This window comes from Engraulis encrasicolus, unplaced genomic scaffold (assembly GCF_034702125.1).
Source record: "Engraulis encrasicolus isolate BLACKSEA-1 unplaced genomic scaffold, IST_EnEncr_1.0 scaffold_65_np1212, whole genome shotgun sequence".
Lineage (NCBI taxonomy): Eukaryota > Metazoa > Chordata > Actinopteri > Clupeiformes > Engraulidae > Engraulis > Engraulis encrasicolus.
In genome coordinates, this window is record NW_026945983.1 from 90,103 (window position 1) to 162,191 (window position 72,089).

General features: G+C 44.2%; 1 protein-coding gene and 1 long non-coding RNA gene across 2 annotated transcripts; one reads left to right on the forward strand and one right to left on the reverse strand.

Moving 5' to 3' along the window:
- Positions 1-9,774: 9,774 nt before the first annotated feature.
- Positions 9,775-53,703, forward strand: LOC134444676 (NACHT, LRR and PYD domains-containing protein 1 homolog). The gene is made up of 7 exons (XM_063193907.1): positions 9,775-9,876; positions 9,966-10,010; positions 10,143-10,412; positions 10,582-10,623; positions 12,139-13,831; positions 24,630-24,713; positions 53,532-53,703. Exons 1-7 carry the CDS (start codon positions 9,825-9,827, stop codon positions 53,701-53,703), a joined length of 2,358 nt encoding a protein of 785 aa, XP_063049977.1. The 5' UTR covers positions 9,775-9,824.
- LOC134444680 (uncharacterized) lies at positions 43,664-45,106 on the reverse strand. The gene is made up of 3 exons (XR_010034065.1): positions 44,877-45,106; positions 43,978-44,004; positions 43,664-43,853 (listed from the first exon to the last, which is right to left on the reverse strand). It is a non-coding gene; the product is annotated as an uncharacterized LOC134444680 (long non-coding RNA).
- Positions 53,704-72,089: the final 18,386 nt, after the last annotated feature.

Here is a 72,089-nt window from a genome sequence, read left to right on the forward strand (position 1 = left end):
GTCACATGACCTGGCCTCAATCACAGTTGTCAATTGAGAGCACTCCCTTAGTGAAGGCCCTCAACGAGCATCAATTAACACCCCCACTTGTTCTCACATTTACAACAAGAAAAACAAAAACAAAGACATTTCAAGGAAAAACAAAAACATTACAAAGAGCAAAATCACATTTCAGTTTGGCAATCACCCAAACAGAGACCTGTAAAAGGCAAGAAGCTTCCCTTTTGTAGCTGGCTTTGTGAGTAGGTCAGCAACCATTAGACCTGTTGGGCAATATTCCAAAGACACATCACCATTATTTACAGTAGATCTCACGAAATGGTATTTAATATCAATGTGCTTACATCTCTGCCGACTAACTGGATTCTTTGCCAACGCAATTGTCCCCTGATTATCTTCGTAGATCACTGGTATATCATAATTACAGTCAAGGTGTTTAAGCATTTGAGACAGGTACAGACATTCCTGTGTAGTGGCAGCTAATGCCATGTACTCAGCCTCACATGTTGATAGCGCGACAGTTGGTTGCTTTTTGGTCTTCCAAGAAATCAAAGGACCATTCTTACATAGGCTAACACAATAACCAGATGTACTGCGTCGGTCAATTGCATCTCCTGCCCAATCTGCATCACTGTAAGCCACCAACTGTAACCCATCATCATGTTTCCTGTAACACAACATCTTATCACTTGTGGACCCATGTTACTCCTCTACTCCTTACCTACTCCTACCCCTTACTCCTCTATTTATTGAGTTGCACTGGTTACCGATCGTCGCCCGGATCAAGAACAAGGCATTGACCCTTGCCTACAAAACCATCACAGGAACGGCCCCAGCTTATCTGAAGGACCTACTAACGCCTTATGTTACTGGAAGAGAACTGCGCTCATCCAGCACAAGCCGTCTGGCTCTGCCATCAGTCGCTCTAGGTACTCCCAGTCAAGATTGTTCTCCGTTGTGGTACCCAAGTGGTGGAACAGTCTCCCAGAGGCAGCAAGACTAAGCACATCTCTTGCAGCCTTCAAGAAACAACTAAAGACATTCCTCTTTCGAGAGAATCTACTAGACTAATGCTTGAACTGGCCTTGCCCCAGGGCAGACTCCTGACATGATGTTTAGTTTAGTTTAGTTTGTGAGTGTGTGTTTGTGTGTGTGTGTGTACTCGTTATTTCCTCTTTATTTAAAAAAAAAAAAAACCCTCTTTGCAATTGCACTTGTTCTGTATATCTCCTGTGCACTTTGTATTTGCTTGTGATGTTGGCTTGATTATGTCCTCTTTTGAAAGTCGCTTTGGTTATAAAGTGTCTGCCAAATGCAATGTAATGTAATGTGCCTTTCAGATATTTCAGTACGTGTTTCACAGTTGTCCACTGCTCTTCTGTTGGCGCACTGAAATATTGTGAAAGTTTGCTCACAACAAAACTCAAATCCGGTCTAGTGCATGAACTGAGATAGATTAGGCTACCCACTGCTTCTCTGTATTTCCTGGGGTCACTCATCTTTTTGTCACAATCACTGTAATTCAGCTTCGACGCACAAGGGGTGCATCCCAATATGTGACCTTGCCTCCTCCACTTGCCTCCTCCACTTGCTTCTCGTCATGATGACATCACTGACAACAGCATTATATTTCAATATCTTGCAAAAGCTCAATTGTAAAGTCTTTTTCTCATTTGCAATTGGGATGGTGAATGAAAAACAGTCCCTCAAAAGTTGTTGTGGCGAGGCTGACAGCTGGGAAACTTTATCGTTTTCTCCACGGAGGAGGGGCCAGGAGGAGGGACGAGGAGACAAGCACAAGTGGAGGAGGCAAGGACACATATTGGGATGCACCCAAGGTGTCGACCTGAGTTTACAGTCTTGCATGTCAAACCTTTCCAGCAATTTATCAACATAACTTTGCTGCGACATAGTCACAACTCCATCACATTGGTCAAACGTGATACCCAGAAAATTCTTCAGTCGGCCTTGAGTCTGAAAACCCTGACAGGACAATAGGCCTAATTTTCCCAGCCATAGACTCTGTATGTGCATTTCAATCATTATTTTCAGCACTTTCCTTTGGATATTGCAAGGTGGCCAACTTTATTTTCATTTCTTTTAGTTTAGTCAACCTTTGTAAACATTTATGTAAGGAAATAGGACCGAATAGTGCTGAAAGATGTTAATTGTTCATGAATATCACCTTATAGTACAATGTAATAATGCATGAAAACAAGTCATTTTGGAGAATGGCGGCCATATTGAATTCTGAGCAAAAATTGGCGTGGCCCCATGTTTTAATTTCTTCCAATAGGGCTTCTGGTCAGTAATCCACAGAGAAAAGTGCGGTAGGACGAAAGGCCTAATTTTCCCAGCTGATGACCTGTCTATGATGTTGTCATACCATCAACCACACTTTGTACTCAATCACAGTCATTGTTCACAGGCACAGTAGGCAAATAGAACAACCGGTTATGTTCATGAATGAGAAAACGTGTACCGTCTTTGTACTGCAGAACATCTTCACCCTCCTTGAAGATCACCGTGACCCCACTGGAAGTTGCAGCTCTCACAGAGAAAATGTCCTGGGGATAGGAAGGAATGTACAGCGCCTGCTTCAATGTAGCGCTGATGTGCCTTCCTTTGCTGTCCACCAGACACACTTCAGCTTCTCCTCTGCGCTCTGCGACCCCCTTACACCGTGTGCCGTCAGCCAGCTCCACACAGTGCGTCTCGGCCTGGAACCTTTCGTCGAAGCTCTTGAACCTGGCCAGGTCGGTGATGTGTGATGTCGCACCGGTGTCCACCATTAACCCCTTTCTGGTGACACCACTCCCTGGCCGACGATCACTGCTCTCCAGCATGAAGGCGAAGGTGTTGTCCGTCTCCTCGCTCACCCCTCGCGCATTGTCCTGCCGCTGCTGTCGCCGTCCTCCTCGCCATGTGGTACTCTTCCCCGGGCTGTACCGCTGTGGAACACGACACCGTCTTGCTATGTGCCCTCTCTGGCCGCAACGGTAGCATTCGATGTCACCGCTCTCAGTGCTCTGCACCCTTGCGCCCACTGGACTTCTTTGGATGTGACCGGGCCCCCCCATCACGTTGCGTCAGATGCAGCTGTGCGCATCCCCTCTGTGTTCTCATAGCTGCACAACTTTGTCTTGAAATCAGCAAAACTGAGAGTCTCATCACTTTGGGTCACAAAAATGGAGAAGGGCTTGAAATATTCAGGCAGCCCCTTCAGAACCATGGCAACTAATAGTCCATCACTTAACGCCTCTCCAGCACTCCTCAGTGCAGTGATTGAGGTCTCTGCACGTATGACAATCAGTCACACTCTCTGTGCTCAACTTTTGCAGGGAGGTAAGTTCTGTGTACAGACTCACGATGCGGGGCTTACCCGTTCCAGCATAATAGTCTCTCAGGATTTTAAGTGCTCCGCGTCCATCATCTGCTGCCTCTCGCATGACCAGTGACGAACTTTTGTCATCGAGAAACTGGATCAGTTCAGCATATGCCTCTGCATTCTTTGCAGCATCTTCAGCTAGTGCAGCTGCTTCCACACCAGCAGCAGGCCCTTGCAATATTGTGTTCTTCAGCTTCTGTATTATGAAGATGGCCTAAAAACTTTGTCTCCCACAGTTCATAGTTCTTCTCATCTCCGTCGAACACCAACCGAGACCAACGTGAATTTGTTCTTTCACTCATTGTGCCAATGATGAGGCAAATTCAAACTACTATAAACTTAAGAGCAGGGCAGCGCATTCTGGGCCCATAACCTGTTAAGAACTGAACTCAACTGGAGACAAGACAAAAGGAGCAGGCACCAACACAGGTTTGGGGTAAAATGAGCAGAGATTCTTTATGATTGTCAGGTGAGGCTTAAGTAGAGGTCACATGACCTGGCCTCAATCACAGTTGTCAATTGAGAGCACTGCCTTAATGAAGGCCCTCAACGAGCATCAATTAACAATGTGAGATATAATATTAAGAAATATAACTTCGCTACAGTGTTGATTTGGCGACTTTTTGACGTCCCTGGCAACTACAGTTTTTCTCGATTGCTTACACACAATTTCTGGTACTTCACACACAATTCTCGGAACATCTCACCCATTTCCCAACTCCCCTAACCAATAGGTGAATACGAGTTCTATGCTGTCGATCAACATTGACGGAAGCACGTGAGCGAGAACTTGTTGTCACGATGTGGGTGTTATTAAATACAGCGCATTTGCAGTCGGCCACAAATATGAACGAGACGATGAGCTCGCACCGGTTTGCTCTACTAACACACCACGTGTGAGGAGTGGGGGGACAGGCAGTGAGGAGGAGCTGAAGTGGGGACCTGCGCAAACTTGTGTAGAGGTGTGAGACAAGACCAGAATACACACGTGAGTGAGTTGTTGACCAACCAGTTCATGGGCGCGTGACCTCGGAGGCAGTCCGCCGACGAGCGTTGAAGGGGATAAGCAACTGCAGAGGTTGCAAGATCTGACTGCAGCCGCATTCATCCCGCGATAGTTTTACACCATGTGACATGTCACCTCGTCAACGCAACGTCGACGAAATTTCGAAGTTTGACAGGAAATCTAACCGTCATGCAGCATTTTGATCCAGGGTGCATTGCTGTCTTCATGCGCATATCTGCGTTGATGTCATGTCGAATGTACTTATTGTCACTGAACACTAAACACAATTCCTTCTTTACACTCACATTTCAGTTTTAAAACACTCTTTTCAAACCACTACACAAAATTATCTGGATTACACACAATTTTCATGAAGAAAAACCCTGGTTGTCACATTGAACACACTGTCATTCAAAATGCTAAAATCAACTGCCATACTAAGTTCACTTCCTCATCACATGGGCAAACTCTCTTCATACCGGTTTACAATCTGAAATCATCACCCCATAAGGACACACATTGCATGTCATATTGATGAAAAATGAGTGGATGCAAGGAGAAAACACATTTGTTTAGTTTTTGAACTCAAAAATATGTTATACAAGACATCACTTTCATGTGGTTACCCAATATTTTACAATAAATTAGTGCAATTTTTTAAATGTCAGAAAAATATGTAATACACATCTGTGTATCTGAGTCTAAAAACAATATTTCAGTATTTTACTACAGAAAAATACCCTCTTTAGTAAGTAGAACACTGAAGAAAATAAGTTTCTACTTTGTTTCAAGTTGAGTTTAGAGTTTTACCTTGTGCATATTAGTGTTCAATGGTTCACATAAGAGTGTATTAAAATGACTGCTTGTGTGTGTCATTTGAGAACAAAATGACCTTTTTAGAAGAAAGTACATTGTTTTGAGACAAGACGTGCATTTTTCAGAGGTAGTGAGGAGTTTTGCCCGTTGTGTGTGAGGTTTGGAGATTTGTGTGTAGAGTTTTGAGAATTCGAGAACTGATTCCGAAAAATGTGTGTAAGTAATCGAGAAAAACTGTAATGACCTCATCTAGCGACTTTAGCGACTTTTTGGTGCATCTGGCGACAAAATCATTGTTCTTCAATATACCGGTAATTGTAACTCTGTACCGCCAGCCGCCAGGAGCGTTTCCCTCGGTTAAGCAGAGCTGCAGATTAGCTCTGATCTCCAAACAGTAGATACCAGTGCCCATTTGTACTGTGATTAGAAAGGCATGTGGTCACATTGTCTAGGGATCAGCGAGTGTGTCGTGCACATTGACAGTCGTGCATGACGCTGTGACATCATACGTGATGTTATGATGTCATCTAGCGACTTTTTTTTTTTCAACACCAGTTACAACTTAGCTAAAGCTGTTAGTGCCAAAAGCTCTTCGAATTATGATATAGGCCTAGATTATTTTAAATACTGCAATCACTGTCCAGCCTTTACTATGAAGCCAGTAAAACCGCTTCATAGTAAAGGCCCCATAAGAACCAGGGGGGAGATGAGATGCTGGTAGACTGCAAACATCACCAAGACGGTTAAAGAGTTACATTAAAATACATTTAGCAGACACTGAAATCTCTCTCTCTTTTTGAGTGTGTTCTTCTGTTACACTGGTCTCTCTGTTCCACAGAGTCATGTCACAGAGACCAGAGTCATCTGCACAGAGCTCGGTGTCCTTGAAGAGTGACCGGTCCAAAGATGGCCACCTTCCTGAATTCAGAGATGAAGACATGTCATCTAAACAAAGGTATGTGAAGCTACAATCTGTGTGTGTGTGTGTGTGTGTGTGTGTGTGTGTGTGTGTGTGTGTGTGTGTGTGTGTGTGTGTGTGTGTAAGGGGTGGGCAATAGGGGCAAAAAATAATATCCTAATAGTTTTTAGTATTTTAACTATGGCGATATTGTGATGATATATACAGGGGTTGGACAAAACAATTGAGACACCTGTCATTTAAAGGGACACTGTGTGAGATTTTTAGTTGTTTATTTCCAGAATTCATGCTGCCCATTTACTAATGTTACCTTTTTCATGAATACTTACCACCAGCATCAAATTCTAAGTATTCATTATGATTGGAAAAATTGCACTTTTCATACATGAAAAGGGGGATCTTTTCCATGGTCCGCCATTTTGAATTTCCAAAAATAGCTATTTTTAGCTGCAAAAATGACTGTACTTGGACCATACTAGAAAATATTTGTTTAATACTTAGTAAACTTTCATATAAAGATCAAATTTGGCAATAGGCAGCCCAATTTCAATAAGCAGCATAGTTGCAGTACCTTTTTTGACCATTTCCTGCACAGTGTCCCTTTAAATGCGTTTCATAGCTCTTGCATCCACAGTTAATCCTGTTGGAAGTGGTTCATCCTTCTTGGTGGTATGCCGACATTACCTTGGATACCGTGGCTCTTGATACATCACAAAGACTGGCTGTCTGGGTCAAAGATGCAACAGTTACACTTGCACCAAGAATGTCTACTTTTTGAACTCTGATAGGCTACCTCACCCATAATGCTGTTTGCATTGCAACATTTTGAGAAAAAAACTGAGCTCTTACCCTGCTAATTGAACCTTCACACTTCACTTTACTGGTGCAATGTGCAACTAATGAAGATTGGCCAACAGGCTGATCCACTTGAGCCATGTAACTTCCCACACTAAAATGATAGTGTCTCAGTTATTTTGTCCAACTCCTGTATATATTTTTTAAAAGCTTGCTTAAAGATTACAATAATTGCAATGATTAAATGAATAACTGCAATGACATGCATATTCAAAGGGCGGATAGCTTGTGGTATTGTCCCTAAAGCGTGTGGTATTGCATGGGATGCTGCGGTAACTTCTCCCTGATGGTAGGAGTGGATAGATGGTGTGCTGGATATGTAGGGTCAAAGGTGATGTTTTTGGCTTTCCTAGTAATTCTGGTGTTGTAATGTGAGGCTAAGGTGGGAAGGTTATGCAACATGGCACGGGGAGAGGGGTGAGTGCACACTGGAACAGTTGTGTGTTTATAATACATGTTTATACCAATACAAAGGGAGCTATGGTCTACATCAGGGTTTCCCAAACTGTGGTGCGTGCACCCCTGGGGGTGCGCGGCCTGCTACAAGGGGGAGCGCGAGCTGAATAGTGCAATCGTGGATATGTGTATCCACGTTGGGGAACATTAAGAACAGCATTGGGGAACATTAAGTAGTTGTTAAATGTTTGGTGACTGTATGCAGGAACGGTACATCTGAAAAGTAATTCATAACTCCTAGACTTGTCATGCAATAAGTTTCATTGTAATGAGGGCCGAAAAAACCTTGTCATTCCAATGAATGAATTTAATATCATGTCATATTTTTGTTATTGATTGTAATGTAATGATGTACAACTAGGGGTGGGCGGTATGGCCAAAAATGTATACCTCGGTATAATTTTAGCCACGGTATATATCACGGTATATATCACGGTATTTTACATTTGTGTAGGCTAAAATTGAAGCATTCCATCGCGAAATGTAGAAAACACCTTTTTTTTTTTTTACTTTTGCATTTGCATTTTGTAAACATTTGCATTTTTGGAATGTGTGTGAATTCTTGCTATTCAAATCTTTTGAAAACAAACAAAAACTATGTAAAATGCATTTTGCAATGCAATGCAATGCAATAGGCTACAACACTGTCAATTTCACCAAGTCTAGAAGGGGTTAAACTAGGGAAGGGAGGGGTGTCAAACTGAACATGGATTTTATCCAATAAATCGTTCCTTTTTCCTATTTTTGGAGTTGCTGGGGGTAATTTGGAAATGTGTGCTTGCATCTGTGATTATGCCAAGCCTAATGGTTCAGCTGTTATTGTTAAAGTTTATAAAAAACAAACTTTCACATGAGGCAGTTAGCAATGCATTGTAGAACTAATGCATTTAAATGGCAGCTATCACTGCAGCAGCAGTTAGCGTGCTAACGTTAGCGAAATCGCTAAATCACATTTTAAACAGTGAGGCTGTTCCAATCTTCGTACTTTCCGCCCTTCCCGCACTGTGTTTGGGTACGCAGGGCAGTTCCATTTCTAATCGCGGCGGTGAAGTGTACTGTAAACTACCCGGATAACGCCCTCAAACCGGCCATTTTTTGAAGTGTGGAGTTATGTACACTTTTCGCACTCAACGGCCGCCATGTTTGTTACGTAGTTTCCTCTCTGGTTGAGTGTCAGATTGGTCAAACTGCCGAATCTCTGTGATGACAGCATAGCTTTGATTCCAAAGACAATAGCCATGTGTATAAGAGAAAGGGGTAACTTTTAAAAATTGTCAACATAAGGAACAGTGTCTTCCGTGATGAATTGTATATTGGCGGTTGGTAAACTCTGATGACACGCGACAACCGTCATTTCCGTGAAGTGTATCAGACAGAACGTGAATTGGACCTGCACTTCACCCTCAAATTTAGCCGTTAAGTTGAGGGTGGAAAGTGCACTGTATCACAGTACACAGTGCAGAGTGTGGAGAATGGAATACGTCCAGTGAACAGTCATCTAAGTTACTAACACCCAGCCAGATATTGTGAATGATATTATCTCATCTGGACACAGTAACATACAGTAAGGCTGGCGCAAATGTAAAGCAACCACAGTAACACATAGATTTAGCACATTTCTGTTGTCAGACACCAGCATTGACATGAATGACTTGGGCTGTTAGCTTGCTAACTTGCTATTCACACACCACAGTACATTAAATTGTGGAGACCAGATTCGAAATCACATACAGTTTAAAACAATAGTTCACTACACTAACTATACATTTTACACTTAAAGCTTAAATGAAATTGTGCTGCTGTTTTTCTACGAGAGACAGTCGGTGGATGTTCAAAACGTTGTCTATTACTGCCATCTGCAGGACGCAATGCGCTATGGCGGTAGAGCGGTATGGACAAAATCCATACCTTGGGGGAAAAATACCACGCACGATAGTATACCGTCCATACCGCGCACCCCTATGTACAACTATGCTACATATGATGTAATCCACAGTCAGGTGTTGCATCTTAATTCCCCTGATAACTATCTGACTGCTTTTGCTGTGTTCTACTATGTGAAATTCCCCCAGGACGTCTGTTTCGACGAAATAGAGTAGGTAATTCGCGGCAGAAGTATTACCTCACAAATCGCGGCCATGGCACATTTGTACAGGACTAAGAACACAGACATTCTCCCTAATTATTCAGAATTACCGGGGTCCAAAGGTAATAAAAATCCCGTCCGAATCGGGCTTTAAACCTTAGAATGCATACAGGCGGGCTAGGCTAGAGTCTACATTCTGTGATCTATCCGCTTGTAGGACAAAATAGCATTCCGCATTCGAAAACAAATTAAAATCCCATCTCTAATTGGCAGAAAGGAGAGCGTCTCTCAAGACCTCATGGACACCCAAAGAGACATGGAGGAAACCAAGGACAGTCCCGGGGCAGCAGGTAAGATTAAGGTCAATGGTTGGTGAAAATGCATATTCCAAGAGTGAGTTGTTGTACTGAAACGTTAAACAAAAAATGTCTCTACATAGCTGCTGAAGAACCAACATGTTCTGGATCACCATCTAAAGCCAGAGGTACTGGAAATAGTCTTCTGAAATTACTTGAGAAATTATCATTCTAAATACAAAAAGATCAACAAAAGTGTCATAACACTTCTAGATTACCTCTATATGATTCCTGAGTCTATGAAAATGGTTTCCTCACAGAACGAGTCTCTGAGGCTCGCAGGGAACTCATCAACAGGCTTGGTGAAGCCTCTCTGAAAGCTGTACTGGATGGCCTTCAGCAGGGCATCTCTGGCAGGCCTGCTGTGATTGGGATGGAGGAGAAAAATGAGGTTCTGCAAGAGCACCGTGTGACTCAGGACCAAGTGAGGTGCCTCGTTGACATGTTGTGGAACAAGGGTGAATCAGCCTGTCAGAGATTTCTCTCTCTCCTCGGAGAAGTGGATCCTGCCCTCTGTGAAGACCTCTTTGGTGAGTGGCCAGTCCATATGTTGGCTATATCAGACTGATGGTGGAGATTTCCCCTGTTTTTTAGGGATTTAAAATTAACTCGAGAATGCCCATTCACACATTGATGGTGACCTTAAGTGACCTTAAAGCACATTACAACAGATTTTATGTTTCTCCTGTCACTCTGCAGGCCCTGTGAATTCAGCTGCAACAACAGCCAAACAGGAAGCAGGTGAGTGGCATTAGACTTTTAGAACTTTTAATGGAGGACGAGAATGTTCACATACAGTACTACTGCAAGACTAGGGGCACTTGTGAGCGGGTGCAGAATGCATGGGGTCCTATGGAGCTACACCCATAGATTCTGAAGTTGCTTTGCATATTTTGTTTTGTAAAATAAATAACTTGATGAAGCAGAATGGTTAATCTGTTTAAACAGCATATAGTCAGTATTTGTAAACTTGATCATTATAAAATACAGCTTTTGTAGTCGGATGACGTCACACGTTACCTAGATGTTATCAGAAACTGGCTCACAGCTGCCAAAACTGTAAGAAAACTAAAGAACTTAACTCCCAGATTATTGCTCTTCTGATGTGACATCCCTATCGATCGTAAACCACTGTAATATTGATTTGGAGGTTGTAGACGAAAAGCAAAGCTAATGATGAGGTTAGCCTGCTTTGCTGTTTCCATGGTTTCTGTAATCAACACCATTTATAAAAACAAAAGAGAAAATGCAAGCAGATACAACCGCCAGCATATGAATATACAACAAAGAAGGTTGCAATCAAAGGGCTCCAAGGGGACTTTCAGTGTTAAGTGCTCAGCATTTTTCTGCCTTGTGCTATGCACGCCTCTCCACATGCTTGTAAATGGGAAAGCCATTTAGGATATGGATCAGTGTGTATGCTACCCAACTGCAACTCCCAACTCCAATTCCCATTGTCATTGTGACGCAGCACTCCACAGCACACAAGTGTTCACTGCACACAACGAAATTACATTCATGCCTCACCCGTGCAATGGCGCCCCAAGGGAGCAGGACGGTACCATGCTCAAGGTACCTCAGTCATGGAGAAGGGTGGGGAAGAGCACTGGTTAATTACTCACCCCCACCAAACTGGGGGGTCGGAAGTCAAACAGGCAACCTTTGGGATACAAGTCTGACGCCCTAACCGCTTACACATGACTGCCCTATGACTATGCTACATACACACAGAGATCAGTACATGTTACATACAAATAGTTGACAAATGTTTAACATGAGCTATGCATAGGACAAAGGGTATTTACAAGCTCACCTCCACAACACTGCGAGGGGGGAAAAGCCACAAGACTGGAGTTAGACGCCACGGGAACTCTGGCTCCTGAGAATGAACAATATATGTTTAAATACACATCTCTAGATGGTTGCAGTCATCTAGACAAAACTGTGATCACACATACCTTGCTGCACCAGTAGCAAAGGCACCGGGCATCATCAGCGAATACCGGCACACCGGGAAGGCTCCAATGAGCCGGTCTAATTCATCTGATTTTATAAAAACAATGGCATAGCCACCAATTACGGATTAGCCACTGAGCGGCTACCTGAGTCCCGTGACGTCATTGGGGTATGGGAACTGCTGAGGGACACACCTTACTGAACAGACAGTGCGCCCTGTTACATATTGTATAATGTGCCTTCATACATGTGTTTACTTACTGTACATTTACAACAAATATTTCACTGACTTTCTTACAGACCAACAGCCAGTGTTATTGAAACTGAAAGAATGTATTGTCTCACAATATAAGACAGTGCAAGAATATAATGACCTACCAGGACAGGATGTCTTGCTGACTGATCGCTACACTCAGCTGTTGATCATTGAGAAACACAGAAAACAGGAGGAAAGAGAGAAGGAGATGCGCATTAGTGGAGCAGGGTTCTTTGGTGCCAGACAGAAGGAATATAAAAGTATTACTGTGGACCAGCTCTTTAAGCCCGATGATCGCGGAGATGTTCCCAAAGCAGTAATACTCCAGGGCAACTCTGGACATGGCAAGTCCTTTACCGCTCAGAAGATCATGTTGGACTGGGCCTCAGGAAGTCTCTACCAGGATCGCTTTGAGCTCGTTTTACACCTCAGCTGCAAGGAACTCAACCATCTATGCGAAGACGGAGATCAGAGTAGTGTTTTAGATCTTGTAAATGTTGAGGAGGAATTTATCCCACTGGTTCAGAAGAAACTGAAGGAATCACCACAAAAGGTGCTTCTCCTTATTGATGGATTTGATGAACTTCAGTTCCCAGTGAGTGAACTCCGCAAGTCTCCTGTGAAAGACCTTTCCACACCAGCTCCTGTTGATGCCATTGTGGGCGCTCTGCTGAAGGGGAACATCCTATCTGCGTGCCACCGGCTGGTCACCACCAGGCCTACTGCCTCAGACAAACTGAATAAGCTCCTCAAACGTCCTGTGCGCTGCACTGAGATTCTGGGCTTCTCTGAGGAGGGCGTACATGACTACTTCAAGAGGTTCTGTAAAGATGAGGAGCTCTGGGAGAAGGCACTTGGCAGTGTGAAGGAAAACGAAACTCTCTACACCTCCTGCTTCATTCCTGTCATCTGCTGGATTGTCTGCACTGTATTTAGGGAGCACATGGAAAAGCACATAGAAGTAACTAATGCTTTGGAAACAACCACCTCCATATTTGTCCACTTTGTGAAAAATCAGCTTGAGCACCACTGCCAGGGTTTGAATCATCCCGTGCCAGATCTACTGAGGAGCCTTGGACAGCTGGCAGAGAGTGGCTTACAGAAGCAGCAGGTTCTGTTCGACAAGGAGAGTGTGGAAGGCACAGTCTCAGATCTCACTAGTGTTCCCTTCTTGTGTAAATTCCTGCTGAAGGAGACCGTGGAAAAGAAGGAAATGTTCAGTTTCATGCATCTGAGCTTTCAGGAGTTCTTCGCTGCACTCCACTACACATCAGACCAGGATCAAGAGAATGTCAAGAAGATGCTTGAATTAGTTGAGCAACAGGAAGACAAAACCCATCTCCTACCTGTCATTCAGTTCCTCTTTGGTCTTTTAAATGTGAAGGTAGTGCAAGATCTAAAGAACCTTGGGTTAACCCAAAACCTCTGTTGGGAAGCATGTCTGAAAGAGTGGGTGGTTAAGCGCATTGAAAATAAAGATTGTGAGAAAGATGACATGATGCTCTTCACTCTCCACTGCCTATATGAGCTCCATGATGATGAGTTTGTGATGATAGCCATGGCAGTGTGGGATAAGATTTGGTTTGTCATACCCCTGACGAGGGCAGACTGCTGGGTGCTGCTGTACTGCCTGCAGTGCTGCCCCACCATCCCAACTCTGAAGCTCTCAGAGTGCAATATCACAGCAGATAAAATGAGAATGCTGCAGCCTGCATTGAGCAAATGTCAGGAGCTGGGGTGAGTGTGTACAGTGACTGAAAATTATATAATGTATGTGTGTGTGTGTGTGTGTGTGTGTGTGTGTGTGTGTGTGTGTGTGTGTGTGTGTGTGTGTGTGTGTGTGTGTGTGTGTGTGTGTGTGTGTGTGTGTGTGCAGGGGCACCGCCAGAAATGTTGGGCCCTATGAAGGATTCCCAATTTGGGCCTACCCCCTCCCCCCCTTTTATAATGAACGGAATTTAATGCCACAAAATAGCAAGACATCCACTGAGGATGTATGCTTTCTAACAGTCATTCACAGGTTTTTCAAAAGTGGTTTAAAACACACAAATACCTATGGAAATAATATTGATTTTGTTTGGTATAAAGCCATGTGTACGCATTTTCAGCTTCAGAAGCAATTCTAGAGCCCGTATTGCAATAGGCTATATCACAACTGTCACATCTGGCACTCGCATGTTGCACTCAAGGTGTTCTCCCTCCGTTCACCCTGCTCTTTTGCTTGGTTTCCAAATGCCAATGGGTAGCCTACGTTTAAAACGCTTCAAACTTTCCAGTCGAAGTCTATTAGGCCTACATCATTAGATCATCAAAGACGTCTGACGTTTTAAAAAGTTTTAGTCGGATATTTCAACTCGTGATTTGAAAATTGTTGACTGGATTTGAGGCAATAATTGGAAAAGGAGGTGGCATGCAATCTGCCACAATATAGCCTATGTTTAACGCTTTCAATGTAGACTACGTGGCCCAGTCTTAAATTATGTAGGCTTCTAAACGTACCAATTTGTCCCACGAATCCAGCCAAAGCTGATGGTTTCAGTTAACACAGTCCGACTTTTATTTGCACAGTTAGGAGAAGGCCTAGGATTACTTTCGTTTTTCTTCAGTTTACTCACGGATCCCTTGTTTTCCTCCTCCCTTCCTCACGAACTTGACACTTTTTCCTCGCTTCCATCCCTTGGAGGTAGGCAAAACAACCGTGGAAAGTTGAAAGGAGACAAAATGTCACTATCCACTCCACGTTAGGTTAGAGACTTGTCGCCAATTGTGTTGTCATCAACAAAATACAAGAAAAGCGCGTGCATTTTAGGGAACTTCTTTGCCATTGATCAGATCGACTTATATCATAGATTTTTGACATTAAGGAAAATAGCCTACCGAGGACGTAGTGGTTAAGCAGGTCGTGGTAGAGTTGGACATGGGCATGAGACTACACGGCTATGCGTAAATCTCAGACGTCTATGATGAGATAATAAAAGTAGAGATCTTAAACGAAAATTTGCACTGCAGACTGACTGTAAAATCGGTCTCTTGTTTAGATAATCCAACTGCGTTCATGCAAATTTTGTTTGTTCAGTAGGCCTATCATTTTGATCTTGATCACATTTGATCAGGGTCAGTGAGTGATTCCTTTCTTTGAGGAAAAAAACTGAGCGACCTGTTGTTTTCTTCTGTTTCTCTACATTTTATAGTGTCTGCTTCATTTATTAGGCTACAACTTGTAGGGTAGGCTATCTATTCCATCACCAGCGTAAATCAATCACATCAGTGCATCAGCTCAGCAGCTGATTGCGTAGGCTATCACCGGCCGGTCAGTCAGTCATGTAGCAGCAGGTTCAAGGCATCGCGCGTTTGACAGAACTGGACTGCTCCATTTCACAAGCGGGGGGAGGACAATATAACGATATGATGAAGAACTCGAGAAAAAAAAGTTATGGAACTCTATAAACCTAATGTAATTGGGTCATTATACAGGATTCAATTTTGAATATGATCAGAAAGGTCTAAAAATAGCAATATTATTAAAATTATGTCATCAGCAACCTCTCTGGGCCTACTGTCAGTGGTTGGGCCCTTAGAAAGTGTATCACCTTTCCCCCCCTAGCGGCGCCCCTGTGTGTGTGTGTGTGCATGTGTGTGTGTGTGTGTGTGTGTGTGTGTGTGTGTGTGCATGTATGGCTCCTGTATAATAATAATAATAATAATTGTATTTGTATAGCACTGTGTCATACAAGGCATGTAACTCAAAGTGCTTAACAAATGGGAAAAAAACATTGTTAGAGATGGATTTAAAAGGATAGGTATAGAGGAGAGGCAGAAATAGCAGGAATGCAGAGGAAGAAGAGATAGACAGAGATTGTAGAGTCATAGGGTCAACGTAGGTTAGGACCAGGATTCTTAGATGCGTAAGGTCCATAGTCAGTCCCTCCAGGATTTTGCACTGGGATTTTGTGATTTTTGCGGTCAAAATGTCTGATTTTGTGGTGGCATTTTCTCATTTTTTGCAAAGATTTTGCGGCATTTTCTCATTTTTTGCAAAGATTTTGCACCCCTTTCTGGGTTTTTTGGTAACTGAAAACCACAATCAGTCTAAGCAGGCTTAAGACAAAAGAGAGAGAGATTCAGAAACACACTTCCTATATAATAGAATAATAAAATATTGTCAAAAACTGCCAGAGCGTCTTATAAGCCAGTGCGTCCAATGTGTAAAAAAAAAATCATGGCCGCGACACTCATAAATCTCTGTCGATATTTTAGAACGACTTCGGGGGGAAACGGGACTGCGCGTTATGAAAAAATACTTGTGGGTATAGCCTACCAGTAGGCTAATGAAGAGCGTCGCGGGGTACAGTAGCCAGGCTGTATGCAAGCGTTACAATGTCACCTGTTGGAAGACGCGTCTCTCTCTCTCTCTCTCTCTCTCTCTCTCTCTCTCTCTCTCTCTCTCTCTCTCGCTCGTATTGCAAGCTGTTGCATATTATTTGCTTGATGCAAAGTTGTGATGGCATACACGCTCTCGTTGACATGGTTGTGTGCATGGTTGCATGGATTCGCAAGACTTTATTGCAATAACACAGTGAAAGCGTGGAAGGGCCGTTCACTTCCTATCTCGGTGTCCTTGACTGAAACAAGTTGCAAAACACACTTCCGAATCCTTTGCGATCGGCACTACAGTGATTGTTATCAGAAGGCTTGTGCCTACGCATAGACATAGACCCTTAAATTACAAACATTAGCGAACATTGAAAAAAGATCAGACAACGACCGTCGGGTAGCATGCTCATGAAAACGACAGGGGAGAGTGGAGAAGTTGTGCAAAAATGTAACGTAAGATGTTTGCTACTGTGCGACAGCACCGCCACTATTTCATGACTGCATACACTTCTTCGTCATGGATAAATGGGCAACAATACTTTTTCCAGCCAGGATTGCACTGAAAAGTAGGCTACTGCTGTTAAAAAAAAAAGGTCACGGGTGCGCAGCACCGACGCCTGCGTGTATGTGTGAGGCAGGGGAGGGGAGAGACGCGGAGCAGCTGAGATGAGGGTCGCGACTTCCGAAATAGCAGGCAATTCTTTTTCAATGTTTCAGTGACATATTAACAAAAATGCTTCCTATTGGTTTTCGTCTCCGGTGGTATTGTAGTCACATTTTTATTTTTTTGACGAAAATATAAATCAATAAACTCCACAGAATGTTGAAATTTTGCGGGAAAAATGCGGCTTTACAGGAATTACGTGGCATCGTGAAATTATGCAGAATATCATTGAATTTGCATGAATCCACGCGATCGCTGAATCGCGAAAAACTGGAGGGACTGCATAGTGGCTGGGCCTATCGGAAGTCATAGATAGTCACACAGAGATTGGGCGCTCAGATGCGACCCGTGGTGGCATCAGGGGTGAAGAAAAACTCCTTTCGCTTGAATCATAGTTTGTAGGGGGGAAAAAAGCTCAGTGAGGTCTGAGAAAAAAACCCCTATAGTCAGGAAGAAACCTCAGGCAGAGACCAGCGGCCACCTAGGGGAGCCCCCTGCCAGGGCTGGTTGCGAGTAGTAAGGGCGCTGTGGCAGCTGGGACACTATGACGCCTTGGCAGCTAGGAGTTGGCAAGGATGAAGAGGTGGGTCTTCAGCTGCTTCTTGAAGGAGTCGACGGAGCTGGCTGATCGGATCTCGATGGGGAGGGCGTTCCACCTCTTGGGCGCATAGCAGGCAAACGCGGCGTCGCCGATCTTCTTTTGCGGGGGGGGTGGGGGTCCTTAGCAGCTTGGCATCAGTGGACCTGAGAGCTCGAGCAGGGGCATAAAAAGAGAGCATGTCAGAGATATAACTAGGGGCAAGTCCATTTAATGCTTTAAATACTGTGAGCAGAATCTTAAAGTCGATTCTGTATGAGACAGGTAACCAGTGCAGGTCTGCCAAGACAGGAGAGATGTGCTCTCTCATTCTGGTTCTTGTTAGGATTCTTGCCGCAGAATTTTGAATGAGTTGCAATTTGTCAACTAACGTTTTAGGCAGGCCAGAGAAGAGAGCATTACAGTAGTCTAGCCTACTGGTGACAAAGGCATGAACAAGTTTCTCAGCGTCTTGTCGGGGGGCCAAGCCGCACACTTTGTTGACATTTCTAAGATGGAAAAAAGCTGATTTTGTTATCTTGTTGATGTGAGGCTCAAAGCTCAAATCCGAGTCTATGACCACACCTAGGCTAGTAACCTTATCTTTAATGTGCATGCTTAGGTCACCTAGGCTTGAGTGGAGTTTTGCACGTTTTTTCTTATGCCCAATGAGCAACACTTCAGTTTTATCCTCATTTAATTTTAGGAAGTTACTGTTCATCCAATCTGTGATGGCAGACATGCATTTAGTCAAGGCATGAATGGCAGTGGTTTGGCTAGGCTCGACAGAGATATATAGTTGAGTGTCATCGGCATAGCTATGAAAATCAACATTGTGCTCTCTGATGATGGAGCCCAGGGGCAACATATAGAGAGAGAAGAGGAGAGGGCCCAAGCAACTACCCTGAGCAACTCCAAAAGGCACATCATACTTGTTGGAGACGTATTCTCCGTATGGCAGGGGTGGGGAAACTTTTTCATTCGAGGGGCCATTTCAAATTCCTCCAATGGCCATAAAAGTCCTCAGAGGGCCGTACTATTGTAACAACCAGACTTTAAAATGTTAAATTAAGTATCTGTATTACCACAAAATAAATTAATTACACCGGGGTTCTAAGATGAAAGGACAACCGCAGATTGCACACCTGCTGCAAGTAGGTTAAGTTTAAAACCAAGGAGTCACACACCAAAGCTCACTTTAGTTGCGCAGCGCGCTATATTATTTACATTCAGTATGTTACTGGTTTCCCCAATCCCCTAGTCCACAAACCACAAGACAAATGTCCACAGAAAGTCCCCCATTAAATAAATATCGGACGGCGCCGATTACCCCCGTGCCAACGCAAGTTTCACAGACCCATTTGGCTTCCTACAGTTCGTTCCCGAAGTAGGCTGCACGAAGTAATCCACAGGTCGGTGAAGTCAGAAAAAAGTAATCCACATGAAAAAGAGAAAAAAGAAGCAGTCGCGACAAAAAAGGAAAAATGAACTCGAGCTCACCGGTGTCTGTAGTCAGGGCCCTGAGACAGTAGTCCAATGCTTCCTCCTCACGCATCCAGGTGTTTGCGATGCTGGAAAGGAAGCTCGAAGCAGTGTGGCGGCTGGCGATTTCTCTGGCGCATAATTCCCCCAGCGAATCCAGCGTTTAGAACATTACACATTCCGCCACGACTTTCCCATGAAGGAGGCTGCAAGTTCAAACTCTGGCGCGCCTCGCTCGCCCAGCACACCGCTCCGACTAGCTCTCAGCTGATTCCCCCTGAGCCAACCAAGCTTACCCATCTAAATAGATGTGCAGTGCAAGGCAGCGTGGGAAATCGAGTCCTTTTCAGACATACCCATATCCTACCCCCAAACGTACAGAGCATGATACACAAACCTATTGCAAAGGGATGAACATTACACCCTATACCTCATGAACCTTACATGGGCTTGCAATAGTTAAGTAACATTAACAGACAAATTTAAGTGACACCGGCAATTAATGTGACAATGTCACAGATCCCCCCCCCCCAGCCGGAGGTGTGGAGGCTGAACCCCCAATGGGGCTTCAAATTAACCGCATTATGTCTATCTTTTTGTCATGGCCATCACACTGTACGAGGTAGTTGATCGGGTCTAAAATTCTCATCATTATTGCTGGTCCCGACCACTAGGCACAAGCAGATGAGAATAAACATGTATGGATTTGGAGAGTGAATGAGCGCGGCAACACAGACCAGGTCTCCCACTGGGAGTTGCGCATTCTTCCTGGGGTATGCCGTGACCTGGCTCGTCTGGATGTCCGCATCTCAGCTCTCCTCTTGTATGAAGTACCAGGGTGATTATTGCAGTAGTAGAGTTGAAGATTTTTTATGATGAACATGACTGGTGCTGATGTTTTCCAAAGTCATTAGCCTCAGGTGGCCCAGACCGGCTGACGCCCCGGCCTTTCTTGTGGAGTCTCCTTGGGCCCTTGTCCAGATCCTTGGGTGAACCTGGCTCGGTGACATGCCCTGGTCGCTCGTTCCCCGCTTGGTGTTCGTCGCAGGTGCCCGTACTACAGGCCTCCACGAACTGCTTCACATCCTTACGGACCGATGGCCACCAGGCCACCTCGATGGTCTTGAGGAGAGTCTTTAACCGGCCCAGGTGTCCCCGTTCTGGATGAACATGGAAACTCTTGAGAAAGACTGGCCGCAAACAGGAGGGTACGACCAGCTGGTACCTGAGTCCGTCATCTGTCCATCGACACAGGAGACCCTGCACCATGACGAAGCGAACCGGGTCCGTCCAATCTTCTGTCCCCATCCTCATTGCCATGTCTTGTACCTCCGAATCATCAAGCCCTCGCCTTCATGGGCAAGCTCCAGCCAGAGGCTCTGACGCATTAGAGAGAAGGTGCTTCCAGTGTCGAACACCGCATGGCACAGCTTTCCTCTGACCTCTATGGGGGCCTGGAGGAGCACCACCGGAGTCTTCGGTCCCTGTTGCACCACCGCCGCTAGATCTGCCGGCTTCTTGGGATCTGCCCCCTTATCTTGAGCCCTCCTTCCACTTTTTTCCTTGGCTTTTTGTTGGTCCACCTTTCCCCAGTATTCCTTTGATGATGTACAGTCCTTCTCCACCAGGGTGCCGATCTGGACAAGTTGCTCCACATTCGTGACTGTGCCCCTGAGACAGCCGGCTATCCGTGGGTTGCAGTTATTGAGAATCTTGCGCACCAGTTCAGCTTCGGTGATGTCAGGTTTCCACCTGAGGCAAAGAGCGCGGTAGTCATAGGCAAAGTCCCGCAGCCATTGGTCTGGCAGCTGTACCATGTCCCGCAGCTTCTCTTCCACCTCAGTGAGGTAATCCGGAGGCAGGAACGCAGCTTTAAAGGCTTCTTTAAACTGCAGCCAGTTATTGGCCTGGCCTTTGGCCACTGTCCACCAACTATGCGCTGGCCCTTTAAGAGCAGTGGAGAGTGCACCCACCAGCTCTGCATCAGTCAAGGGCCGCACCGCAAAGAAAGTTTCGCAGCGGTCCAGGAAATTTAAGACATCAGCTACTTCCCTGGATCCACTAAACTTCGGAAACTCCATTTGAATGGCGGGCTTGGCATACACCACTGGTGACCTGGTGGCTGCTGTGCTCACGGTTGCCCCCCCACTGGAGAGAAAGCTAGAACCCTGCGAGACGAACTGGGATGACTGAGGTGTGGTGGTGCTGGGCTGTGGAGCGGTCTGAGGAGGTGATGGCGTGACTGGTGTAGGGATCAGTATGCCACCCCCCTGGTGTAGGGAAGCAGTACTGGCGCCTCCTGTAGCCTGAGAGAGAGGAGTCCGGACGCCACTAGCTGTGCTGGTGGGCGCTCTGGAGAGGAGCGTTGGGAGCTGAGACGTATTGAGGCTAGCTGGACTGTGGTGTATACTGCCAGTGTGTGTCGGTGCAAAGCCCTGTGAACTTTGAGCAGGTGAAGAGTGTCTTGGTTTATGAAAAGCTGAGATCCCTGCACTTGGCTGATGCTTGGGGACTGCAGCGAAGCTGGTACGCTTCAGCCGCTCAAACTCCACCTTCCACTTATCATCTCTTCTTTGTAAGCACTCCACTAACTTTTCCTCAAATTGTTTGAGTGTGCTTACCATAACCTGCTCTAGGGCCTCACAGCTCCGGTCCACATAACTTCTCAAATTTGCTTCCCGATTAAGGGCACTGCTTACAGAGTCCCGGAAATCAGTCTCTAATGAGTTCAGTCTCTCCACTACCGTGCTTAGCTCAGAGGTGATGGAGGTAACTGCCGGCAGGGTGAGATACGCTGTGCTTTCTTCTTCTTCACACTCGGCACCTGGATCCTGCTCATTGGGGTCAGTGAGCCAAAGTGTGCTGAGTAGCGATGTGATTTCCCCTACCGGGTTCCTCCGAGTGACCCAGGCATCTCCGCGATTGTCATGGTGTTGTGAGCTTGGCAGGGCCTGCACCTCTGATGAGGGTGTAGATGATCTGGTGCCACGCTCATTCACTTCCTCCTCCTCAAACTCATCTACCTCGACCAGCTTCTGGTGTTCAGCAAGATTATGATCAGCCATGTTCAAATTGGTTTTTTAGAAATAGAAAATGAATAAATTGTAAATCAAGTTTCAAAATACACCACCTAACAATAATATTACATATACAGCGATTAGGGAATGTTCAGTAACCTTCAAGTGACTATGTTAAATTGATGATTTTTGTACACAAGCCACCCTACTATAATGAGCCGTATGACCTCCGATGCAACAGAAACGCTACAAGCAATTCAATAAACATACAAAATGCGCTTTCAAATCCCCGTACGGGCCACCATCTGTAACAACCAGACTTTAAAATGTTAAATTAAGTATCTGTATTACCACAAAATAAATTAATTACACCGGGGTTCTAAGATGAAAGGACAACCGCAGATTGCACACCTGCTGCAAGTAGGTTAAGTTTAAAACCAAGGAGTCACACACCAAAGCTCACTTTAGTTGCGCAGCGCGCTATATTATTTACATTCAGTATGTTACTGGTTTCCCCAATCCCCTAGTCCACAAACCACAAGACAAATGTCCACAGAAAGTCCCCCATTAAATAAATATCGGACGGCGCCGATTACCCCCGTGCCAACGCAAGTTTCACAGACCCATTTGGCTTCCTACAGTTCGTTCCCGAAGTAGGCTGCACGAAGTAATCCACAGGTCGGTGAAGTCAGAAAAAAGTAATCCACATGAAAAAGAGAAAAAAGAAGCAGTCGCGACAAAAAAGGAAAAATGAACTCGAGCTCACCGGTGTCTGTAGTCAGGGCCCTGAGACAGTAGTCCAATGCTTCCTCCTCACGCATCCAGGTGTTTGCGATGCTGGAAAGGAAGCTCGAAGCAGTGTGGCGGCTGGCGATTTCTCTGGCGCATAATTCCCCCAGCGAATCCAGCGTTTAGAACATTACACATTCCGCCACGACTTTCCCATGAAGGAGGCTGCAAGTTCAAACTCTGGCGCGCCTCGCTCGCCCAGCACACCGCTCCGACTAGCTCTCAGCTGATTCCCCCCGTAGCCAACGCAAGTTTCCCATCTAAATAGATGTGCAGTGCAAGGCAGCGTGGGAAATCGAGTCCTTTTCAGACATACCCATATCCTACCCCCAAACGTACAGAGCATGATACACAAACCTATTGCAAAGGGATGAACATTACACCCTATACCTCATGAACCTTACATGGGCTTGCAATAGTTAAGTAACATTAACAGACAAATTTAAGTGACACCGGCAATTAATGTGACAATGTCACACTATGAACACAAACTCCCCCCCGCACTTTAGGCCAATATTGCAGACGGCTACCTTTAACCCTCTGAGGTCTAAGGCCTTTCAGAGGCTTTTAGGCTGCTTGCACCACCCTGACATTTTCAAGTATTTTCAACTACTGTAACAGTAAGCATCTATGCAAACGTGGAATATATGGTTGTATTCTGAAAAGCCTGACAAGAAATAATCTGAAAGAAAATTGGATGTCATACAAACATGTTTTATTTAAATTGAGTATAAACACAACTGTACAAAAAAACAGGTTTCAGAGGTCTTCAAAAAGTGCAAGAAAACACACAATAAATATATCTAGCCAAGACTTTTGAAGTTTGAATCTTGTAAACAAATGTGTTGACTGCATAAAAGTAAAAAGGGCATTTAGAAATGTTTTGTTGTTTTCATACAAAATGCAAAAAAGAAACACTATGTCATGCCACTGCCTGTCTCATTTGAATACTAATGAGATAGGTGTGAAAAACCTCTAATGGCCCACACCCCCTGTCAATCTCCATGTGCTCTGATAGCACACCCTCCTGTCACTCTCTTTGTCCTGTGGCCAAGTGAGCAGCATGGCTGTGTTTATCCTAGATGAAAGGGGCGTGTTGTCACCTCTGAATAGCCACTCAAGCACCAGTACTTTACATGTGAATAGCTATAGGTGTGGCTGCTACAGGCAGAGAGTACAGAATATTCAAAGATTTCTTTTCACTTTCTTTAAATTGGGCCAGCTATATAATTTATTTCATATATATATATATATTTGAAATCTGGAAGGTCTGAGGTTTCTAATGGTGTGACTTATATGTTTCAATGACAAAAACTCACAGAGTTACAGATTTGTTTTTGGAGACATGTCAAATTGCCCTCTGGAGGGCACTCAGTCCTCTGAGTGTTAAAACAGACCCCACCTTCTCCAGGTCCCTTGAATATAACTTAATTGTATTGCAAACATAATTTCTTCACAAAGTATGTCATATTTCATGTAAAGCTGCATAACATTAAAATTATATCGGGGGGTGGATAAAACGACCTCCCACCCCTGCTGTAGGGCATCTGGGGTGAGTATGAATGAAAGTGGAAAAATAAGTGGCTAATTGACATGTTTTCTGTTTTATTTATTTTTTAATTATATATAAAGGTTACAGATGGATAAGCTGTCAGATGCTGATGTTGATGATCTGGTCTCAGCTATGGGAGAAGGAAAGACCATCAGTGACCTGAGGTAAGAAATATATATTTTGTACTCTCACCCTTCCACCACACATCATTCTTAACCATTGTATGTTGCAAGACATGTCATTTGAGCATGCATTGTTCATAGAGACAAAGAATATGTTGTACCAATAGGATGGTCTGCATGTCTGTCTGTCAGTTTGTGGTTGTCTGCCTGTCCTCTAGCCATCTCTTCTAGACATCTGTTCTTATTCGTCCATTACTTCTGTCTGCCAACTGTCTGTCTGCCTAGTTTTCCATATCCATCTAATTATTGGAATACTTCCTAACTATTAAATAATTATTATTTTCAAAATCTCAATCTCTATACACACGCACACACACACACACACACACACACACACACACACACACACACACACACACACACACACACACACACACACACACACACACAGGGGAAAACGAAGTAACGAAGCCAATTGGAGCCCCCTAGGGGAAATTCTTTCTCTGCACTTTATCCCATTTGGCCTAGTGAATCACATTGAAGTACACACACTAGTCCGTAGCAGTGGGCTGCCTGCTGAGCGGCGCCCGGGGAGCAGTGTGGGGGTTGGGTGCCTTGCTCAAGGGCACTTCAGTCGTGGTTCGGTCGGGCATTGAACCGGGAACCCTTGGGTTGCCAACCCAGTACTCTAAACACTGAGCCACGGCTGCCCCCGATGGTAGTGGTTAGACCCTCTGTAAGACTGAGCTACATCTCTGACCTAGCCTGGCTCTCGCGAGACCCCTAGTGCTTCGTGCATCTTCGTTACACTTCGTGAGCTCGCACAGGGGTCTGGTTCAGCCTTGTCGAGCCCGAAGTCCTCGAGTAGAAAATAAACGTGCCCCGACCATTGGATAATGTCAATGTCAATCATCGTGGAGTGAGGCGTTGACGGGTATGACGTAGCATCTTGCGCGACATCACTGTAGTGCTGCTAGCACACCCCTCAGTCAGTGTGGCTAGCACAACAACGGCGGCCTGCATACTGTATGAACTCCGCGATTTCAAGTGTTATCAAAACTACCAAACATTCATTCTTTGAGAGAGGAACAGAAAACAAGGAATTAGTTGGTGGCAAGAACGTTCTCGCTCTTCTTCCAATGATCCACTGAAGGAGAATGAGCAGAGCGCAGCGATGTTCAGTCTTCAACTGTTTACAAGACCAACTTTAAGTGGGGATTTTAGTCGAGAGGTCCATGCCACATATAAATGGTGAGTGAAAACCTCTTGGTTGTTTCTAACGTGTTTTTGATGTGTGTGAAACAATGACTGACATGGTAGGCTACAACTGTGAATGCCCCCATAGTGCCGGTAATTCAATATTGTACAAGCCTCATTTCCAGACCTCGCATGCTATGGTGACTGAGTGCTGTTGATCATAATAGTATGCCAAGATGTCGCATTCAGACCAATTTGTTTATGCTAAGTTCGTGTTAAATTAAATGTACTATCCCCGTGATCGCTGCCAATGCAGCATGTCCCAAAACGTCAGCATGTGAGAGATGGAATGTTTATTTCACGACGACATTCTGACTTCAAACTCACCAGGATGGCTTCCCCACAGACCTATACATATTGGTATAGGTCTGTGGGCTTCCCCTTTTCACTTTCTGCCCTAGTTGTTAACCTGTTTCGATGGTAAAGACTTAAGTAATCACAGATTTTGCATGGTTAAGAGACCTACTTCGTGTGGAAACAGAATTAACACAAGAGGTGTTGGAAATGTTGGGCCTTTTTGCCCTTCCCTGCGTGTTCTTTATTCGAGGTAAAAAAGGCAAACAACTCAGTATTCAAGTATAATAAAAATCCAATGATTTAATTCCGAAAAAAGTATAAGTACAAAAAGTAGTAATTTGTCAAAGTTTAGACAACGAGTAGTAGAAGCATAACAGAGCTCTGGAGTTTCCTAGTCTTGATCGATCCCTGACCAATAACAGTATTCTCTCAGCCCAAGATTTGGAAACTGACCTGACTTTCCCTAAGTGTGTCTTATAAAGGAGTTCTCTGTGTGTGTGTGCCTATGTGTTTACTTGTCATTTCATGGGTGTGTGTGTAGGAGTGTGTGTGGGTGTCACGGTGTGCATTTTTGTAGTGCTTCATTAAGATGTGGTGTGCTGTTATGTTGCATGTATTTTATTTAGCATTTTGTAGTACTTCATTAAGGTGTGGTGTGTTGTTCTTAAGTTGCATGTGTTATCCTTTTGTTTACGTTTGCAGTGCATTACCATGAGTTCTGTTTGTTGTGATAACCTTTTGTTTTGTGACGCAACTCTCAGCCGCTTCCTGAGACATTGACGAGCATTGGACAATGAACTGGCATGGCTGCGATTCCTCCATTTGTTTGCAGTGTTTATTAACGTTTGCTGTGTAATTGGTTTGTGGTGTGTACTAATTGCCAGGATCGGACAATGCCTAAGCCATACTCCATAATTGACTGACGGTTGGCTGGACTGAATGGGCAGCAGGTGGAGGTAGGCGTGTCTGCCCCTTTTTAACAGGTGTCTCAGCGGGATGATGGCGCGCGACGAGCCAGAGGGAAGACGGCATTGCAGACGGCACCGCAGAGCGACCGGAGAGCACGGTATCTGGTTGTGGTCCCCACTCGGAGAACACCGCTCTCAATTCAAGTTCTGGGTTGTAGTTCAGCTACACCCAGCTGAAGTAAGTACGCCTCTTGCATAGCTTGCGTGCTTACTTTCTGTTGGCTGTACCAGAAGCTGCTCTCTGCTGAGATCCTCTCTCTCTCTCTCTTCCCCCTCGGAGGCATCGTCCCAGCCAGCTCGACGCCGGAGGAGGAGCCGCCATCTGAAGGGACGGTAACCCGAGCATGCTCTGCTAAGCTAGCTGCTACGGGCTGTGATCGCTGTGCTGCTGCCGCTTCTGCTTCGCTTGCTGCTTACGCTGACTGCTACCTCTTGCTACCGCTGACTTCTTGCTGCTTACCTCTCGCTGTCGCTTCCTGCTCCGCTTGCTGCTTCTCGCTACCGCCGACTGCTCGCTTGCTTGCTTGCTTGCTGGGTGGGCTACTACTTTCGCTGCTGCGCTCTGGTGGTAGGGCTTTGCTGATTATGGACTTTGTTGTTGACTTGTTGCATGGACAGACATTTTAAGACATTTTAAGTATCAGTGTTTTGAATTTGAAATAATAATAAATGTATGGAACTTCATAAGAAACAGTTGTTTTGTCTTCTCACTATTCTCCACTACACCTGCAAACTTGTCTGGTCACTGACAAACTCAAGACAACTCAAAGAAAAACCAAGGTGACATAATTTGGCGCTGGCGAGCAGGGTGTGTGGACAGTAGTGAGTGGCAACAAACAAAACATTTTTAAGGGTTTAAAAAAAAAAAAAAAAAAAAAAAAAAGTATTTTTGTTTTCGGTAGCACAATGATGATGCCCGTTTTCGGTGGGGCCCCTTGGGTTCCAAAATTTGATGGTACTCCCCTAGGGTGCAAATATCCTGAATGGAAGCAACAAATTGCAGGTTTAATCACAGCTGCTGCATATAATGACAACCAAGCTGTTAGTCTTGTGTTGGGGGCTTTAGAGGGGGAGGCCAAATGGGAAATTTTGGTTTTGCCTGAAACTGAAAGGGACAAGGCTTCAAAGATTTTTGCAGTACTTTCTAATGTTTATGGGGATCAGGTACCTCTCTCTGTGTTGCGCTCTAAGTTTTTTAGTTGCAGATATCAGGCAAACGAGACTCTGAGGACCTTTGCCCTACGACTACGAGAGCTGCACCGCCGGATCGAGATGAGGGAAGAGGCTGAGGCCCCATCGGACTCAGCTGCGTGACCAACTGCTTCTTGGCCTGCGTGAAGGTAGCCTTTCTGGTACATTAAAGACTTATGTCCGCAGGAACACAGAAGAATCGTTTGCTGATGTCCTCAAGGAAGCCCTGCTGTTGGAGGAAGAGCACCAACAAACTAGGATGGAAGGAGCTGCATGTGCACTGATCGGTGAGTCAGATGCTACCCAGTTCCGTCCACAGGAAGAAGATTGGAAACGGACCATGAAGGAGGAGATTCTGGTGGACCTCAAAACCCAGCTAAGAGAGATGACCCAAGAGTTGTGGCAAGAACGTCAGCCCGCACCTGCACCGGCCCAAACACAGTTTAGACCAGACTTGCGGGGAGGTAGGCCACAAGATGGGAGAAGGCGAGCCCAATCTCAATCCCAGGCTGCTTTCAATTGGGATGAAGAAGGTAGGCCCATTTGCTATCGCTGCGGCCAGGCAGGACATATTGGCCGCCATTGCCGGAGTCGCTCAGTGTCCCAGCAGCCTTTAAACGAGTAAACCCTGCTGCTAAGGTCCAAGCAGCAGGGCTCACAAGGGAAACGGAGAAAACTAGGACCGATGTTGCATTTGTGGGCCAGTGTCCAAGCATTGATGTTGTAATAAATGGCGTCAAAATGAGAGGTCTGCTGGATACTGGTTCTCAAGTCACCCTAATGCAAGAACAGTTATTTAACCAACATTTTTCCACTCATGTCGGCCTAGAATCAGAGCCCACCTTCCTTACACTCAAAGCTGCAAATGGTCTTAACATCCCGTACATAGGATATGCAACAATGGATTTTGATGTAGAAGGCGTCCAAATACCAAAGCGTGGACTTGTAGTTGTGAAAACAGAAGGACTTACCAACCCTCTCATTATTGGCATGAATGTAATCTCTGCTTGTTGGAGTGCTATCTTTCAGAAAACAGGCCGGCCCCCTACCCACATGCACCAGGACCGTCAAACCCGCGAAGTCTGGAACAACGCCTTCACCGCCTGCCAACGGGCTGCTGCCACACAACATGGTGCCTTGATGGGGTATGTCTGGCCTGCCGCCAGAGGTAGAATCCGGCTACCAGCACGAAGTGAGATCGTTGTATGGGCACGTGCTCGAGGTAACCCAAATGGCGCCCCCTACTGTGGCCTAGTGGAAGGCCTGCCTGAGTCCCATTCTTTTGCAGTTGCCCGAGCCATAGTGCAAGTGACAAATGGCCGTTTCCCCATACGTCTGTGTAATGTTAACCCATTCGAAGTGTCTTTAGGGCGCTACCAGAAGTTGGGACAGTTGTTCCGGATGGAGGAAACGGAGATCCATGGACAGCGTGACTTGTCTCTCGCTACCCATCAGGAAGGAGTTGTGGAGGTAGGAGTGGTGGATGCAACGGATGGCGACCTGCCCATGCCTTCCCCAGACCCTTGTGCAGACCGGGAGGATCTCACCACTCAACAGAAAGGTGAGCTCCAGACCTTGCTGGCTAAGTGGGGTGGGATCTTTGCAAAGGGGGATGAAGATTTCGGGCGGACTGACATTGTACAACACCAAATTCCAACTGGTGAGGCAGCACCAATTAGGCAACGATTTCGGCCCTTACCCCCTACAATGTATAAAGAAATGCGGTCCCTGTTGGCAGATATGTTGGAGAAAGACATCATTCGTGAGAGCTCAAGCCCATGGGCTGCCCCAATAGTGATGGTGCGTAAAAAGAGTGGCGAATGGCGCTTTTGTGTAGACTTTCGCAAGTTAAACGCTGTCACGCACAAAGATGCTTTTCCCTTGCCCAGAATCGAGGAGACCCTGACCTCACTAGCCAAAGCTGAATGGTTCTCCACGCTAGACCTTGCTAGTGGATATTGGCAGGTCGAGGTCCATCCTGCTGATCGTGAAAAGACTGCCTTTGCTACGCCCCTTGGCCTCTATGAATTCAACCGTATGCCGTTTGGCTTATGTAATGCGCCTGCCACTTTTCAGCGATTAATGCAGCGCTGCTTGAGTGGCTTGACAGTGGTATCAGTATTAGTTTACCTTGACGATATCATAATTTACTCTGCCAATTTCACAGACCACCTTAAGCACCTCAATGCAGTCTTCCACCGCCTCTGGAAACATGGTCTGAAATTGCGGGTGGATAAATGCTCCTTCCTGCAGCCCGAGGTAGGCTTCCTAGGCCACATTGTCACCCGCCATGGGGTAAAACCTGACCCCGCCAAGATTGAGGCCGTGCAAAACTGGCCAGTACCCACCACCATCAAAGACATCCGAGCCTTCCTTGGCCTAGCAGGCTATTATAGACGCTTTGTGGCTGGATTCGCAAAGATTGCACGCCCACTCAATGCACTACTCACTGGCGTTGCGACAGACAAAAAGGCAGGGTCACGGCAGATCATTTGGACTGATGAGTGCCAAAATGCCTTTCAAAAATTGAAGACTGTTCTGGTCGAGGCACCAGTACTTGCGTATGCTGACTTCACGCTCCCGTTCAGACTTTACACTGATGCCAGCAACCAAGGACTGGGCGCTGTGTTGGCTCAGGTGCAGGACGGTGTGGAGCGTGTCGTGGCCTACGCAAGCCGCAGCCTACACCCCACAGAGCGGAACGATGCAAACTATAGTTCATTCAAATTGGAACTATTGGCCTTAAAATGGGCCATCACTGAGAAATTCAGAGACTATCTTATGGGCTCCAAATGTATAGTTTTCACCGATAATAACCCTGTGGCACATTTGCAGACAGCCAGACTCGGAGCAACAGAACAGCGGTGGGTTGCGCAGCTCGCCTCCTACGACTTTGAGGTGAAGTACCGGTCTGGCCGAGAGAACGGCAACGCAGACAGCTTGTCTAGAGTTTCAGTACCATCCACATGCGCCCCTCTAGCTCGAGTCTGTATGCTATCTGCCACGCTCCCCCCGACCACGGACGCCACAGTTAACCAGATAAGCAGTGACTGGAAAACCGACCAACAAGCGGATGCTGACCTCCGTACCATAGCTAGGTATGTGACATCCAGGACCAGGCCAAGGTCGGCTGAGTGGAAGGGCCTCCCTGGTGCAGTCAAACGCCTGCTAAACCAAGCTGAGCGTCTGAGCATGCGCGATGGAGTCCTCTGCCGCCAGCTCACCCACCCAAAGACTCGTGACTGCGTATTCCAGATTGTCTGCCCTGCAGCCCAGAAGAAAGAAGTGTGGAAGAAATATCATGAGGCTGCTGGACATGCAAGAGTGGAAAGAACGGTTGCCAGTATGCAGAGAAACTTCTTCTGGGTCAACATGGAGTCAGAGGTACGTGAAATGCAGCAAAACTGTATGACCTGTAGCCTTAAAGACAAAGCGACTGCAAAGGCCCCTCTCCACCCGATTAGCGTCTCTTTCCCCCTAGAGATAGTGGCCATGGACTTTTTGTCACTCGGCCGGCCCCAAGACCCATACCCTAACATCTTAGTCATGACCGACCTCTTTACCCGTTATGCCTGGGCCGTACCCACTCGTGATCAGACAGCAGTGACGACAGCACGAGCTTTATGGTCATCTGTGATAATGCCCTTTGGCTGCCCCATGAGACTGCATTCAGACCAAGGGCCTAACTTTGAATCTGCTGTCATGTACCAACTGTGTGAACTCTATTCTGTCTCCAAAAGTAGGACTACACCCTACCACCAGGCGGGGAATGGTATGGTGGAGAGGATGAATCAAACCCTCCTGAAAATGCTACGCACCTTGACTGAAGAGAAACAGAGCCGTTGGCACCAGCACCTGCCGGAACTGCTCCAGGTCTACAACAACACTCCACATGGATCAACTGGATTCGCCCCTGCCTATCTAATGTTCGGGCGACACCTCCGCCTGCCAGTGGATGCCTCCTTGGGAGTACACCAACAACAACAAAGGTACGATTGGGGGGACTGGGTTGCGAACCACCACCAGAGACTGTCCTATGCCTATCAGTTGGCCAAACAGAGCGCTACCCTCACAGCGGCACAACAGAAACTGCGCTATGACCAACAAGCAAAAGCAACCCCCCTGTTGATCGGCGAGAGAGTCTGGCGCCAGAACCATAGGCATGAACATGGAAAGCTAGGAGGCAAATGGAACCCTGAACCGTATGTTATCATAGAAGATGTGGGTAACACTGGGTTGATTTGCAAGAGTAGATCAAAGAAGGCTTAAAAAAAAAATGCATAGAAATTCCTTGAAGCCTTGTCTAACTGTTGTGAATGATAACCCTGTATGTGTAGACAAACCTGCTGTATCAGAAAGTGAACAACCAGATCCGCCCATTTATGGGTTCTGGGTACCTGCCCCTGATGTACCTGTGGATCAGGAGCCCCAAACGGCCCGCCGGACTGCCAGGGAGAATTCGGGCCGCCCACCAGAGCGCTATAGTCCGTGAGTTCTACTCCATGACTTTCCATTGCTTGTCAGGGACTGCCAAGGTTAAAGCCTGGGGGGGTGTCACAGTGTGCATTTTTGTAGTGCTTCATTAAGATGTGGTGTGCTGTTATGTTGCATGTATTTTATTTAGCATTTTGTAGTACTTCATTAAGGTGTGGTGTGTTGTTCTTAAGTTGCATGTGTTATCCTTTTGTTTACGTTTGCAGTGCATTACCATGAGTTCTGTTTGTTGTGATAACCTTTTGTTTTGTGACGCAACTCTCAGCCGCTTCCTGAGACATTGACGAGCATTGGACAATGAACTGGCATGGCTGCGATTCCTCCATTTGTTTGCAGTGTTTATTAACGTTTGCTGTGTAATTGGTTTGTGGTGTGTACTAATTGCCAGGATCGGACAATGCCTAAGCCATACTCCATAATTGACTGACGGTTGGCTGGACTGAATGGGCAGCAGGTGGAGGTAGGCGTGTCTGCCCCTTTTTAACAGGTGTCTCAGCGGGATGAGGGCGCGCGACGAGCCAGAGGGAAAACGGCATTGCAGACGGCACCGCAGAGCGACCGGAGAGCACGGTATCTGGTTGTGGTCCCCACTCGGAGAACACCGTTCTCAATTCAAGTTCTGGGTTGTAGTTCAGCTACACCCAGCTGAAGTAAGTACGCCTCTTGCATAGCTTGCGTGCTTGCTTTCTGTTGGCTGTACCAGAAGATGCTCTCTGCTGAGATCCTCTCTCTCTCTCTCTCCCCCCTCGGAGGCATCGTCCCAGCCAGCTCGACGCCCGGAGGAGGAGCCGCCATCTGAAGGGACGGTAACCCTAGCATGCTCTGCTAAGCTAGCTGCTACGGGCTGTGATCGCTGTGCTGCTTCCGCTTTCTGTTTCGCTTGCTGTTTACGCTGACTGCTACCTCTTACTGCCGCTGGCTTCTTGCTGCTTACCTCTCGCTGTCGCTGACTGCTTCCTGCTCCGCTTGCTGCTTCTCGCTACCGCCGACTGCTCGCTCGCTTGCTTGCTTGCTGGGTGGGCTACTACTTTCGCTGCTGCGCTCTGGTGGTAGGGCTTTGCTGATTATGGACGTTGTTGTTGACTTGTTGCACGGACTGCCATTTTAAGACATTTTAAGTATCAGTGTTTCGAATTTGAAATAATAATAAATGTATGTAACTTCATAAGAAACAGTTGTTTTGTCTGCTCACTATTCTCCACTACACCTGCAAACTTGTCTGGTCACTGACAAACTCAAGACAATTCAAAGAAAAACCAAGGTGACATGTGTGTGTGTGTGTGTGTGTGTGTGTGTGTGTGTGTGTGTGTGTGTGTGTGTGTGTGTGTGTGTGTGTGTGTGTGTGTGTGTGTGTGTGTGTGTATGTGTGTAGGAGTGTGTGTGTGTGTGTAAGAGTGTGTCTATAGGAGTGTGTGTGTCTGTTCATGGACCAGACACTAATGGGTAGACAACAGATAGAGGGACAGAGAGGAGTGAGAGGTCAGAGGGGAGGTCAATGAGAGGGGAAAGGGGAGAGTGGAGAGTGGGAGAGAGGAAAGGGGAGAGTGGAGAGTGGGAGAGAGGGATGAAGTGACAAATCTCATTCCTTGTAACATATGGATCATATAATCAACTAAACTTACAGACATCCTGACTCCTAAAAGATCAGGGGTCAACTCTGGCCTGGCAAATTAAGAAATGGTGAGAAGGAGGGGGACAGAGCTGTATTAGGGAAGAGGGTCTGTGACCTGTCAGAGATGTAATGTTGAAACAAGTGTCTATGTGTTCTTATGTGCCTAGCAACAAGTGTGTGCACGGCGTCTTCCGGTCCAGCCATCTCCCGGTCTATCCTGGTCCTCCTGTCATTACTTAGGGTGGGCTTGTATTGGGCATTGTTTTCCTGTTTAAGAGAGAAACCAACAGAGAACACTGTTTCCTGGTGCATATTCCCCGACCCTGACCCATCCTTCAGGTCAGAGACAACGAGAAGTGTGACCGGTTTGTGGCCGTCCCTGAAATTTAGATTAGGTCAAAAGCTGCTACCAGACCCTGCTCCTAAACAGACTGCAAATGGTTTTAAAATAAGGTTACACAAGCTCAAACGGGTCAACCAAACTCCATGGACTAAAAGTTCCACCAGGCCTGTCACAAACACAAATGGTTACTCACAAGTTTATTAGTTGAAACCACATAGGATTATATTTCAAATATAATGATACACACAACTATGAACACTGATTTCTATTTATAAACTAATTCACATACTATAAGCATTCTCTAATTACTAACAACTAAACTGCTTTGACAAAACGGAAATAGGTTAAAAAAGGATATTTAAAAAGGACATTTTTCTCAATTCCCCCTTTTGATCTCAAAAACTTGAGATCATCATCCAAGCAAGGTTTCATCATCTGAATCCATGTCTGAGTCCAAAAGGTCACTGTCTGTTCCATCTTGGTGTCAGTTGATGCGGAGGCGTCCACATTTCTGTAACAAGCAGGGAACACAGCAACATCCACATACATAGCACCAATACAGATATTACTCCACACACAGATAAACACACAAACACAGAAAAGAAATTCCATTTTCTGAACCATCAATAAAATTCATCACCCAATGGGTTAGCACAAATGCTCATAGATCTTATCCGACTGCTCACATTCAGCCCATTCAAAGTGTGCATAACAGAACCATCCGACGCTGAATTGTTTGGGATAAAAGTTTTACACTTTCTCAAACATTTCAAAGCTGGGTCCCCCTTTTCCACTGCATGAGTGCTGCATGATGAAAAACAAGGTCAGCATGAACCACTTATAATTTCACGTTCCCAATGCATTGTGTTAAGATACAGTTAGTAAACAAAATGTTAGTTTGTTAAATGTTAAATGTTGTTAGAATGAAGGCGGACTGCTTGTGTAGTTCTCTCAACCACCTCAACCTCCTTGAGAAGCACCCACTCTGGTGGCTAATGATCCACTGGGTCTTCCTTTCAGCTGCAACCTGTGATAAGACATCTGACACCAAAACAGTTACTTGCATAGTATGGCTTGTATTGCAACAAACCTTCAACATCATTAGACAATTTCAATCATAAGTGTAAGATCTCATTTGGTGTAAACTTTGACCCAATTAAAATTCAATCTATGCACATATTGTTTCATCCATTCAACCTTCCCCTGATATTAGGGATGAGACACTGTGACACACATGTTTACAACCCAATTCTTTCTCAACCGTCTATGAAGTTTTATTTTAATGACCATCATTATAAAACCATATTTTCATTGAAAACCTATACGTTAGAATAAGATAGAAACTGGATCCCTGTTTGAGGACCTTCTAATAATGGGTAGCCTACTGGCTCTGGCCAACCAGTGTATGCATCCACGGTGACCAAGAGACATCGGCACCCTCTCACAAATCATGTCTTTGTTATCCAATAGGCCTAACTAGTTCTTGTCCAGATATTTTGGTAAAAGAAACATCCAATGTTGTGGGTGCACAGTTTGTCTACCATTGTAGGCCTAATGTGCACACCTAACATTCTCGTAAGGTCATTTAATTTCAAAACTAACATTCCATCCGTTCAGTTTTCTTTGCATTTGCCTTTTCCCACAATGTGTTAAACCAGTGGTTCACAAACTTTTCCCCCTGCGCACCCCCTTATACATTTCAGTGTGGTCCGCGCACCCCCTAAGCGAATGTTGCACAACCGCACATTTTAGGCTATCTTCATTTCCAATAGACCTGACGTTTTTTCTGCCATCATTACAATGGAACGTGTTGCATGACAAGTCTAGGATTTATAAACTACACTTCAGATGGATCCTTCCAGCATACCATTCACCAAACAACATGTAATGTCCATTAATTCTGTACAAAAACATACATCTCAGCCATTACTCTTCAGCTCGCGCACCCACTTGTGACAGGCCACGCACCCCCAGGGGTGCACGCACCCCAGTTTGGGAAACCCTGTGTTAAACTACCAACCACCACCGCTACCTGTAAAATGAACTTAACTGAACCTGGAGGTAACACCCGTCTTCCATCCGGTGCTCCCCATAATCCATCGACTTTCAGTTGCCAATCTTTCCAAGCCAACAAGTTTTTTTTAATAGTCCTATAGGCCTATAGGCCTCCATTTTACCATTCCCTCTGCATTTAATTATTATTGTCTCTTACCCCACTTTTCTGAAATAGCGCACCGTTTAACTTGTGTGCTTTTTCAGAAAACATCCAAATAAAATATTAATGTTATCAGGCACAGTAGCCTAGAATCGGCATCGGTTATAATAGCCTGTTTCAATCACAGAAAATACTTCTCCCCTGCATTCAATTTACTCATGCTCCGTTGCCTACCATAAGCTGGGACATAGTACGTACTAGGCTATATCATGTCAAACCTTATAAACAAGATCTCCATTACTGTTGTTGGCTTAGTGTGATGCAAAATAGCCTTATGGCTTATGGTGTGTATGGCTTATTTATTAATTGAAAGTCATTTGAAGGCGCGGCATGTCAAAAACAATGTAAGGAGAACCAGGTGACCAAAGTGAACTGGGAAGATCATTTAACATAGATTTTCTCACTGCCATAACACATATAGCTGACTCTGCTTTAACCTGATGAGCCTAATGTAACACGATGCCTTCTCTGTAGCCTACATGAGTAGGCCTACATTACAATTGGTGTCTGTGTTCAATCAGTAGGCCTAATGTTATGTAATCTCTTACTCATGGTTTATAATTATTTAGTGTCACTAGTGTCCGCAAACTATGTGTGGTAAGGTGAGTTTACTCATCTCATACCATTTGTGTTAATGTCAATTCAACAACAGCTGCCAGCCTTCTGGTCCCCTAGCCAATAATAGGCCTACAATTTCACTTCCCACTGTTAATCATTCACTTTCCCATAAAGGCCTATTCATATATCTCATTATAATTACATACTTCAAAGTAACCTGGTAGGGGTTGGTCAGAGGGGTGTATGGACATAGCATTAGCGACCAGGGACGCCACTGATGGTACGCACCTAACCGGGCCGACTCCGGTTCTGTCTGAGTGTCGGGTGCTGCACCAGCAGCCATCATCATGTGTGAAGTGGTTGGATAGTTGGCAGAGAACAGTTCATTTCATATCCATTTGCACAATGCATGAATCCATCAGCCCCATGATCTGAAGCCCCACAGTTCACAAACAGATCCCGCCCCATCAACTTGACTGGGCAGGGTCGCGGAAAAATGGAGGACGGGGTCAGCCAAACCCGCCTCCGCCTGAGCCCTCGGGGCTCCTCAGTAACTGGTTCATACATCCACTTGGAGACTGTCCATAGAGAGCCATGTCTGCATGAGGTGCCTGATGATGTGGAGGCACCTTTGGTGGTGGTGTGAATATTTTCGGCTGCGCTGGGATAAATGGTGGTTGCTGTTGGAAAACGTCAGTACCCCAATTCACTGGGCATTGTCTCGCCCAGTGCCCGAAGTGGCCACATGTAAAGCACGTCTCAGGAGGGGACGTATCCTGGAGCCTGCCATGTCCCCTACCCCAACCTCTGAAACCCCCACCTCACTGTCTTCTAGATAGATAGATAATTTTGTCCAGACCAATGTTGTCCTTGCCATGCCTGTGGGAAAATACCCCACCATGTTGGGAATCAAAACAATCCGGCTGCTGTTGTTGAATCATTTGTGCGTTGTTTTTTTTAATTTTTTTTTTTTTGCATCATTCTAGCCTCCTCTAAGTTAAGTTTCATCAATTGTGCCTGTGCCAAATCATTTCCCTGCTTTTCCACACTTTGTTTTTCTAAATATTTTTTAAAGTGATATTTCAAATGACGTTCCCAATGTTCAGTATTGGCACCTGGGAGATCTGGATTTAACTCCATCACCCCCCTAACTGTTTTAGGGAGAGCTGACAGTATTGCCTTCCTGAACAATGTGGTGTGTAACTCCCCCGCACTAGGGTGTTCCCCCGCTACACCAGTCCATGTGTCTTTGCTCTTAGACAAAAACTCAGTAATGTCCTGTCCATCTTTGTATGTGAATGTCAGTGTATGCATAGCTCCTGGCGGCACTGGGAAGCGTTTGCGCATCGCAGTACAAATTGCCGTAGCATAATGTGTAAACGGTAGGGAATCAGGTATTTGTCTGGTACCTGCTTGCATTTCTACTTGTTCCATCTCCCATGGGCTTGTTTTCTCACACATTAGTGCTCGCCAATCTCCGAGCGCTAACTTGTGTCCCATGGTGGCTTTCATTAATCTAGCCATCCATGGGCCACCTCCCTCCGAAGGTGAAGGTAATTTAGCCAAAATGCAATTCATGTCTGCAAATGCAAATGGTTTATATTCATATGGTGGTGGCTGAGGGGGTGGTGCTGTGGGTGTGATATTCTGTGTCACTTCAGCCTTTCCTGTCCTAGTCTCATTCTTCCTCTGTGTGAATTGTAATGCTGCGCATGTAACAAACATATCATGCAGATACTTTCTACGATCATCCAAAGATTTTTTCTGCTTCTTCCACCGACCTTTCCCTAACTTCGATGGCTTTGTTTTCTCATATTGTTCCAACTCAAACTTTGCCTCATCAGCTGCTTTAGCTAAATATGGCAACAAATTACGTCTCTCATCATTACATGGTACCTTCTCCTTCAACTCGCTCCATATTTTCATACATGTCTTTTTCATTTCTTCTCTCTCTGACTCCTTTGTATTAGTAACCAAATGGCCTTTCACCTCCTCCCATTGTTCCAATACCGTATTCCATCTTGTCTTACTTTTCACTTGCAACTTTGACTCCATATCCAGTTGTGGCACACAGCCACCAAACTCATCACACTCCTTATCAAACCCACCTTCCATTTTCACTTTACTCTTTTATCCGTTCTTTCAACTTACTTTTGCCAACACTAACCTATGTTAAAGAATAAACCAATAACCACACCTTTCAAATTTTATCCTTCAACACCTTACCCTCCAATTCCGATTCGGCTATTATTATTATTATTATTTTATATATATTTTAAATCTTTTTTCTTTATCTGAAAGTGACCAAGACCTCAAATCTTAATCGAGACTCCAATCACTTTCGGCTCTTAAATGAATTCCCTATTAATGTTATTTTTAAATTTTTTACCTTTTTTCTTTATCTGAAAGTGACCAAGACCTCAAATCTTAATCGAGACTCCAATCACAGTCGGCTATTAATTCCCTATTAATATTATTTTTTATTTTTTACCTTTTTTCTTTACCCGGACTCTAACCGGTCTAATAGAGTTTGACTCTATTCCTTTACCCGGACTCTAACCGGTCTAATAGAGTTTGACTCTATTCCTATACCCGGACTCTAACCGGTCTAATAGAGTTTGACTCTATTCCTTTACCCGGACTCTAACCGGTCTAATAGAGTTTGACTCTATTCCTTTACCCGGACTCTAACCGGTCTAATAGAGTTTGACTCTATTCCTTTACCCGGACTCTAACCGGTCTAATAGAGTTTGACTCTATTCCTTTACCCGGACTCTAACCGGTCTAATAGAGTTTGACTCTATTCCTTTACCCGGACTCTAACCGGTCTAATAGAGTTTGACTCTATTCCTAACATACAAACATATAAAAACATACAAAATATGATGCTTCTACTAGTCGGGTTACAAGGACACTTTCACAGCAGAGTGACAACAGTTAATTTGGAAATGTCCAATAATAGAGCTTTGATTAAACAGGCGTCTATTTACCTTTTGATGCGTGGCCACGTTGTTGTCACCCGGTTGCAATGTCGTCCACCATACAAAGTTATGTCCTCTTTTCGTCGAATCACGTCGGGATGTCACCAAAGTTGTTGGAAATTTTGGGCCTTTTTGCCCTTCCCTGCGTGTTCTTTATTCGAGGTAAAAAAGGCAAACAACTCAGTATTCAAGTATAATAAAAATCCAATGATTTAATTCCGAAAAAAGTATAAGTACAAAAAGTAGTAATTTGTCAAAGTTTAGACAACGAGTAGTAGAAGCATAACAGAGCTCTGGAGTTTCCTAGTCTTGATCGATCCCTGACCAATAACAGTATTCTCTCAGCCCAAGATTTGGAAACTGACCTGACTTTCCCTAAGTGTGTCTTATAAAGGAGTTCTCTGTGTGTGTGTGCCTATGTGTTTACTTGTCATTTCATGGGTGTGTGTGTAGGAGTGTGTGTGTGTGTGTGTGTGTGTGTGTGTGTGTGTGTGTGTGTGTGTGTGTGTGTGTGTGTGTGTGTGTGTGTGTGTGTGTGTAGGAGTGTGTGTAGGAGTGTGTGTGTCTGTTCATGGGCCAGACACTAATGCAACAGATAGAGGGACAGAGAGGAGTGAGAGGTCAGAGGGGAGGTCAATGAGAGGGGAAAGGGGAGAGTGGAGAGTGGGAGAGAGGAAAGGGGAGAGTGGAGAGTGGGAGAGAGGGATGAAGTGACAAATCTCATTCCTTGTAACATATGGATCATATAATCAACTAAACTTACAGACATCCTGACTCCTAAAAGATCAGGGGTCAACTCTGGCCTGGCAAATTAAGAAATGGTGAGAAGGAGGGGGACAGAGCTGTATTAGGGAAGAGGGTCTGTGACCTGTCAGAGATGTAATGTTGAAACAAGTGTCTATGTGTTCTTATGTGCCTAGCAACAAGTGTGTGCACGGCGTCTTCCGGTCCAGCCATCTCCCGGTCTATCCTGGTCCTCCTGTCATTACTTAGGGTGGGCTTGTATTGGGCATTGTTTTCCTGTTTAAGAGAGAAACCAACAGAGAACACTGTTTCCTGGTGCCTACTCCCAGACCCTGACCCATCCTTCAGGTCAGAGGCATCGAGGAGTGTGACCGGTCTGTGGCTGTTCCTGAAATTTAGATTAGGTTAAAAGCTGCTGCCGGACCCTGCTCCTAAACAGACAGCAAATGGTTTTAAAATAAGGTTAGAAGCTCAAACGGGTCAACCAAACTCCATGGACTAAAAGTTCCACCAGGCCTGTCACAAACACAAATGGTTACTCACAAGTTTATTAGTTGAAACCACATAGGATTATATTTCCAATATAATGATGCACACAAATATGAACACTGATTTCTATTTATAAACTAATGCACACATACTATAAGCATTCTCTAATTACTAACAACTAAACTGCTGTGATAAAAAGGAAATAGGTTAAAAAAGGATATTTAAAAAGGACATTTCTTTCAGAGGGTACTGGAATAAAAACAGGGTGAGGCCTGTCACTCACCAGCTACTGGCAACCCCAAGTCTCCCTTTCGGTCAGCAGTAAATTTAAAACTAAGTAATAGTAGCCTACTGCTGTTCAGGTCTTAGCCTTAAATAGGTATGAATTAAAATGCAGATACTAGGCCTATAGAGTATTTAGAATTACAGTTGCCTTGTTTGCCGATTCTATTTTAACATTGTGTGTTGTTTTCAGGTAGGCAAGTCATGGAGTTGGCAGCGTCTGCTGGGATTGTCATCACAGACCGGGTCATCCAGCTGCTACACATGTACAGTGGAAATTGAATTAGGCTCTTCCCTCACTTGTACTGTTGTAAACCATCAAATGAACACTCTAGGTAGACAAGACAGTGAGTTCAGTAATGGCTGGCACAGAGCATGCGCACCACAAGTTTGGAGCCAGCCAGGTCATACGTGTTGCACCTACCACAATTCCATTTCTTTGGTCTTCTGTGTTGAGCCTGTTTCAAAATGCGCCTGTACAACCACATGGGTATAGAATCTACACTACACTACTCCACCAAGATCTAGACATTACTGAAGAGTTGGAAATGTTATCATGGTCTGCTAACAGCTGTACAGAGCATGTGTACTTAAATACCAGATGTGCCACTTTCATTAACGAGACTGTCTGCTCTGGGTTTGAGATAAAGCCTAATGAGGCAGCAGTCAACAACAGTCCTTACATTTGACATCAGTTACAAAACAACCTATGGTTTTAAGGTACTTCATGCTACTGGTTGTGAGCGAGGCTTTTTGTGACTGACTCTCCCTAATGACAGATTCATAGACATAATGGAACATGTAACACAGCATTAGTTCAGAATCTAACCATCATCCATTAGGAACAAAGAAGTGGAATCTTGTCACAATATCGAACCGAATATTGAACAAATGGTGTAAATAATGGTGTACACAAGTAATTGGAACATATGTAAATACAATTTTATTGTGAAAAGAAAACACTGTCTATTTTTTTTCAATGTACAGTAATGAAAGTGTAAATAATGACAAATAAGATATCAATTTATATATACACATTTTTTTCTTTTAAATATTGGTTACTGGCAATGCAAGAAACATAGCTTACAAAATGTAGCGTTCTTGGTGTTAGGTGATGTATTGTACAAAATGAAAACCCAAATGGTGACGCACTCCTGAAATGTTGCAAGTTCTTAAAGGAAAATGCCTTGAAATCTTGTTCTAATATTTTGAAAGGCATGGAATCTGTGAGGGGATGTGCTGGGTCCTCTATGCTGTCGTTTCTTCATACACCTCCTGGCGTCAGACACAGACAAAGGAAGTATAGAAGTATATTAGACAAACATTTCAGAAGGTTATGTGTGACAATTGTGGCTACATACAAGGTTTTGAACAAAAACAACACGGGAATTGATTGCAACACATTTTAAAATATTTCTAGGTGACTTAAAGTTCATTAACAACAGGGTATGCTACTTACTCTGTGTACAGAGTATTTTCCACCCACATGTTGCATTACTGCCCTTGTACATCACTTTGATCAAAAGCGTCTGTCAACTGTAATGTTACAGTATGAGGAGTACAGTCTCTTGAGAAATTAATGTAGGTTTAGGTGGATAGTGGTGCAGGACAGCACATATACTTTTCAGTTACTCTTACTAAGAATTCAAACCTGTAACATTGGATACCTTCCGAGGCCACAGGTACAGGTGAGGTCAGCAAGGGTCCTATTTACCTTGATAATAGGTTCTCAGTCATTTCACATCCCCACCCTGATGAAAAAAACGAATTGTTTACACAAATGGGTTTTACACCCCTTAACAATACGGCTTTGCTTGCTTCAGTAATGTACTCTTTGCCTTTGACCTAGCAATGGATGTAATAAATCAGACATACCTTATATAACCGTGGGTCTTGGGTCACCTAATAATGGAGAGAGCGAGAGAGAGAAAAGACATCACCATTGATCAATTAACAATGGCACAGCGTGTGTGTGTGTGTGTGTGTGTGTGTGTGTGTGTGTGTGTGTGTGTGTGTGTGTGTGTGTGTGTGTGTGTGTGTGTGTGTGTGTGTGTGTGTGTGTGTGTCCCAGCTTATGACGTTGAGCACGATTAACTTTGGGTCGTCCGATCAACTAGGGATGGTCACCTACAACTTATCGAAGTGCTTAGCACACTCACGAATCGACTATTTGAATTGACCACAGCTGAAGTGTTTGAGAATACAATCGCGCACAATAACAACGGCAAAAGTGCGACGGCATGGTCCTCTCGTCGAACCGTAATGCAGTTTCCAAAGTGTATAATAGAACTTAAGACGCCCCATCCTGTCTCGTCTGACGTGAACAGCTCTTTATGCCATCCAAGTTAATCAGACCCGAAGTTAATCGTGCACACCGGGAGTAGTTAATGCAATCCTGGTGTATATTTCTCTCATGGTAGGATATACAAAACGTATGGGACTGTAAACGATTTACTGTATTATCATAGGTAAATTGGCATGCCTAACGGTGACCAGAACACAACCAATAATGCTAGTAGCAACTGCATGCTGTTGAGGCTGCATTGTTTTCATATGGCTGGCAATTTTGTCTGAATAACATTTTATCGCTGGTCAATCATTTTCAGCGAAATACACATACTTGATTATTCATCAATATATGTCACATTGGTTGTGCAGGCAAGCAGACGTCCATTTTGTCTGCAATATTTATCACCCCGTCAGAAACGGACAAACCCATGCCCGTGATGTGTTCACTAAAAGAAAATATAGCCATTTCAAGACATCTAACTTACCATATCTTTGTTGTGATTTATCTGATGCAAACGATGCTGGCACCAAATGAGTAGCCGGTCCTCCTTGGTGCTAGGGGCTGGTAGCATGTAACCTGGCTCTCACGTAGGTGGATTGTCAGGTAGCATGCCGCTGTTTGGACCCTGCAGAGTACTCGTGCACTATGTCGGATTGCCAACCAAAATCCACCGATGCCTTGTGTGTTTTGTAACCGTCAGTGGTCCGATGTCGGACACAGGTTGCATACCACAGGCGGCATACCACAGGCGGCTTGCCGTTCAAACGCCAACAATGATCCACTATACACATGCTAGCTGGACTGGAACAACATGCTAACTGCTCTGTTGTGGCTTCTATCGCGCGTCGCAGACAACTACGTCACGTCCCGTTTCGATGTGATTGGTTGAAGTAGTACGTCACTGTTACCTAATTTCTCCAATCACGTTCGAGCTAGAACAGCAAGGTTACCACCAAAATTCCAGATGGATGACAATCCATCTGCGCGAGAGTCAGGTTATCTCTGACCTAACTTACTGTTGGGTTTGGTCTTCACATCACAGCAGGGCCAGCCCAAGCCTTTATTGGGCCCTAAGCAAAAATTCATCCGTGGCCCCCATACATCTACTCTGTATCAGATGCTTCATACGATTCATTTGTTTTTTTTGCACCAGTTACCTGTAGGGGTAGGAGCTAAGGACATAGGTAGGCATCATGCATTTTACTTCTTGGAGCAAAGTTTCTCAAACAGAAAGGCATTTATCACAAAGTAATATCTTAGCTTTGTTTCAAAACTCTCAAGTGATATACTCTGTTATATTCTGCATTTCTTGGTTTTACCATTAAAAGTGGTACAGTGAGTCCAATATGTATTTGATCCCTTGCTGATTTTGCCGGTTTGCCCACTAATAAAGACATGATCAGTCTATACATTTATAATAATATATATTCAAACATGGAAAGACAGAATATCAAAAAGAAATTCCAGAGAATAACTTAAAATAATATATTTTAATTTATTTGTATTTAATTTAGGCAAATAAGTATTTGACCCCTCTAGCTAAAGAGGATAAAGTGCTTTGTGGCAAAGCCCTAGTTGTCTAGCACTGAGGTCAGATGCTTCTTTTAGTTGATGACAATGTTTGTGCATATAGTAGAACATATTTTTGCCCATTTTTCTTTGCACATTATCTCTAAAACATTAATAGTTTGTGGCTGTAGCTTGGCAAATGGGAGGTTCAGTTCTCTCCATAGAATTACTATATGGTTAATATTTGGAGACTGTCTAGGCCACTTCACGACTTTAATATGCTTCTTATTGAGCCACTCCTTCGTTGCTTTGACTCTATGTTGAGTATTATTGTCATGTTGGGAGATCCAAAAATGGTCCACCCTTCAGTGTAGTGGTGGAGGGAAGGACGTTTGCACTCAGGATTGCACATTACATGTCTCCCTCCATCCATTCAGCCAGCCTTGGCCAGACAAACACCCTCAAACCATACTGATACCACTTTCATGCATGATGGTGAGGAGGGTGTTCTTGGGATCATAGACAGCAGTACTCTTTCTCAAAACACATTGAATTGTGATAATGCCAAACAGCTTGATTTTGGTTTCATCTGACTACAGCACCTCCTTATCATATCCTAAACCAGTCTGATGTCCATTGGCAAACCTCAAGTGGGACTGCACAGGTTCCTTCTGAAGTAGAGGTACCATGTGTGCACTACAGGATTTTAAACCTCTGTGGCATTAAGTGCTACCAGTAGTTTTCTCCGTGATTTTGGTCCCAGTAGCTTTGATATCATTGCCTAGTTCATCCCGTACAGCTCTAGGGTGATTTCTTTCTGTTCTCATGATTATCAAATCCCTACAAAAGGTCAAATCTCCTATAGAACCCCAGACAGGCTGATGGATAGTCATTTTGTATTCCTCACATTTTGGAAGAAATGCATCAACAGCTGGGTCATTAATACCCAGTCTCTTCCTTGTGACTTTGCAGCCCATTTAATCGTTGTTCAGGTCTAAAATCGTGTCCCTGATATCATTTAACCACTCTTTCGTCTTTCCAATGCTGGTGAGGTTGGAGTGTGACTGATTCACTCATACTATGGACTGATTCGGCTGATTCAATGTGTCTTTTATGCATGTTAGTATGTACAGGTGTCTTTAATTCAGATGACAAGTTGATCGGAAGTGCCCATCTGGTCTGTGGGCCCGGAACTGTAATCAGTCGGCAGGGGATCAAATACTTATTTTGCTCGATGAAATTGAAATAAATTAATATATATTCTCTTCAGTTAATTTCTGGATTTTCTTTTTGATATTCTGTCTCTCCATATTAGAATACATATTATCATAACATTTACTGACTGATCATGTCTTTGTTAGTAGGCAAACCAACAAAATCAGCAAGGGATCAAATACATATTGGACTCACTGTACATGCAAAATGATGTTGTACTCACCAGTGTTAATTTTGACAGGAATTTTTCATTTAGTTTTAGTTTTAGTCTCTTGACGAAAATCTAATTTTAGTTTTAGTCACAATTTAGTCATCTAAATATTTTTTATTTTAGTCTAGTTTTAGTCGACTAAAATTCATACAATTTAGTCGACGAAATCTAAAATAATTTTAGTCAACTAAAATATTAGCCTACATTAATTTCCTCTTGTCACTTCTCTATAAAATTGTCAAACGAAAATACCATTCGGGGGAATCAATCATTAAATGACATATTGTATGACATATTATATGACATATATTATGACATATTGTAATCATAAAATATTGTGGAAAAACTGCCAGAGCGTCTTATAAGCCAGTGGCTTATAGCCTATCATGGCCGCGACACTCATAAATCTCTGTCGACGACTTCAGGGGAAAACGGGACTGCGCGTTATGAAAAAATACTTGTGGGCATAGCCTACCAGTAAGCTAATGAAGAGCGTCGCGGGGTACAGGTTACTGTATGTAAGCGTTACAATGTCACCTGTTGGAAGACGCGTCTCTCTCTCTCTCTCTCTCTCTCTCTCTCTCTCTCTCTCTCTCTCTCTCTCTCTCTCTCTCTCTCTCTCTCTCTCTCTCTCTCTCTCTCTCTCTCTCTCTCGTGCGCGTATTGCAAGCTGTTGCATGTTATTTGCTTGATGCAAAGTTCTGATGGCATACACGCTCTCGTTGACATGGTTGTGTGCATGGTTGCATGGATTCGCAAGACTTCATTGCAATAACACAGTGAACGCGTGGAAGGGCCGTTCACTTCCTATCGCAGTGTCATTGACTGAAACAAGTTGCAAAACTCCACACTTCCGAATCCTTTGCGATCGGCACTACAGTGATTCTTATCAGAAGGCTTGTGCCTACGTATAGACACAGACCCTTAAATTACAAACATTAGCGAACATTGAAAAAAGATCAGACAACGACCGTCGGGTGGCATGCTCATGAAAGCGACAGGGAGTGGAGAAGTTGCCAAGATGTTTGCTACTGTGCGACAGCACCACCACTATTTCATGACTGCATAAACTTCTTCGTCATGGATAAATGGCCAACAATACTTTTTGCAGCCAGGATTGCACTGAAAAGTAGGCTACTGCTGTTAAAAAAGGTCATGGGTCTGCAGCACCGACGCCTGCTTGTGTGTGAGAGAGAGGGAGGGGAGGAGAGAGACATGGAGCAGCTGAGATGAGGGTCGCGACTTGCGAAATAGCAGGCAATTCTTTTTCAATATGTCAGTGACATATTAACAAAAATGCTTCCTATTGGTTTTCGTCTCCGGTGGTATTGTAGTCACATTTTTTTTTTTTTGATGAAAATATAAATCAATATCGTTATATTTTTCGTACAAACGCATGCTGTTTTTTCGTCATCGATTTATTGTCGTCAGGGAAAAAACAATCGTTAACCATAATTATGACGAAAATATTTAGTCACGAAATTAACACTGGTACTCACAGTCATTGATGTGTCCCCCGGTATATAATGGCTCCTGTATCAATTGTGGCAGTAAGAGGTACATGAGAAAGAAATACTGTATATGGAAAATGGTGGAGAATCCATGCCTTCCTGGAACTTTGCTGCTCACAGGGGGCCCTAGTGGAGTGGGGGCCCTAAGCCATTGCATTTTTCGCTTATGCCTCGGGCCGGCCCTGCATCACAGTGTCACATCCTGGTCTCTTCAGGAATATTTACACATCATTTTACTATTTTCATATACAGCACGCTCTCCCGTTTCTCTTCAATGCTGCGCATGCGCCAAAATGCTGGGTGGCAAAAAGGGCTGAGATAACGCAATCTCTATTCGAGTACAATGCGAATCCCTGGCATGAAGCCTCACATCTTGGCAGAAACTTAGCCAGAAATACCACATGACATGTTATACTGTCAACATACGCCTATTGGTTATGGTGGGTTATGTCAGTAGGTTAGTGGTGCGCATGTCAGATGAGATGACCCAGCTACAGTATCGCCATAGTGTTTTTGTTTGTTTTGGGCACCTTGAAGTTGCAGAGAAATTGTATTGGGCACCTTGAGCATGTATTGCTGTGAAATCTGCACGTGTGTTTGTTTTTGTTTGCCAACGTGATTTGCTGTGCTGTCACCCTGCATGTGTGTTTGTTTACATTTGGGGGGGGAGGCGACTAGGAGCTGCTGCAGGTGATTCTCATGACATGAACAATTACCACACCTCCTGATCATCCAATCCACGGAACCACCACCGGACATAAAAATGGAACAGAGACTTACCTGAACCGTCAAATCCCGGGAACCGACCGCTGGCCTCCTCGTCCGAGCTGTGGACCTCGCTACCCGACCGACGTGGACTCCTGGGCCCCGCTGCTGATCCCCCTTGGCTGCACCGATTATCATACAACGCACGCAAGTATTCCTCGTATCATCATTGGCGATAGCCAAAGTACTCTTTACTGAGGATCCGTCTCTCCCTTAGCCGAACACCGGACCGAACACGACGCCGAGGCCGAGGGGAATCCAGAGGAGGACCTGTCTGAGTCGGGAGTGTTCCGAGTCCACGCCGCGGAGCCTCCCCATTTGGCAATCAACAGCTTGAGCACAGGAAAGTACCAGTTCCAAACGCTGTGTGTTTATGCTTGAAGTTGTTTCTTGCACGTACGTGACCTGTTGCTAATTCCTGGTCTGTCATTCTGCCGAGGTCCAGCGGTTTCCGGGAGTCCCCGTGACGTCACTCGCTCCGTCCGCAAGCCACGCACCTGAAGGGAACCCCCGCGTCAACCACGCCCCTTTCTCGCCACAGGAAAGACTTAACTGGCCGTGCGCGGTGACTGTGACTTTCTGAGACTCCTTTCCTAATACCCTTTTGATTTTGAGTTATTACTGGTGAAGATTGTATTTATTTTGTGGACGTTGCCATCTGAACTAACCTATTTATTCTGTGACATTAGTATGTAGTATTGTGTGCATTTTACTATTTATACTGAAGTTTGCCGTGAGTAGTTTAGTGTTCTGGTTTGCCTATTTACTATTTTTGCTGTGTTGACTAACTCTGCATGGGGTGTAGATTGTGTATAAAATTGTTATTTATTTATTTATTGCATTTGGAATTTTTGTGAAACATTCAAGGTGCCCAATTTTCTATGTCCGTTTTTAGTCTTGTAACTTTAATAAACTTTTGATATATTTTTAAACCTTTGTTTGACTCGTGCTCCTGGGACTATAATAATGAGTTCGCCGCCTTCTGACACGCACATCCAAGACGCAGGTGCATGACAAAAGGCCAAAGTATTGTAGAAATAAGAAGAATGTCCGGAACATGCTTGTGAGGGCAGATTTACCCCCGCCTCCTCCCCCCACACACTTTTTAAGTAACATTCAAGCAGGCAACTACAAGTGTGGAAACTGCCAACAATGCAACTTCACCAGTAAAACACACTCCTTTAACCACCCTCATACTGGAAAGAAATTTTACATCAAGGGAGTTATATCCTGTCTTACAAAAAATGTGATTTACATGCTCAAATGCCCATGTGGCTTGGCCTATGTGGGCAAGACCACAAGGGCACTTAAGACAAGGATAGCTGAGCACAGATGTGCCATACGCAACATGGACATGAAAAGTTCAGTGGCAGTCCACTTCAAAGAGGCCCGACACAATGTGTCTGCTCTAAAATACATGGGGATCGAGTTGGTAAAAATGCCTAGGAGGGGAGGCAATATTGACAACTTACTTCTCAAACGGGAACTGTACTGGATTTACACCCTGGATACTATGGCACCAAGGGGCATGAATGAGGACTTCAGCATTAAACCATTCCTGTAACAGGCCTAATGACTCTGTGATTGCCGGTTGTGTGGACGAAAAACTAAACTAAATAACACACACTACTGAATACTCTAAATGTTTTTTGGTTCTTCTGTTTGTCCTTTGAAAATGTGTAGACCTATTAACTATAATGAAGATTTTAACACAATTATGTACTGTAGTCTCCTTGATGATAATATCAACCTTGTGATTGGTTAGACACCTCATGTGTACTTGAATTTATGATGGCCATATGGCCTGATGTGTTCTCAAGTACTCTGGATGGATCTCTCTGTACACCCTAGACTTCATGAGCATACAATGATGTTTTGTTTTTTAAACTTAAAAGTATATGCTTGTAGGTGTATGTAAATATTCTGTAAATATTTTGTAAATATGTTTGGACATTTGATAATGCCTCATGTATAATGTATGTGTAAATATATTTGTGTACACTTTGGGAAGCACTTGTTATCTGGTGTAGGCCTACCATCCAATCGGAACCTGTTTGATGTAACATGTGATTCACTTTTCCTTTAAATATGACATGTGTCTACCTCAATTCAAGTCTGATGAAGAGCGAAAGCTCGAAAGCGCTCACTTGAGAAAAATAAAAAAGCAACACGGGAGCAGTGTGCGGACATTCTTCTTATTTCTACAATATTATGGTGGGTTATGGCCTAAATTTATTTTGCTTGTACTTTGGCCTGGTATGAAATGTGCTTAAAAACAGTGTCACTGAATGTCTTTTTCACTATGTTCAAAGAGACATTGCATCAGCTGAAACAAAACAGTTTTGTTTCTGAAAGTTAGCTGTGTAGTTGGTCACATAAATACACAGTATAATCATTTTTCATGTCACAAAAGCACCCAGATAAGCCTCATGACTCATTAAAGAACTGTGCAATGAAATCTAGTTCCACACAACACCCGGGATATGGCTATTATTATCTACATTACTGTCACCAGCTGAAAGCCCAAGCATCACAATTTGTTAAGCTGATTTTTATTTTATTGTATAGCTGTTTGCATACCAATGGCACACCAAAATGTGATAGGTTGCAATAACAGTAGCGTGGACAAAATACCTGAAGGGAAAACATGCAGAGCGCAATACAAGCTCTGGGAAACTAGCTATTTTTTCAGCTTGCTAGCAAACGTCAAGATCAGATTCCTGTGTATTCCACTTGTCATAAAAGCGAGCTACACCATACGGATGAACACTTTAGGCTACCCGAGGTTGCCTAAACCATTGTGAACAACGGTCTTTACTTTGTAGTGTTGACATGAGGTACCGTGAGTGTGTATACAACTCGGAGCCAGCTAGGTTTCTGATGGCTACGAGTCTTTCCCCATGATATTTCAGATGTTTTAATAATTGGATGGAGATAATAATTTTACCGTATGTGATGTGGAACTAGATTACATTGCACAGTTCTTTAATAAGTCATGAGGCTTACCTTCTGGGTGTGTTTGTAGTGTATTCACAACACAAGGCGAAGTGGTTAATGTACAAGTATGTGTTTAATGTACACAATTACTCATGATCTTGCACCACCAGCTCTTATCATATCATTTTGTGTGTATTGCCTTGTTGTGATAATGTGATTGTACATGTTTTTTTATGTTTTATACATAAAACATACTGTTGACTTGTAGTGGCAACAGTACTGCCTGTATTGTTTATGGTTTTAATTTGTGTTTGTTTTTAGCTCCCTGCCCAGGGACCATAGATGTAAACTAGCTTCTAGCTCTGGTACTAGATTCTGTCTTGCACATGGTCCCTGTCAAATAAGCAATAAACTAAACTAAACTAGTGACCAAGCTCTGTTTTGCCAGACGGAAGGGATAAAAATGTCAACAGTGACGTCACGCATGGATTCCCTTATAGAACTGACAATGTTATCGAGCAACAGCATCTCTGCAATAGAATTATCTGTGTTTATTGTTTTATCACTGTTGTAGTGTTATCCATGCTGTAGATTTATGCATGTCTTTTCTGTGGTGGTGGTTATCTCTTCTATGGCATCTGCATATGCTGTGTCTATTGTGTTATAGTGTGTTGAACAGCAGCTTGTAAGATGTGCAGTGTGTATCTACTTTATTGTGTGTTATAGTTATCTGTGTATATGTTGTGTTTCTATTGTGTGTTGTCAGATGTGCAGTGTGTATCTACTGTATTGTGTGTTATAGTTATATGTTGTGTTTCTATTGTGTGTTGTCAGATGTGCAGTGTGTATCTACTGTATTGTGTGTTATAGTTATCTGTGTATATGCTGTGTTTCTATTGTGTGGTGTTATCAGATCAGGTGCAGTATGTCTCTACTGTATTTTGTGTTATAGTTATCTTAGTATATGCTGTGTTTCTATTGTGTCTTATAGTGTGTTGAACAGCAGCCTGTCAGATGAGAGTGTGCAGCAGATCCTCACTGCTGTCTCCAAGCAGAAGAGTGTGGGTAAAGTTGGCCTCCATGTGAAGACCATCACCCTCGTCACTGCAGAATGTCTTCTCAACTTCATGAAGAGCACACCTGCTGAAGAGGGTGTGGGGTAAGAAACACTTCATATGGCACTTCTGACTGATAGGTGACCCCTCAATCCACCATAAAGCAACACTGTCAAATATGTTTGCATTTCACTTTAAATATGAAATTTGGTTTTGATCTATTCTCTTCTACTCTACTACTCAGAGATGTACTCAACTATTTATCACGCAAAGTGACCTGATAAAAAATGTGTGTGTGTGTGTGTGTGTGTGTGTGTGTGTGTGTGTGTGTGTGTATATCAGGGCTTGACACGGGTACCTGCCAAGTGGCCAAATGCTGGTAAAACTTGGCTGGTAACAATTTAAGTGTCACTAGCCAATTTGGCAGGTAGCTTATTCTCTGGTATGACATATCAGAATAGCCTATATTCTGCAATTTGCCCCTTGTGTATCAATTGTTTTATTTTAAGTTCAAGAAAAAGGTCAGTTAGTCAGTTTCTATTTGTTTGTTTTATTTCCATGTGGAAACCCATGCACTCATCTTCTTGCTTTAAGCACCTCATTTTCTGAGGTTAGGTTAATGTCAAGCCCTGACGCATACGTGTGTGTGTGTGTGTGTGTGTGTGTGTGTGTGTGTGTGTGTGTGTGTGTGTGTGTGTGTGTGTGTGTGTGTGTGTGTGTGTGTGTGTGTGTGTGTGTGTGTGTGTAGGCCTGGGTATTGATTGACAATTTTCGGTTCCGGTTCCATTTCCGGTTCCTTCGTTTCGGTTCCGGTACCAGAACGGTTCCATTTTCGGTTCCTAGAAACCCTGAATTAAACCTGCAGTTACCCAAAGTGGCCAGTAGATGGCGTAACCGGTCTGTAAATCATGAGTTTCCCTGCCTGCCACAAGGCGGCGCTCATCGTGACTTAAGCAATGGCGGGTTAAAGGCATTTAATTCTATACAGCATTCATGATTAATTGCATGCTGCAAGTTGTCCTCTCGGCATGGCTTGGCAAGTATAATAAACGGTTTTGATACTGATAAATGTACTCATGTCTGATTAAAATTGTTCTGCTGTACGGTGCAACTTCACTTCTGGTAGGCCTACCAATCCTATGTCAAGCGTGCCTGACATGATTTTTTAATGTAGCCTATACGCTACCCAGTCTGTCGACAGCTTACCAAAACAGAGACCCAAGATTGCCACTTTCTAGTGGTAAAAACAACCTGTCCTTCTCCTACAGACATGTGTTGTGGCTTGTTCGAAAGCTGAGATTCTTAGCTTTTTACGTTTTTTTACGGCACGTTTTTATGTTCTTTCAATCAAAAGTTATTGAACTGTAAGCGGCCGCTGTTGCAAGTGAAAAAATAGCGCTTTCCAACCATTTTTTTTATCTCGTCATTTTTTTCCTAACAGCCAGCGATCTCCTTAACCTAGACCTACAGACATGTGTTAGGGCTTGTTCGAAAGCTGAGATTCTTAGCTTTTTACGGTTTTTACGGAACGTTTTTTCTTTCAATCCACAGTTATTTAACCTTAAGCGGCCGCTACTTCAAGTAAACAATGGCGTTATTCTCCAGCCGGATAGAGAGGAAATATTTTTTGTCGCTGTGTTCTTTGTTCCCTCGAATTAAACCGACGGTCTAAATAGGCTACATTTGTACGTCTCCAACATAAGACCAGTTATTTCTAAGTTAGCTCTTTTCATGGAAAAACATGTTTCCAAGGAGTCAGAGACATCTTCCTGAAGACATGGTTGAGGTTGACGGTATTGCAGCAGGCATAGTTGAGGTTGACGGTGTGTTGCCGTTGTAAAGATGCTGCAACTCTCTGCACGCAAGTTAATCGAATGCAAGAGCAGTGTTTGAACAGGTTGGATGTATTGCCATTCTTGCATGATATTAGTTTATCGCAGATATTGCAGCACGCTCCTTCCTTATCTACTTTCCTGAAATATAGCCACGCTTTCGACGGCATGTTTTTGTTTCTCAAGTAGTACAATCAGCTGGTTGAAAATCAGCTGTCTTATCAATCGTTTAAATGAGGTGCGAAACGGGAAGAGGAGGAGCGTGGTCAGTTTGTGACACTTGTGGTTGGCTGAAATGGCCGCGTGCTTAAACACACATTTGATGGCTCTGACAGTCAGACTTCAGGAACCGAAACGTGGAACCGACAGACAAGGCACGTTTCGATGCCAAGTAGAACCTTAGCTTTTAATTCGGTTCCATCAAAGAATTGAATTTCGGTACCCAGTCCTATGTGTGTGTGTGTGTGTGTGTGTGTGTGTGTGTGTGTGTGTGTGTGTGTGTGTGTGTGTGTGTGTGTGTGTGTGTGTGTGCTTGTGAGTGTGACGTCTCCGCAGTGGTGTGTTACTTTGCATGTAGGCTATTTAGGCCTGTATTGAGTTACTGTACACACACACACACACACACACACACACACACACACACACACACACACACACACACACACACACACACACACACACACACACACACACACACACACACACACACACACACACACACACACACACACACACACACACACACACACCTTGGCTGGCCCTAATGTATAGTAGTGCTACTGTGCCTGTGCATTTACACACACACACACACACACACACACACACACACACACACACACACACACACACACACACACACACACACACACACACACACACACACACACACACACACACACACACACACACACACACACACACACACACAGGCTCCTCTGCCTTTAGTTACACATAGGCACATGATGTTGTTCTCCTCTGCTTCACCTGACTCCCTCCTCTCTTCTATTTACAGGGTGAGGTTACCTGAGGGTTCTAATGGAGATGGCAGTTTGTGTTCTTGTCTCGGGGTGAAACGAGATGAGGAAGATCTCATGTATGTCACTTTCACCTCCTTCCCAATTAACATAATACACTTACTATGAGATACAATGTATTGTGTTTGTGAGTGTCATGTTATTCTCATTTCCTTCTTTGGCTGTCAGGCTGCTCATTGGTAACTATGGAGATACCACATCCCCAGAGTCAGAACCCTCAGGGTTGGTACTATTTGTCAAACTCCCAGAGACCACAGACACCCTGCTGCTGAAGGAACTCACCTGCAGGTTTCAACAGCTGAGACATCTGGCCGAAAAGTAAGAATCAATCACACTGAAGCAGATGTGTGTGTGTGTGTGTGTGTGTGTGTGTGTGTGTGTGTGTGTGTGTGTGTGTGTGTGTGTGTGTGTGTGTGTGTGTGTGTGTGTGTGTGTGTGTGTGTGTGTGAGAGAGAGAGAGAGCCCGTGTGTGTGTGTGTGTGTGTGTGTGTGTGTGTGTGTGTGTGTGTGTGTGTGTGTGTGTGTGTGTGTGTGTGTGTGTGTGTGTGTGTGTGTGTGTGTGTGTGTGTTTGTGTGTGTGTGTGTGTGTGAGATCCCATGAGTTTGTGTGTGCATGGTCAGCATGGTGTGCTTTGTCTTTTGTGATGAACAGCAGAGGTCTCAAGAAGTTCAGCTGATCAGTCATTCAGTGCCCTCTGGTTTGGATTTCACCTTGGCATTGTACCGTGTGCTGTGTATTGTGTACTGTGTTAACATCGCGTGTGTGTGTGTGTGTGTGTGTGTGTGTGTGTGTGTGTGTGTGTGTGTGTGTGTGTGTGTGTGTGTGTGTGTGTGTGTGTGTGTGTGTGTATGTGTGTGTGTGTGTGCGTGTGTGTGTGTGTGTGTGCTCTGCAGCAGTCCAGAGTATGATGAGCATGTGGATGGCCTGATGGAGTACCTGTCCTCTGTGCCTGATCTGAAGGGGGTGTTTCTGCTGGCAGCCTGCCTGACTGAGGTCTGGGCCATTAGAATCCTGTCTCTCATTAACAGTCCTCATTTAGAGGAAGTACAGTAAGTACCACAATCTCATGACAGGTAAATGTGTTCTACAGTAGCTTATAAATATATACTACAGTATACTATACAGTCCCATAATACAGCAAAGTATTGGGTGCCATCACCAGGTCTATTCAAACACACACACACGCACGCACGCACGCACGCACGAACACACACACACACACACACACACACACACACACACACACACACACACACACACACACACACACACACACACACACACACACACGCACGCACGCACGCACACACACACACTTTAGAGTGTGAGTTAGAGATAGAGAGATAGAGAAAAAGACTGTGTGTGTGTGAGAGAGAGAGAGATAGAGAGAGACAGAGACACGTGAGGGAGATTGTGTGTGGGTATCTTTGTACCGGTATGTGTATGTGTGAGAGAAAGGGGGGGTGATGTTTGTATGTGTGAGAGTACAGAGTGTGTCCTCAGAGGTTTTTATCTGCTAGGTTTGAGGCTGCCATTACTGATGAGAAGGGGGAAGGGGCTGGTCTGCTCCTGGAGGAGGGAATCCACCTACTGCAGGAGGCACAGATACCCCCAGGACGCACCATCACACTTACAGGGTAATTCTACTCAGCTGTTCAATACTGAAGTCTTTATCACTCTACAGGAGTTCAATGTTCTGTACGTTATTCTGACATATACAGTATGACTGGGGCATGGAAGCATCCCCTTTGACATTACTGAACACTTTGTCATCACATCAGTATTGATGATCAGATTTAGTATTGATGACCTAGGTCACTGGAAGTAAAGACAGCAACTGTGTGTGTGTGTGTGTGTGTGTGTGTGTGTGTGTGTGTGTGTGTGTGTGTGTGTGTGTGTGTGTGTGTGTGTGTGTGTGTGTGTGTGTGTGTGTGTGTGTGTGTTATTCTATGATGCATCTGGTATTGTCCCTCTCAGGTTGCGGTGCAGGAAGACTGAGGATCGGTGTAGGAGATGGAGGGACAGGAAGCTCAGCTGTAATGAAAAGGTGAAGATGGAGATTCGACCAGAGAAGGACGAGGAGGAGGAGAAAGAGGATGAGGAAGAAGAGGAGGAGTGTGAGGAAGAAGAGGAGAGGCCGTCTGTGATGGAGGAGGAGAAGAAGGAGGAGAAAGAGGATGAGGTTCCATCTGTGAAGGCAAAAAAGAAAAAGAAGAAATGTGTTGTAATGTAGCTCTGACTTCTGTAAGGCACTGCTGTGTTTGTGCGTGTGTGTGTGTGTGTGTGTGTGCGTGCGTGCGTGCGTGCGCGGGGGGGAGGCAAAGGGGTCAGTTCTCCCGGGCCCAAGCAGAGAGGGGATCAGAATTCGGTTGCCATTGCATCGTATGTTTGGGATGGGGGGCCTCTCCAGGTGACTTTGTCCTGGGCCCAACCAAAGCTGTCAGTGGCCCTGGAAGCAGGCATCTGCTTTTGCATGCATGATTTGATGTTTGTATTTCAATATTTTGTTATTTAGAATCAATACGCACATTTTATGTAATCATTACATTTCCATGTACAGTATATTTACACGTATGGGGGACTTTTGCCATTGCATTGTATGTTTGATGTGGGGGGCCTTTTCAGGTGTCTTTGTCCTGGGCCCAGCCAAAGCTGTCAGCGGCCCTGGGACCAGACATCTGCTTTACTATGCATGGGGCTCATAAAGCTCATGGGGGGTGGGGGGATTCTGGACAGCATCTCACCCAGGGAATGAATCAGTTTAAATCCGCAACTGGCTGTTATTAATGCCAGCGCAGATTCTGGACAGCAGGGAGTCAGGTGGTTATTATTAATGCCAAAGGTGTCTACACTTTGATAAGTCAGACTTTATGGATCATAGATTTTTGTTCTATTCTGTACATGGCTGTAGCCTCTTAGTGCAGATGGGGGATGCCAATGGGCCTTTTCGTTATTTGCAGAAAATATTCAACTACATTATAACAACATTGCTATGACATTACCGTGAGCCTTAAGTAACAGAGTAAGACATAGCCATTACAATATTAGCGACAGTAAGGTGAAAAATAAATATTCAACTACATCATAACAACATTGCTATGACATTACAGAGAGCCTTAAACAACAGAGTAAGACATAGCCATTACAATATTAGTGACAGTAAGGTGAAAAATAAATATTCAACTACATCATAACAACATGACATTACCGCAAGCCTTAAATAACAGAGTCAAGGGCGGGTTATACTTCCTGGCAGTGCCACGGAGTGAGCTTGTCGCAGTCATGATGCAGTTAATTTTGATTTATGCCCTGTTTTGAAGCGCGGTCTGCGCGATGTCATTCCACGCTCAAACTGCCTTCAATACAAAGAGTAACCTAGACGTGTCGGTTGTTTTTTTTAGCTTCACAGACTCGACAACAATGAAAATGAAACATTAAATCTTTATGTCAGGTGCATTTTTGATCGCACTGGCAGCCACCGCGGTAGTTTGGAACAAAGAAGTGGATCATTTGTCGATAGGACGCACGAAGCGGAATGTTTCCTCGATCTCGGAAACACTGTTCAACTGTCCAAATAACTTCAGCGTCGTAACTTGCAAGCGCACGTGTTGTCTTTGGTTCGTGTAAATAAATGAAACGACAAAAGCACGGGCAACTTATTTAATGAAGAGCTCACACAGTCCGTAGCCCGACGAAGGTTAGAACAAGGAAGTAGCTTGTTCTCGACTCGAGGACAGAGCAGGCTGGTCGAGAGGACCAATCAGAGACCTATTTTCTCTCCTTCCCGCCATTCACTCCGTCGCTGTCTGCATCTTTCCCTGCGTCGAGACACAATTTTGGGAAGGCGCCCCAGAGTACCTGCGTGATGGGGGGGGGGGGCTTCACTCCGTTAACTGCGCGACTCACTGCATCATGACGCAGGGACGCTGGTCTGGTGGCTTAAACCACCCTTAAGACATAGCCATTACAATATTAGTGACAGTAAGGTGAAAAATAAATATTCAACTACATTATAACAACATTGCTATGACATTACCGAGAGCCTTAAATAACATAATAAGACATATCCATTACAATATTAGTGACAGTAAGGTGGCTCTGTGTTAAGGCGTTAAATAATGCTAAATGTAATTCATTGTAATGTATTGTGTATTTTTATTATTATTGTTTTACCAAATTGCTTTAATCAAATTGCTTATTTGTTGTATGCATTAATTTCTGAAATCAACGACACAATAATTGTATGGGACTCATAGAAATCATTGGGGGTGGTGGGAGATTCTGGACAGCATCTCACCCAGGGGGTCAACTGGCTATTATGAATGCCAACGGTGTCTACACTTTGATTAGACAGTGGTTAAGGATACATTTTGGTCTATTCTGTGCATATCTTCAAATCATGCCAAATGCAATTAATTGTGATCTTTTGTTTATGAATGCATTCCACAGTTCTGTTTTTATCTACTGTACTGTACTGTGCTGTATATCAAATTGCTTAATTGTTGTATTCACCAATTTCAGAACACAATGACACAATAAACTGATTTTGAACCAGACCTGAAATTGAAATGGAATTATTAGACAAAAGTATAAAGTTCATTGGGGGGTGGTGGGAGATTCTGGACAGCATCTCACCCAGGGGGTCAACTGGCTATTATGAATGCCAACGGTGTCTCTCTGGTTAGTCAATGGTTAAGGATACGTTTTGGTATGTTCTGTGCATTGCTTTACTTTAAAATATGCTAAATGTAATGTGTGATCTATTTTATACATACATGCATCCGTTTTTTTTAATTAGGCCTACTGTATATCAAATTGCTTAATTGTTGTATTCACTAATTTCAGAACACAATGACACAATAAACTGATTTTGAACCAGACCTGAAATTGAAATGGAATTATTAGACAAAAGTATAAACTTTTGACCAGTAGTGTACAGTATATAGCCTACAGTAAACAGTGTTGCTTGAAAATATGTGAGCCCCTCGAGCAGTTGAGGGGTTTCTGTTCTTTAGTGTGATTTTTTTATAATAACATCACCAGTTATTTAATACCGGTATGTTTAGTGGAAATGTGAGTGATGCAGTGTGACCCAGCAGCATTGGGTAGGCCTAAGCCAAGCAGGTAACAGACTCAGGTGACACATGCAAGTGATCCCCCAGCAGCATTGGTTAAGCCAAGCAGCTAACAGACTCAGGGGACACATGCAAGTGCTTAATTAATCACTTCAGAAGACCAATGAAATGAAACATCATTGGGAAAGGAAGTGGCTTAATGACAAGAGAGATTCTACCAAACAACCCAACATGGTCCCAAACACATCAACAATCTCAAGAGGACAGGAGATATCTGAGGACATGACATAAAAACAGTTTTTTATGTTTTAATTTAAAATCCCTTCTTGGGACGGGCATTGGAAATTAGCCAAGGCTATAAATGCTCTGATGCTATTCCATTGGGCTTGCATAGCCTACATGATGTGTATCTGTCCCTATCAAATAAACCAAACTGAACTGTTGAAAAAGTAGAGAAGAAGCCAACCAAACCAACTTGGTCCCAAACACATCAACAATGTCAAGATAAGGAGATATCCAAAGACATGAAAAAGAGGGTGGTGACAGCCCATCAGTCTGGGGAGGGATATAAGACCATCTCCCAAAATATTCCAGCTCCATCTATAAGCTGGAAAACTGATTATTTACAAATGGGGGCTTTCAAAATGAAAGCATCTCTGCCTAGAAATAGGCACACATCAAAACCATCACCTAGAGCAGTATTTCTTAACCTTTTTTCTTGAAGCACCCCCTAAACTCTGCCCAAGACAAGCCGTGCACCCCCAAACCAAACGTCTATACGTGTATACGCACAAAAAAGTGATTTAAGTGAATAATTACAATGATTCTTGCTTTAGACATTAATCAATTCTTTAATAACTTTACATTAGGTCCAAAACATGTTTTAATTTGTTCTTGATTTGGCCTAATTAAGAGGTTTAGAATCAGAATTTTGGTCAAAACCTCAACACAAACAAAATTCTGTGCACCCCCTGAAATCTCTGGCGCACCCCCAGGGGGTGCCCGCACCCCAGGTTAAGAACCACTGACGTAGAGCAAGGGTATTCAATTAAAAGTCACAGAGGGCCAGTTTTTCAATTTCCTCCAGTGAAGGGGCCAACCCATTGAGAGTAAATAGAATGGAGGCCAAAATTCTATTTCATTGTTGAAGCCAAGTTGGAGCCAAGGTTGGAACCAAAAAGACCAAAAAATGGCCAAATCCCATTCATTCCTATGAGAGACATAAAACCCTGTATCTCCCTTAAATGCCACTCCAGGGGGATCATTTTTCGCTCAACTAGTAGGTCCCCTTGCTCTCCAACTTACCAGGGTGGTGATTTTTTGTGGTGATGTTTTATTTTAGAGAGATATTAAAAGTTAAATTGACCAATGAGCATCAGAACATGGTTTGATTGACCGTTAGAAGTCTTGTTGTTGTCCAATCAGCACCTGCGTTTGGCGTTGCTAAGGTGGAATGTAAGTTGGTATGTTCCCAAATCTGGCTTCAAAGCGTTGAATGGCAAATAGCGTTGATTTGGCGTCCATTCTACAAACCCCAACTCCGGTGAAGTTGGGACGTTTGGTAAACAGTGAATAAAATCAAAATGCTATCATTTTCAAAACATTCAATCCATTCATTAGATGGAGAATAGTGAGAAGACAACATATTAAGTGTTAAAACCGAGAAAAAATATTGTTTTGGGGGACATATGTACTCATTTTTAATGTGATAAATCCAACACGTCTCAAATAAGTTGGGACGGGGATCAGTGAAATTTAGTAAACATCCAAATAAGATAAAACAACAAAGAAGAACATTTCAAAATGAATTGTACTGACGGACAATATAGGTGTCCAGGTATAAGATCATCACAGAGAGGCTGAGTCACTCAGAATTAAAGATGCAAAGGGAATAATTACCATAGTTATTACATACATTTTTGAATTCCCTTTGATTTACCACGATTGAGTGTATATAAGACATATTTTTGTTACTAAAATCATTGTATAGGTTCATGACATCATGAAATATATATTGGCTGTAGTCTCACTCTAATTCCTGGAGTGCTAGAGCTATTGAAAATTGACCATGTTAAGAATGCTTAATGCGTGCAAATGATACAGGGGTGTAACATTCTCCTAAGCACCTGAGCTCACTTGAAATAAACCCAAAAGACATGGGAAACTGTCCTTTGCTTACAGAAGTCAGCAGAAGTTGTAGAGGTCCATTCTTTTTGACAATAATAGAGCATTGCACATCCTGTGCTACAGTGAAAATGGACCATCCAACTTGTGTTAGTGTTAACCTCAAAAGTCAGCCTCCATGATGGCATGTGGGTGCAGTAGTGCATTGGTTAAGATGTTCTCACTCATCTGTAGAGTTAAATACAGTGCTGAATGGTATAAATGAGTTTTAAACAGCATGAAAAGCCACTCATGCATTATATTTTGAAGGGAGATCTTCGATTACTGCCACATAGTAAAGTCAAATTGCATTATCTACTATGTTTTAACAGTTTGGCTTCATCATAAGGACCAGCAGGTGATAAAATGGTGGGCTTTTGGTCAGGACCTGTCACACTGTAAGCACTACAGAAAGGAAAACATTGCAAAACATGACAAGGAATACACCCACCATTTAAGCTGGTGAAATCATGTCCAAGATAGAAATTAACACTGTTTTTTTTTTTATAAAATCATCTCATCGGTTAATGTATTTAACTGTTAAGTGTTGTCTTTTGTTTTGTTTTTAGTCTTCCTCGACATTTGCTGCCATTTATTGTCCCCGTCCCAACTCTTTTGAGACGTGTTGGATTTATCAAATTAGAAATGAGTACATATGTCCCCCAAAAGAATATTTTTTCTCGGCTTTAACACTTAATATGTTGTCTTTTCACTATTCTCCATCTAATGAATATATTGAATGTTTTGAAAGTTATAGCATTTTGATTTTATTCACTGTTTACCAAACGTCCCAACTTCATCGGAGTTGGGGTTTGTATTTACTGTCAATGGGCCAACCATAGAATCTGTATAACTGCGAGCAGCACGGTGTCCGAGGTTAGGGTGCGAAACAAGCCGATAGCTCATCAGACAGAACAGATATTGGCATCTCTATTAGTAGCCTTGGGATGGTCTATTTATGACACTGTTTTAGATACGATTTCACTCTTATGTGAATGTATAGTAGAGATATCCACAACCTGAAGTGTTGGTGATCGAAATTATGCACGGCCACAGATAGCACACATATGTGTTTTCATTTTGTTAACTGACATCAGGGGCGAGTTTAGGCTATTTTTAGTGGGGCCACGGCCCCACCGTGACTTGGCTCGGCCCCACTAGCTCAGGAGCCTTTTAAAATATTATTTGTGAATTGGAAATGAATGCAATTGCGCAGTCGCTTTGCCCCTGCGCAATATTCTGCTGGTACTGCCCCGTCTGGCAACCCTGTGTATGAGCTTCAAGAAAGGTCTTGTGACGAGTCTGCTACACCTCTTCTGATTGGTTTGCATCTTCATGCAACTGCCTGCCGCCAGAGTTGTGTTCAGTTATGATTTTTGCGAAAGTAGTTTCTGGATTTATCATGCAGCCGAGGCAGAACCCAAATCTTGTGATGACAAGGTATGGAGCACACACTACACACAATAAGGTGGTGTAGGCTACAGTGCTATGTGCGGACTATGATAACATTGATTGTCATCATAACTGACATAATTTTGTAAGCGTTGGTTAAAAAAAAGTGTTGCCATGAAAGACCATTAAAAACGTCGTCCACTATTAGGTTGTGGATATCCGTGAAATATGCTTAACATAGGTAGCGGTGGGTAAGATCTTGTGAGGTGGTGCCTTGCGACGCACAATTTTACTTTCGCCGGTGTTATGGGGCTCTCTGTTGACCACTTCATGCAAGACAAGGTGAGTCAGTCAGAATCACAAAAGCTTGAGGTAGCAAGATAACGGAAAGGGGAGTCAAAATACGGATGGAATACAATGCGCATCAACCTACTGTGGAAACCATGCCATTTCTTTTGCAAACGTATCCGAGGACAAATGATGAGGACATAGTGCTAAATATGGGTTGTTACTAATAGCCTACGCTACAATCAGGACAGTCAAAATTATATATCTGCCTGGCAGCGTTTAGCTAGAAGTTGTGACTCGAGGGAATGAAACATGCTTCAGCAATTGCGTTGGACTAGCGAACCGCGGGCAAATCTCGGCTGAAAATTATACTGCGAGTCACCATTACATCGATAGTCGAGGTTAGCCCAAATGAGGTCGTATATCCATATTTTGGTGATGCTGTAGGCCTAATTATGATGTGAGAATGCGGGCTCTCCAACTTAATAGCCTACTGATTTTAATGATTGGGAAGTGTGAAGGTTGGACCTTACTTTGCTCTTATTGGAACATACTGGCTCGGAATGAGCAGGAGTGACTTTGGTGCCCGTGCCGTTTCTACTGTCCATTTAGTGACAGGGAGCGCGCACCTTGTTGCGAGATTCCCATAATCGCATGACTTTGGGCAGGGAATGTTTTATTTGTTATTTTTATGTTTGCTTGAGAAGGAGATGTCAAAATAGGCTATTTATCTATTGAGCTACCGATTGGAACTGTGATTTGCGGTGCAAGGAGCGCACATGAGAGGGAAAACTCTTCTGATTATTTTTAAGTCACTCAATGGCCTAGCCCTAAATATATCGCAGATATGCTACAGTAATATCATCCAATTAGGAGTCTTAGTTCTTCAGTGTCTTTTCTACTTGTTGTGCCAAGGGTAAAATCCATACAAGGTGAAATGGCATTTAGCCATTATGCTGCCAAATGATGACACAAGCTTCCTGTTCAAATTACTGTACCTGTAGAGCTGCCCTAACTAGCTGCCTAGGCTATCATGTTTTGACAAAAAAAGCTTAATTGTCATCTGGCTTTGTATCTACTCTGTATAATACTTTATACTTTATAATATTTTCCTCTCTCTTTTTCTTTCCTCCGAATCACATAAGAACTATGCCAACCATTAGAGTGCATATATGACACTACCAATCACAAGGATTACCTATGTAGATAATGTAAGTTAGATTTCGTGTTGGGAAATGTAATGTCATGACTTGTGGGTAGTCCTTCATTGAGTGAACTGTTATTTAAAATTGAAAGCCTTTTGAAAACAAAATCTCAAATCTGAAATAGAAATGAAACGCTTACTCTGTCAGGTACTTCTGTCAGGTACCACTGTCAGCACCAGGGGCCCGGCCCACCTAAAGATCATAAGCTAAAATCGCCCCTGAGTGACATTATGAGGGGCCAGAGCCTTGCCATCCAAGGGTCGCATCTGGCCCCAGGGCGTCCATTTGAATAGCTCAAACCTAGAGCCTGGTGACTCTGGTAAAGTCCCACCCACACATCACCTGTACTGAGTTGCAGACCTCCACCCACACATCACCTGTACTGAGTTGCAGACCTCCACCCACACATCACCTGTACTGAGTTGCAGACCTCCACCCACACATCACCTGTACTGAGTTGCAGACCTCCACCCACACATCACCTGTACTGAGTTGCAGACCTCCACCCACACATCACCTGTACTGAGTTGCAGACCTCCACCCACACATCACCTGTCCTGAGTTGCAGACCTCCACCCACACATCACCTGTACTGAGTTGCAGACCTCCACCTGTAGCCTACTGAGTTGCAGACCCCAGATCTGTGTTTTCCACAGATCTAAAGTGCCTTTCTCTTTGTGTGCAGTGCCATCTGCTGGTGAATATAGCGCAAGTGCATTTGAACTCTCACCTTACTTCAGTCTGTGTTGGCGTCTGGTCTGAACCACCTGCCGTCTCGATGTCACAAGGCCACCGCAGCCTCATTCATTATTCATTCATTTAATAAATGTTCTTATTCATCTCTGTCATGACAAGAGGCAGCCTAGAGGAGGAGAGGTTGGGTTTGCTATTTGAAAAATATTTTCGGTAATATTCGGTTGAAGAAATTGAGCGATATGGTGGATTTACCTGAACACTGTTGGAAGTGGGTGTGGCTGATCTCTCGTCTCCTTCCTCTCGCAGGTGAAAAGTGGAAACAGGACGGGAGCGTTTGGTGGGCAGTGTTGCCAGATTGGGCTCTTTTCCTTCTAATTGGGGCTGCTTAGGATGGCCGTCTGGTCTGCGGGTAAAAAATAGTAAGTTAAATTGCTTTGGGCTGGGCATTAGGGTTTTTGCTGGGAAGCCATAGAAATCACTAGAATTTAGTTCAAATTAGATTTCGTGCTTCCGTTCCATGCAGGTTTTGAGCATGTTTTGGGCTGAATCTGGCAACCCTGTTGGTGGGTGCAGCGAGGATGGCTGTGGCAAGCCGTTTCTGCTTCTACTCACAGAAGACCTCTCAAATATTTCAGTCAGCCAGATGATGTGCTTCAATTGGTGTTGAGAGATGTGTTGGCCAGCACTACTTCTAGCCAAATAGCAATGGTGACCGGTTTCTTCAGTATTCATTTATTTAGTAACAGCTCTATATGCAGACCAGCAGCTACACAAAACAGTGTGCAAATCTATGTGTGCAGAATAAAATCCACCAGTGTTTCATTTCACTTTCTGTGCAGTCGTTCTAAAAATAAATACATTAATTAATTCAATAGATTGGTAAGTAAGTAAACCTTCAAAACTTCCCTGTGTTCTCCACAGATCTTAGTGTCTTTCTCTTTGTGTGCAGTGCCATCTGCTGGTGAATATAGCGCAAGTGCAGTTGACCTCTCACCTTATTTCAGTCTGTGTTGGTGTCTGGTCTGAACCACCTGCTCTCTCCTAGTGTCAAGGCCACCAGCTTAATAATTATTTATGAATGTAATAAATGTTATTATTCATCGCTGTTATGACAAAGTGCTGTCTGGAAGAGAGGAAAAGAGGGCAGGGAGGAGAGGAGAGGAGAGGAGAGGAGAAGAGAGGAGAGGAGAGGAGGAGGGGGAGAGGAGAGGAGAGGAGAGGAGAGGAAGAGGATGAGGGTGGAATGGAAAAAAGAGAGAAGAGGAAATGAGAAAAGAAGAGAGGAGGGGAGGAGAGAAGAGGAGGAGGGTGGAATGGAGGAGGAAGAAATGAGAGGAGGGCATGATAAGAGCGGAGAGGAGAGGAGAGGAGGGCATGAGGAGAGGAGGAGGAGGAGGGGAGTGTAATGGAAAAGGAGAGAGGAGAGGAACAGAGGAAAGGAGAAAAGACGAGAGGGGAGGAGAGAAGGAATGGAGGAGGAAGAAAGGAGAGGAGGGCATGATAAGAGGGGAGAGGAGAAGAGGGCATGAGGAGAGGAGAGGAGGAGGAGGGTTGGGGAGGAGAGGAGAAGAGGAGGAGGAGGGTTGGGGAAGAGAGGAGAGGAGGAGGAGGAGGGTTGGGGAGGAGAGAAGAGGATTAGTATTCAGTATCAATATATAGTATGTATAAGGCATGAGTATTAATTTATAGTGTATAAGGCACGAGTATGAATACTGGGCTAAGATTCTCGAAACCTTCGCTGCTAACTAACTTAGCAACTAACGACCCAGCTGCGACAAAATTGTTTCTGGAACACTTCGTTCGGACTTACAAAGTCCCAATGTTTACAAGTAATGTAGTTAGTCGTTCGTCCGATGTTGGTGCGAACGACGCAGGTGTTCCTGCAAAACGAAGTAGGGGCTGTTCGTTAGTACTACTGTCGGAATTGGAACGACTAGCATGGTTAGCTAGTTCACCTTTGTTTTGGGAAGCACGTCGTTCTTGCTCGTGGTTTGGGGCGGGTTCAGGCAGAGTTCAAGCAACATCGATCGATTACTGCCACCAAGTGCACAAGCCTCCGACCCATACTACACCAAATGTCTAGTCATGTTACGAGGGCTGAAAAAAACCCCACCAACACAATATTCAAATAGGGGATAAAAATATTGTCCAAATATAGTAGGAAATTATATGTTTCACTATCGTGCTTCACGAGCTCCGATCAATCAAAGCTGCGCCAAAAAAAAGAACCGTTTGATTACCATCGGGATTTGAACCCACACCAAAAGCAGCATCTCGCATGAATGCAGATTATTTAATTGCTCACATATCTCCACACATAACAAAGCCAATAGCACATTTTGATTAAACTCCAACAAGCATAGGCTACATGGAAATACATGTAGCCTATAAGTTGCCATTGCGAAATGCGCTGTTCACTATTATTTTTAAAAGGCACCAGTGTGCGGTGATCTTCTTGTAGGCCTATTCCTTGCATTGTAGGCTATGCCTTAGTCCACAAGCATTCCAAACTACATCGTAAGCTACAAGTTCAAAAATGGACATTATGCAACTGCCCTAGTATGTTGAAATAGTGCGTAATGGAAGGGCACTCGGAAAGGCGAGCGCGATGACAAAAATAGGACACTTCTTCGCGTTACTAGGTCTTATGTCATAGTATTCATATTCTTCTTTTCATTTCAATTCTACTATTGTAATACAAGTCTGTCACAAGCAGCCGGCCATAGCGCCATGGCCCATGGCGCACGAAGTGCAGTGCAGTCAGGGGGATCAGAAAACAACACAGCGCATCGTGTCCTTCTTTCTCTATCTGTGTGAATTGGGCCATCGTTTTGTGTTTTTGTAAAATAGCCTACAGGTGAAAAGCAATTTTACTTGGCCTTAATGTGACTGCGTGCGTGGCTGCGAGGCAAAGACTCTCGGATGCCAGAGCTCCACAAGCGCGCCCAACAGCACGCGTGGATCGGCTACTTTACGCACACACACAGAGGTTGGATAAACAGTTGCGCAGAGGAATAGGCACCTGCGCTTAATGTAGGCCTATCTTACTGAGGGAATCGAAATCTTGTAACACTGAAAATGCCTTCGCGCTTACCATTCACCGCCCATTGCTCTTCATTGATGGTGATGTGTAGACCGACATTTGGTTACTGCATTTAATGGGGTGGATTTTGGGGATATGATTGTGTTAACAGGTCTTTTCCGACTTTGAATGTGCCATGTTTACAGGCATTAACGGCCCCTTCCATAGGTCCCTTCCTGCGCGTCTTTATGTACAAAGGCAATAATGGCAGTTCCACCCGCTTACCTTGCGCGTAAAGATGCGTGCAGACTGGAAAATTAAAGAAACATTCTGATGTTTTATTAGGCCTAATTCTCAAGCCCAGGGGAGAGAGAGCAAGCCAGGCTGCCACCCTGGCTTAAATGGGGAGAAGGGGATAGGTTCCATTGGCAGCACCTGTGGCAAAGGAAACAGAAGGAGCAGCAACATAAAGGTAAATGGGGACGGTGTCCCCCCTAGTGGTGGGAGGCCGTAACACCCCCACACCAAGATGGTGACACCGTCAACATAAAAACAAAAAAACAGAAAATAAAACATAACAGAAAATACACCAAGTCCGCGCGGCCCATGGAGGACGGCCGGACTGGGAATCAAAATGACAAAATAAAAAATAAAAAACGATTAACAAAAGACAGTGGTGGTGACTAGGTACGTGTACCTAGTCACCGTCACTGAAACAATCAACAGAAAAAACAAAAAGGACTACGATTTTACCGTAACGTCATTAGTATCATGGCACCCTCGACAGAGCGTCTGCAATGACGTTGTCGCTTCCCCGAATGTGTTTGATTTGCAGGTTAAAAGGCTGCAAGATCAAACTCCACCGCATTAGTCGTTAGTTGGTGTTTCGCATGCGGGATAAAAATTGGAGCGGGTCGTGGTCGGTATAGACGACCACGCATGGTGAGGCACCGAGATACACTTCGAAATGCTGAACAGCGAGGACCAACGCCAAGGCCTCTTTTTCAATGGTCGAGTACGACCGCTGCGGGGCGCTGAACTTCTTCGAGAAGTAACAGACGGGATGGTCCACGTGGTCGGCGCCACCCTGAAGGAGGACAGCACCGGCCCCGTGGTCGCAAGCGTCGACGGCGAGGGAAAAAGGTTTCAAAAAGTCAGGGGCAGCTAAGACTGGAGCAGCACTCAACAACAATTTGACATTTTCGAAAGCGTGGCTGCACTTCTGTGACCATTGAAATGGTACCTTTGGACTTAACAAATCAGTCAACGGGGCAACTACGGCGGAAAAGTTATTACAAAAGGCACGGTAGTAGCCCGCCATGCCAAGGAAACGACGCAGCTCGCGGCGATCAGCAGGGGCTGGAAAATCAGTGATGGCGGCGATTTTCGCGTTTACCGGACGCACCATACCCCCACCCACCAGACGGCCCAAATACGTTACCGTGGCCTTCCCAAACTCACATTTGGCCAGATTTATGGTCAACCCAGCAGAGGAGAGGCGTTGGAACAGCTGGTGAATTTGGATAATGTGACTAGGCCAGTCCGAACTGTGCAACACGACGTCGTCAAGATATGCCTCACAGTTGGACATGCCGGACAACACGGTGTTGATAAGGCGTTGGAAGGTGGCGGGAGCGTTACGCATTCCGAACGCCATAACGCGATATGACAAAAAGTCGTCGGGCGTCACGAATGCGGAAATTTCCTTGGCTCTGGTCGTTAACGGAATTTGCCAGTAGCCTTTGAGCAAGTCAAACTTACTGACAAAAGCCGCTGAACCGACCCT

Coding starts and splice junctions, on each gene's coding strand:
- LOC134444676 (XM_063193907.1), top strand. CDS start 9,825: ATGGACACCCAAAGAGACATGGAGGAAACCAAGGACAGTCCCGGGGCA. Junction 10,413..10,581: donor CCTCTGTGAAGACCTCTTTG/GTGAGTGGCCAG, acceptor GTCACTCTGCAG/GCCCTGTGAATTCAGCTGCA. Junction 24,714..53,531: donor AAGACCATCAGTGACCTGAG/GTAAGAAATATA, acceptor TGTGTCTTATAG/TGTGTTGAACAGCAGCCTGT.